Source organism: Pecten maximus, chromosome 12 (genome assembly GCF_902652985.1).
Source record: "Pecten maximus chromosome 12, xPecMax1.1, whole genome shotgun sequence".
In the NCBI taxonomy this organism is placed as follows: Eukaryota; Metazoa; Mollusca; class Bivalvia; order Pectinida; family Pectinidae; genus Pecten; species Pecten maximus.
The window spans coordinates 29,556,407-29,628,495 of NC_047026.1; the positions used below are offsets into that span (position 1 = coordinate 29,556,407).

The 72,089-nt window shown below is 36.7% G+C and overlaps 1 protein-coding gene across 1 annotated transcript; it reads left to right on the forward strand.

The window, feature by feature from the left end:
- Window positions 1–10,465: 10,465 nt before the first annotated feature.
- LOC117339314 lies at window positions 10,466–49,296 on the forward strand. The gene is made up of 5 exons (XM_033900841.1): window positions 10,466–11,401; window positions 28,739–28,799; window positions 38,303–38,480; window positions 40,686–40,792; window positions 46,186–49,296. Exons 1-5 carry the CDS (start codon window positions 11,364–11,366, stop codon window positions 46,588–46,590), a joined length of 789 nt encoding a protein of 262 aa, XP_033756732.1. The 5' UTR covers window positions 10,466–11,363; the 3' UTR covers window positions 46,591–49,296.
- Window positions 49,297–72,089: the final 22,793 nt, after the last annotated feature.

Genomic DNA, 72,089 nt, shown 5'->3' on the forward strand with positions numbered 1-72,089 from the left:
CCTCGTCACCAAGGAAGGATTGTGTAACCACGTCACTGAAGGATGGTGTAATTTCGTCACCGAAGGATCGTGTAACCTCGTCACCGAAGGATGGTGTAATCTCGTCACCGATGGATTGTGTAACCTCGTCACCGAAGGATGGTGTAACCTCGTCACTGAAGGATGGTGTAACCTCGTCACCGATTGATTGTGTAACCTCGTCACCGATGGATTGTGTAACCTCGTCACGAAGAAAGGTTGGTGTAACCTCGTCACCAAGGAAGGATGGTGTAACCTCGTCACCAAAGGATGATGTAACCTCGTCACCGAAGGATGGTGTAACCTCCTCACCAAAGGATAATGTAACCTCGTCACCGAAGGATTGTGTAACCTCGTCACCAAAGGATAATGTAACCTCGTCACAAAGGAAGGATGGTGTAACCTCGTCACCAAGGAAGAATGGTGTAACCTCGTCACCGGAGGATTGTGTGACCTCGTCACCGATGGATTGTGTAACCTCGTCACCAAGAAAGGATTGTGTAACCTCGTCACCAAGAAAGCATGGTGTAACCTCGTCAACAAAGGATTGTGTAGCCTCGTCAACAAAGGATGGTGTAACCTCGTCACCAAAGGATGGTGTAACCTCGTCACCAAGGAAGGATGGTGTAACCTCGTCACCAAGGAAGGATGGTGTAACCGCGTCACCAAGGAAGGATGGTGTAACCTCGTCACCAGGGAAGGGTGGTGTAACCTCGTCACCAAGGAAGGATGGTGTAACCTCGTCACCAAAGGATTGTGTAACCTCGTCAACAAAGGATGGTGTAACCTCGTCACCAAAGGATGGTGTAACCTCGTCACCAAGGAAGGATGGTGTAACCTCGTCACCAAGGAAGGATGGTGTAACCTCGTCACCAAGGAAGGATGGTGTAACCTCGTCACCAAGGAAGGATGGTGTAACCTCGTCACCAAGGAAGGATGTTGTAACCTCGTCACCAAGGAAGGATGGTGTAACCTCGTCACCAAGGAAGGATGTTGTAACTTCGTCACCAAAGGATGGTGTAACATCGTCACCAAAGGATGATGTAACCTCGTCACCAAGGAAGGATGGTGTAACCTCGTCACCAAGGAAGGATGTTGTAACCTCGTCACCAAAGGATGGTGTAACCTCGTCACCAAAGGATGGTGTAACCTCGTCACCAAGGAAGGATAGTGTAACCTCGTCACCAAGGAAGGGTGTTGTAACCTCGTCACCAAGGAAGGATGGTGTAACCTCGTCACCAAGGAAGGATATTGTAACCTCGTCACCAAAGGATGGTGTAACATCGTCACCAAAGGATGATGTAACCTCGTCACCCAGAAAGGATGGTGTAACCTCGTCACCAAGGAAGGATTATGTAACCTCGTCAACAAAGGGTTGTGTAACCTCGTCACCAAGGAAGGATTGTGTAACCTCGTCACCGAAGGATGGTGTAACCTCGTCACCGATGGATTATGTAACCTCGTCACCAAAGGATGATGTAACCTCGTCACCAAGGAAGGATTGTGTAACCACGTCACTGAAGGATGGTGTAATTTCGTCACCGAAGGATCGTGTAACCTCGTCACCGAAGGATGGTGTAATCTCGTCTCCGATGGATTGTGTAACCTCGTCACCGAAGGATTGTGTAACCTCGTCACCGATGAAGGATGGTGTAACCTCGTCACCGATGGATTGTGTAACCTCGTCACCGATGGATTGTGTAACCTCGTCACGAAGGAAGGTTGGTGTAACCTCGTCACCAAGGAAGGATGGTGTAACCTCGTCACCAAAGGATGATGTAACCTCGTCACCGAAGGATGGTGTAACCTCCTCACCAAAGGATAATGTAACCTCGTCACCGAAGGATTGTGTAACCTCGTCACCAAAGGATAATGTAACCTCGTCACAAAGGAAGGATGGTGTAACCTCGTCACCAAGGAAGAATGGTGTAACCTCGTCACCGGAGGATTGTGTGACCTCGTCACCGATGGATTGTGTAACCTCGTCACCAAGAAAGGATGGTGTAACCTCGTCACCAAGGAAGGGTGGTGTAACCTCGTCACCGAAGGATTGTGTAACCTCGTCACCGATGGATTGTGTAACCTCGCCACCAAGAAAGGATGGTGTAACCTCGTCACCAAAGGATGGTGTAACCTCGTCACCGAAGGATTGTGTAACCTCGTCACCGAAGGATGGTGTAACCTCGTCACCAAAGGATGGTGTAACCTCGTCACCAAAGGATGGTGTAACCTCGTCACCAAAGGATGGTGTAACCTCGTAACCGAAGGATTGTGTAACCTCGTCACCGAAGGATTGTGTAACCTCGTCACCATGGAAGGATGGTGTAACCTCGTCACCGAAGGATGGTGCTTGTCGTTTGTTTGTTTGCTGGGTTTGTCGCCCTGTAAAAAGTCAGGGTCATTTTGAGGCGTGATATCCTTGTAGTAGTTGGTGACTGCCTCACTGCCTCACTGAACAACATACTGAACAACATACGGGAGGCCAATCGCATTTAATCTAGGGGAATTAGCGTGAAGTGACATGCCCAAGGACACAACCATGACGGCACAGACCGGCCCGTTTCTCAGCTTCCCGCGAATCACAAACCGTAGAACCACGCACATTGGTACTTTACCTTAGATTAAGCAGCCGACGCTCTAACCGACTGAGCTACAAGGCTCCCTCATTAGCAAAGTATGAGATAACTTTTCACCAAAGTATGAGATAACTTTTCACCAAAGTATGATGTAACTTTTCCACCAAAGTAAGATTTAACTTATTCACCAAAGTATGATGTAACTTCTTCACCAAAGTATGATGTAACTTCTTCACCAAAGTATGCAGAATCTCGGTAAACGTTCTGACCTGTATTAACTTGAATTACCTTTTACTGCCAATTAAATCTTCATGCAAATGAACTGGGTCGGTTACCTCACTGACTTGCTCCTTAATAGATTTCAAAGTCACAATAAATATCACAGCAAAAGCTGCTTATTCAATCATGCAAACCTTTCCCACAAGATGTGCCTGGCGGTAATCTTTGTTAATTTAAATCGCAATGGCCTTGACAGCAAAATCTGCAAAATTAAATTTCCATTTGATATAATCAAACTAGAATGATTGAAATTGTTGTAAAATTGTTGTTACAGTTTTGTTATTTTACCCTTATTGCCCTTGTCTGCAGTCTTATAATCTGCCAATATGATCAATTCGTGTATTCGTACAACAGAAGAGTTGTATGTAAATTAAAACACAAAGAAGATCGGGTACCAGACCAGATCTTGTGTAAACACTATTACCGTGGAACTGATACAATTGAATTCGATACGGTTAGAGAGATGTGACCGAAAGATGACTTCGATAAGAGGATCCGAAACGTCAATATCGTCAATATCTGATATATCCTAATTAACGGATAGCCAGCCGAATCTATCGATGACAGACAGAACCCGCAGGGCAAAATGTCATGTGAAATGACCCAGGAATACAGCGTACTCTTATCGTTGGTCAGTTACATATCTACGGTCCTGTCTGATGGGTGTCGTTTACAATTCGGACATACGTTGATTGTTAATATAATCGCTACGAATAATAACGAAGATTAGCGGAATTATCCGGAAATGCCCGAAGGCAATTATTTTAGTCGAGAGATTAGTATTTCATTGTGTTGTAATATGAACAGGTGGGTATCGGTATATATATATATGTATATTATAGGTAGTGTGTCTGTTTGATATAGGAATGTGTCATTGTATACAAACTGTATGTAATGTCTCAAAACATTTTAAAAAGCTTCAGGTTCAAGGCTAGACTGGCCCCCTGTCTCTTGAATATTAAAATTATAACTAAAATTGAGCTTTATGATTTTGATCCCTAGGATATGTCTGATTCTAGATTCAAACTAGGGGCAGATACTCTGGTATTAAAATTTAGCTTGGCAATTCTTAAAAAAAAACCAACTTAGGGTCTGGTGGCCAGTCTAGTTCAAGGCTAAAATAACAAAATATTCTGCAAGCCTTGGTTTGTATTAATAAAGGGTACCATATTATGTATACTGTATAGTATATAATCATGGCACGCTAAAGCACTTTGATATCGATCAATTAAATGGCCCTTCGATTAACATACGTACAATGATGTTATATATTGGATATATTGAGACTGATGATCTGTGATTAAAATAACCAATAATTATTAATTAAAGTAATTAACATTTCAAAATATATTCTGTATCTTTGACATCAACAGTTACACTAACCATAAGTTGTTTCATTCTGTTGAAAAGTAAGTTTCCTCTCATGAACACCTGTTTAGGAAAGTTTTGTGTGTCGAGTGGGTTTTCCGAGTCGGTCTGCCTCCTCTTGGCCGTTCTTTATGACGTCTATATTTTATTGGACGTCTATAGACTTATCATCGATAAGAGAAAACCTATACATTATATATACACACACAAGTATAGAGTATAGGCTTCCTACACGCTCCAGTGCTGAACCATGCGGTCTGGTCAACTGATAAAGATGCCGAAACAAAAAGATTTAACAAAATGCGTTTAAACAACCGGTAGAAATATCGCCCGACTAAGGCGTGGTTCTGACATAGGGACCCATCAGGTTGAGGAAAGGGCGAGGCAAACGGCCACGTGCTTATCAGTAGCCCGACCCACGGGATACTTAGTAATGCATATGAAGTGTTTGTTAAAAAGTGGGTTGCTGAAAGCGTGTGTTTGTTGGATACAGATATACGACATCGGTGATACAATAAGGCTAATTGGGTTGAATTTGTGTGGAATACTAAACAATAAGTCGAAGTTCTATTAATATTGGAGTGGACTTCCGAATATTTGAGAAGGAAATTATTAGGACACTATAAGATTTGGATAGAGTGAAAAGGTGTTGCGGGGCAGTGGAAACAGGGGAGATGGATTATGGACGAGTGGAGGTGGATTAAGAAAGAGTGGATGTAGATTTAGAAATAGGTACTTGGCAGGACATTGCGTGGCTATTTTTGTAATAAATTGGGACGCACTTGACAGGATATTTCGTCCCATTTTGTTACAACAACTATTTTTGTAAAAAATTCGGACGTCCTTCACACGATCTTGCATGATAATTTGTTACAAACATACACGTACATGTAGTTGTAATAATTGACACTTTGTAACTAATTGACAAGCAATACCCTGTCAATGTAACACATTGACAAGCAATATCCTGTCAATGTAACAAATTGACAAGCAATATCCTGTCAATGTAACAAATTGACAAGCAATATCCTGTCAAGTTAGTCCCAATGTGTTACAACAATAATTGTAACAATTAGTAGTATCAAATTGGCACGACGTAGCCGCCATACCATGCATTACGCCTCCATTTCTCTGACACATCTCTTATCGTCAACGTTACTAGCATTGGAAAGTAATTTTTATTCTTCGAAAGATAAATGTAAGAAGTAAGTGTCTCATGGACAGGGATATAGTATTTGACGGTATTTAAGGCTGCGACCAGAAACGGTACGTGTAAGAGCACGATGAAGGGGGATAAGCTCGGTGGGAATTGGAAGAAGCTGGGGGTAAAAAAAGATGATTGGTCGACAGACATGCAATAAAGACAGACTATCCGTTGACCTGTAAACAGCGTAACTGGTGGATGACACTTCGAGTTGGTCTGCAGTGGCGGACGAATAACCGCTCAATCTGTATTAACGTGTTACCTCGCTATTCTTCTACTAAGGCCTGTAAGACTTGAACCAACAGCTGTAAACAGAATGGGATTATGTGTTTCTATACATGTCACCAAACACATTAATATCATACTCCAAGTTGTACATTAGAAAAACTATCTTATTTATGAAATGCCAAAAAATGACATCATTTATTGATAAAAGTATCCATTAATTTGAAATGAATTAAAATGTGCTAAAGAAATCAAATGCCAAACGGTATTTTGTTTGTTTGACTTTTCTAGGGCACGACGTAGGCCTTAAATCGTATCGGGACTAAATTTCCAGGTAAAGCATGCCAATACACAACAGATATATACATGCACAATGCTGCAAAGTATCACAGCTCTAAATGAAAACCTCCAATCTGTCCGACTTATCGCTGTTTGAGTATCGAATGGGAATATTTTTAAAGCACAACGCACACTATATATTTCTATTTATTTACCTGTTTTTTGTTTTGTTTTTGTTGTTGTTGTTTTTAATATGAAACGTGTATATCATAATTTGATACGAGCCTACTTTTCCCAAAAAGACCCCTACACTGAATGTCAACCTCACTGACCAGCTCGTCAGGCTTCAAACGTTGTTTAACAGTTCAATGAAAAGAAATTGCATACCGTATCGTGTTTAAATCAATGGTTTATGATATAGTGTTACACGTTATTTGTGCGTATTGATTGACACCAGTAGGTCTTACAGAAAACAAAAAACCCATTGCTTTGTAGGTAGGACTAACGAATTGTTTCTGCTTCGTAGGTAGAATAACAAATTGTTTCTGCTGTCTTATTGTATAATTCGTAAGAGGCGACTTAATTCAAAATGTTATCAAATGTTTCTTACATACATTCTTAATACCTTTGTGATTTCTAATGTCTCCCTTTACACTACTTCACTTTCCGCATTTGGTTTAAGGGTTCATCACTCTAATAAGGCGTTCCTAGTGATGACGACAATACAGTCCTGCATTGGTGGTGACGATACAGTCGTCCATTGGTGGTGACGATACAGTCGTCCATTGGTGGTGACGATACAGTCGTCCATTGGTGGTGACGATACAGTCGTCCATTGGTGGTGACGATACAGTCGTCCATTGGTGATCACGATACAGTCGTCCATTGGTGGTGACGATACAGTCGTCCATTGGTGGTCACGATACAGTCGTCCATTGGTGGTGACGAAACAGTCGTCCATTGGTGGTGACGATACCGTCGTCCATTGGTGATCACGATACAGTCGTCCATTGGTGGTGACGATACAGTCGTCCATTGGTGATCACGATACAGTCGTCCATTGGTGGTGACGATACAGTCGTCCATTGGTGGTGACGATACAGTCGTCCATTGGTGGTCACGATACAGTCGTCCATTGGTGATCACGATACAGTCGTCGATACAGTCGTCCATTGGTTATGGTGATTCATTCGTCCATTGGTGGTGACGATACAGTCGTCCATTGGTGGTGACGATACAGTCGTCCATTGGTGGTCACGATACAGTCGTCCATTGGTTATGACGATACAGTCGTCCATTGGTGGTGACGATGCAGTCGCCCATTGGTGGTCACGATACAGTCGTCCATTGGTGGTCACGATACAGTCGTCCATTGGTGATCACGATACAGTCGTCCATTGGTGGTGACGATACAGTCGTCCATTGGTGGTGACGATACAGTCGTCCATTGGTGGTGACGATACAGTCGTCCATTGGTGGTGACGATACAGTCGTCCATTGGTGGTCACGATACAGTCGTCCATTGGTGGTGACGATACAGTCGTCCATTGGTGGTGACGATACAGTCGTCCATTGGTTATGACGATACAGTCGTCCATTGGTGGTGACGATGCAGTCGCCCATTGGTGGTCACGATACAGTCGTCCATTGGTGGTCACGATACAGTCGTCCATTGGTGGCCACGATACAGTCGTCCATTGGTGGTGACGATACAGTCGTCCATTGGTGGTGACGATACAGGCGATACAGTCGTCCATTGGTGGTGACGATACAGTCGTCCATTGGTGGTGACGATACAGTCGTCCATTGGTGGTCACGATACAGTCGTCCATTGGTTATGACGATACAGTCGTCCATTGGTGGTGACGATGCAGTCGCCCATTGGTGGTCACGATACAGTCGTCCATTGGTTATGACGATACAGTCGTCCATTGGTGGTGACGATGCAGTCGTCCATTGGTTATGGTGATTCATTCGTCCATTGGTGGTGACGATGCAGTCGCCCATTGGTGGTCACGATACAGTCGTCCATTGGTGGTCACGATACAGTCGTCCATTGGTGGTCACGATATAGTCGTCCATTGGTTATGGTGATTCATTCGTCCATTGGTGGTGACGATTCATTCGTCCATTGGTTGTCACGATACAGTCGTCCGTTGGTTGTCACGATACAGTCGTCCGTTGGTTGTCACGATACAGTCGCCCATTGGTGGTGATGATGCCATCGTAAGTGTACATTGGTGGTGACGATCCAATCGTCCATTGGTGGTGATGATCCAATCGTCCATTGGTGGCGATGTCATAGAGCCATGATTGTTTACGTTAGTTACAAGTAGTTCCGGTGAGTGAATATATTCATGCGCGGCATGAATTGATGTCACGTTTTGGGTGTCAGTTATGCTCACATAGACTGCAAATCTTTTCTCTTAGTTTATATCGTGGCTTTGCCAACAAAATGTAAATATATAATTTTCAATAGCACATCTTCCCTAGTTACGTCTAATAAAAGATAATTGGCTGCCTGTGTATACTAATATAGGCTCTACAATCAGTCGACAATCAAACACAATATCACCACAATAATGACCTTTCAACGATATCTGATTATAACGATGACTGGTATTTTAAAATTAATTGCATATATCTTCTTCATGACAAGTTTTTAGTTCTAGTTTTCCAGTTGACGTTTGAAATCATGTGCTGAAGGTATTCTCGTTTAAGACGAAGATAATTATGAAATCAAAGTTCGAAAGTTTGTGTGCGAGTGTGTGTTTTTGATTGAATTAGAACTTAAACCTAAAAAGATTTAACGAGATATGTTTAGGGGTCAGTGGGTTTTTTCCCTTCTTTACTCTCCAGACTTTGATATGGCCCGTTTTGTTCTTGAAAATCTATGTGACCAGGTTTCCATGAGTGTTCGTCCACTTTGAGGTGTGGGAATCTAGAATACGTACCAATCCCAACCTACAGTCGGGTTACGAGTACATCCTAAATATAGCAATCTCTGTTAAAGTATATCTGATACAGGATATATCTCTGGGATTAACTTAGTAGCATGGATAACATAAATCTTCCATTCTCTCATAATCTATTCTATTTTCGCCTCACTCCTCCGTAAAAGGATGATACCAGACAGCTTCCTTAAAAGGTTTGTTTACGAGTCAAAATATATCCACACTCTTATATATACAAAACAAACAAATAATATGGTAATATAAGGTATAAATGATGATTAAGAACCAGCGCCAACCATCCTTTGGTATTATGTTTTCTTAGCGGATGGATATCCATGTCCACCTACGCACTCCTACATTGGACAATCCTGCGCGAATCTTGAGATGTTACTTATCCGATGTAAGGGGAATAAGTCCGTCAGTCGAACCGATATGCTATGTGTCTCGGTGTCATTGATTTTTTCCTTGCGCTAGCTCCATTCATACTGCCGAGTACCATAGCGTATCGTGTGTAGTAACTACGGAGGTAGTGACGAGGATAACGCACTTGATATATTCATAAATATAAATTGCATATGTATATTTAAATACAAACGTACATTTTTAACATTTCGCATAATTTACATTTTAAAGTATTTGGAATATATAAATTTTTAGGATATAAATTACGTCAGGTATTTTACAGGTAAATGTCATTTAAATCAACTGGAAATGTAGTTTGTAATATATATATAGTTTGTAATGTATATATATAGTTTGTAATGTATAGTTTATAATGTATATATAGTTTGTAATGTATAGTTTGTCATATTATATATATAGTTTGTAATGTATATATAGTTTGTAATGTAAGTATATTGTGCATATTACATTCTATGTTGGGATGTATTTCTGTTATATACGTTTATCGCCAATAACGCTAATCGTGTGCTCACACTATTTTTTAATCGGGATCAATATTGTAGGTCCCAAATTGTGACATTTTGATCCCCCCGTCTCCCATGTCACTCCACAAGTCGCCCTGCCTTCTCCAATCCTTTGAAGTGCCCGAGTGTGCCTATTCTGTCAGGTAACCGTGCCCCGACTCTTCACCGCCATATGGCATTTCACTGCCTCGCTTTTACATTTTATAATCAGCTTTTATTGACTTTTTACAAACTTTATGCGACACAGAGTTTTTGAACGCTGATTAATATCGTTTATTAATGTTTATACTTGGCCCTTTACCTGTGTAAATCAATAGAAAACTCGGTCCCGTCCCTGGGATGTCTTCCTCTATCGCTAGTATTTAACCCTCTTCTTAATCGTGAAAGGGGTTTCTAGACGAACTTAAAGTCCTGATAGGTTTACGAACGAGTGTTCAGTATACCTTGTAAGTCCACTTCGTGTCCCCAGGTGAGAGAACCTTTAAAGGGGCTTGTCTGTCTCCCTTCACTGACCCCTGTCTGTGTATTCATGTGCCTATTGTTTTCTATCAGCCAATCACAGGGCTGGTCACACTCGGCGTTCGGTCGCTGTCATAATGTGTATTTTGGCTAGTGAGTGTGTGTGTATAGCTATATAGCTATCAGTTGAAAACATGCCCGTCGAACCGGAGGACGGTATAATAGCAAGGCCCGTGTTTTAATCGTACAGGTGTGTGTTTTTTTCACGGAAGTACCGTAGTGATACCAGTTTCCTATTTTTTTGGAATAATATCATACATTTCAAACCACGTACACTAAACACGGATGGAATAAGAAGCCGTTTTAATACAGCGGTTTTCAACGAAAAAAAGTTTGGAATGTTTTCGAATGATGAAAAATCAACTACCACAGTACGATATGCATAGTAAGCATGTCAAGTCTCTCACGTGGTCTGTGTCTTTGCACCTGTCGAGAGGTACTCGATGTGACAGTATACGGATGGTTTGAACCCCGTCACAATTCCGGCAGATATTAGTCAAAACATAGAAGTATTGAAATACAAAATGTTGTACAGTGTCCTGAAGAGAAATAGTACGATATATAGGGATATACACCCGTTGTTATTATGTCCATAATACAATATTTTGGGATGTAGCTGACACGGTGATGATCCTTTAGTCAGAGAACGGAGTGTTAAACCGTCAAGTGGATTTAAAGCCGGGAATCGATCTTAGTACGTAACGCATCTATATATAAATTTTGATTCTAATCCCGGTTTTTATTTAAAATTGATGCCTCCATTTACCGGGTGTGTGTTCGTGGGGAGTAGTGATGTTGTGGGCGCTGTAAGTGAATACGTGTTCCATACCTAGAGGAAGTATATCCTTTAATAACCTAGGATTTCCTTGGTCTGGATTTATATTTTTTTCCCAATATTTTACCCAATAAATTGGGGATCTCATGATAGCCCGAACGCCAGACCTCCGACGGCCAGATGAAACGCTAGTGTATCTAACATGGCCACTAGCAAGAGGACTCGGAAACTTAGCCCATTATGAGGAGAAGATTCTCGCCCATTAAACTTATATGCAGGTAAGGCACCATTACAGGAAACCATTGTTTTCCTGTTATTTGATCTGTATGTTTTTATGCATTGCATTATCCAGGTAGGTGAGATAAGTGTATTCCCGAAGTACCACACTGGAAAGCTATTCGGCGACATGTCCAGCATGGAATTGATAATTTGATACTTTCAATATCAATTAAACATTCTTGCTACAAGATTATTAATTTAATAAGTTTATGCTTCATAAATAATATGCAGTGTTTCTCTGGTTTCTCTGTAGTTGCAAATATAATTGCGTGTATAATTAATAACGAAGCGACGATATTTTACTACGGGATGTCGCCGTAGTCTGGTTTATAGCTGTAAATATGTTTATATATGTATATTTGATATGTGTATTTTACTATAGATAAATTAATGGATGTATAATCTTACAGAGCCCTGTTTTGATGTACTTAGTATATCAGACCGATCTTACACTATACTCTAGTTTATAGGCTCACCACTTGTCCCGGCAAATTTAATTAAGCAATATTATGATGAAATCATTCCTTCGACAAATTACTAATTAGAAGTTGATTAAGATTTAATGTTTTGAAATTAATTCCACGCGTATTACCTTTAAAGTAATACACCATAACTAAAATCTAGTTAAGATTGAACATTCAGATCCAGACACTCAAAACACTACGTCTTTATTTAGTGGGTTTTAAATATATTCACTACACACACTATATATACCGCGCTATAACTCATCCGGATACTTGTGCTCGCTTATCCTGGCATTGTCGTCATAGAAAACTGAAAATGCACCATACCTTGTAAATTTGAAATATGTAGTTAAATTTAGTATTAATGGTTGTACGGATGCAGTATGTAAGCACATGATCCAGCTAACAACGCCGGTCGGGCTTTCTAGGTGTGTGTACTGCTTGACAAACCGACTGTAACTTTATGTGAAACCTTCAGTCATCAAAAAATTTAATCATAAAACACAGATTTATGAATCTTTGAACTTTTTAATAAAAGTTTAATTTCCTTCCGATATCTTCTGACTCGAGTCTGATGTACGTGGATAATGTATAGCCGGTTTGTTGCAATCTTAACAATGATGTATAGTATTCATAAAAAAAACCCCAAACCTTCTCCTTGCTAGGATGTACAGGTAGGCTGTTCTGTATAAGGTATCTCACCCTCACGCTGCAGCAGGCCTTTTACTGCCCTAGTCTAGCTACAGATAGACACACGTGGATTTACAACACAGCGTTGACTTATCTCAAACACTTGTGCACGGTAAACGTTTCTTCAACTAACATTCACCGTACATTGCACGAGTGTCCTGCCCCAGAACTCAAGCACAAGATAGGGCTTTTGAACTCGCTGAAGTCCCCAGGTGTTTTGCCTAATTTCTTTAAATTTAACGTCTACACCCCAAACAAAATTCATCCCAGTACAAGATAAAGTGACATGTGCCATTTAAAAAAGCAAAAGAGATCTGTTTTATACTAGACTTTAGACTGTAATGTGCTAAGATTTATATAGATGTTTATAATCCCGTGTACTTCGATCCTGTTGCGAAATATGGTCATAAATCTTTATATTACTAAATTCGAAATTAAACAAATATTGACACGGATTTCTATTTTTATACCGGGATAGGTAAGAATGGTTAGTTTTATCTTTGTCATTTATTGAAAAAGTACAAACAATATTTTTTGATTAAAAAAACAACAACAACAACAACAACAAAACAAAATGTAGGTGAATGAATTCGCACTCCATCCAATATTTTTTTACAATTTGTGAAAATCTGATAAAACGAGAATATATCTGTATTGTATCACCTCAACACTTACTGTCTGAAAATCGAAATAAACATAATTTGAAATTACATCAACAGCAGGACCAATAAATATGTATAAATTTTGAATGTGGTATGGGGGCGTTTAACGTGTTCGAGCGACTGACAACTGTATACATAGCTCGTGCGTTTATCTAATCTTTCTAACATCGGATCAGACAGATGAACAGCAGCCCTACTAACGGATCAAAGTGTACAGATGCAATGGTATGACTTACACAAACATGTCCTTGGTCTCCTGATTTGCCCCCACCATACCTAGGAGTTAAAAATCTTCGTCACAAAGTAAACAATATGTTTATATATATTGCTATCAACCCCCTGCTTCTGTAACCCGGAAGATAACCCTGTCAAAATTAAAAATATATACATTCATGTTATCTTATATACAGGTAATACATAAGAAAATGCCTGGAAAACAGCATGGGACTACAAGGATGTTTATCAACCGCTATAAATACCAATTAGTTGACCTTCTTTAATGTTACTAGGTAGTGGTATTGTATAATCCATACCAACAATTCGAAATCAAATACGTGACGTATAGTGATGCGTGTCCCTCATATACAGGGGTATCTACAATGGTTCTCACACCCGTGTATTGACGTAATACCTGCTTTTCAAACCTATGTCCAAAAATAGAATGTAATTCTATAGGAATACACCCCTTGATGCTGTTATATATGTATACATATATATTGCTATCTACATACCATCGTTATGTAAGGCTAATGTTGACTGGTGCAAGTGTCGAATTCAATATATATCATAACCTCACCCAGTTTAAGCACCGAAACAGGTGACGGCTTTCAACCGATCATATCAATTTTATATTTACTATGACAACTTTACTACATATCAATGTTTAAATACACATAACGTCCATGAAATGTGCGAGTTTTAAATTCTGCTTCCCACGTATCTTTATAATGCAGACAGAAGTAGACAGATTTATTATAAAGCCCGTGCGGGGTCGATATGTTCTGATAATTATATATCGGTATGTAATGAATCGACATCAAACGTGGAGAGCCAGGTAGAAACATTCTACAAGAGTGCAGTTCCTAGTAACGGTATTTTACACATGTGTAGTTCCAGTTAACGGTATTTTACACATGTGTAGTTCCAGTTAACGGTATTTTACACATGTGTAGTTCCAGTTAACGGTATTTTACACGTGTGTAGTTCCGGTTAACGGTATTTTACACGTGTGTAGTTCCGGTTAACGGTATTTTACACGTGTGTAGTTCCGGTTAACGGTATTTTACACGTGTATAGTTCCAGTTAACGATATTTTACACGTGTAGTTCCAGTTAACGATATTTTACACGTGTTTAGTTCCAGTTAACGGTATTTTACACGTGTGTAGTTCCAGTTAACGGTATTTTACACGTGTTAAATGTCAGTTTACAGACGTATTTTATACGTGTGTTGTACCAGTTTCAAATAGTGTCTTACACGTGCAATACTGGTTAGATTACTCAACTTTGTATTAAAATATTGTGCACGTGTGTAGCATCCACAACACAATATACACGAGTCGACCATGTGTCATGTTATTTTTAAGACACTAATCAGTCCCTCTATGTCGTAGTAATGTTTACACGTGTGTAGTACCTGCTACATATGTACGAGTCGATCAGTCCCTATATGTCGTAGTAATGTTTACACGTGTGTAGTACCTGTTACATATGTACGAGTCGATCCGTCCCTATATGTCATAGTAATGTTCACACGTGTGTAGTACCTGCTACATATGTACGAGTCGATCAGTCCCTATATGTCGTAGTAATGTTTACACGTGTGTAGTACCTGTTACATATGTACGAGTCGACCAGTCCCTATATGTCGTAGTAATGTTTACACGTGTGTAGTACAGATAACACACCTACACGTCCTCATGTCTAGGTCTATGTTTGCCTTGCTGTGACCTTGCAGTAATTTATACCCATTAAGTCTCCTCCATTCTCCCTAACACGGATTGCATAAGTGTGTATACCCGTCAAGGCGAAGGCACACCTCAGTATCATCCTTTAACAGATCCCATTCCCAGTATTTAACCTTGACTTTGGCATGTCTTGTAAGGTTGCCACATTTAAACTGAGAATATTTATTTAATTTATCTGTTATTTGACAGTTCTGCAAGTGTTAAAAACATGTTTACGTTCTTACGACATCTTTTAAGGTCAGTGAAAAACCTCTAAGGGTCCCATAAGAGAAGATGAGGTTTTCTAAGTGGTATCTTAGAGATGTAATTTCCTATAGTTGGGAACTTGATTGCTGGCATTGGTATATACATGTATTTAATACGTTATTCAGGTGTTTGATAGCCGCGATATTGACTGTATCTTCGATTGATAATGAGACGAAATCTATAATGCACGGATATTTCTCGGAGATTTACTTGTTGATGGTAGACACAAGGATAGACGTGAATTTACTCTATCAATGAGAGTGGTCGGACGCGCCAAAGCTGTGCTCTGTTTACCAAATACATGCATACAAATGGCGACTGTCGTTTCATTTTTCATTTTATTTTAATTTTCAATTGCAAATCATTGGAGCTTAAAACTAGCTGGTAAACCTCTATTCATATAAGATATATAGTGCAGTTTAAATACAGACACGACTTAGAGCGAACAGTACAATAAGTCACCAAACATTCCAGTGGATTGTTGATGTTTTCCGGCAAACTCTTGCTAAAATAGTCACATAGATATCCATATCTTTAGTTGTATCTTGAAATGTCAACTGAAATGCCTGGTTTTCTCGTTCTGGCTAAACCTACATTGTACATGTATCGTACCGGTATATTGGATTGCCGTTCCTGTGCAAAAAGCGGAATAATTTAAATACTTCAGTTCCGATTATTTCTTTTCATCGACATATTTTTTGTTTAATGAGTCCAGTACGTTTTGTATGCGGTGGGTCAGTCCGTGTGTGTTATTCGTTTGAAAAGGTGTTTTTTGAGTCGTATGACACCTGGAATTAACACAGGTGATTTGGGGTGTCTAACAAAGCTTGATTAAAGGTGTGCGAGGTCCATGCTTGATTTTTATTTTGGCTAAACCTATCTGTCAGTCAAAACCTAAACTAGTATTACTTTGTATTGGTCGTGGTGGTTCTAACTATACCGCTTGTCTTATCGTGATAGCCGTGCTTTTCTTACACATTGGATTCATACCTGTAGATAGTACTTGAGAAGTCTAGCGGTGGAGTATGTTTGTGGCTCACCTGTTTAAAGGGCTCCCCATGCCATTCTAGACTTCAACATAGGAGATTTTGTGTTAACTCCCCACTGTTGCTGTATAAAAAACACAGAAAGCTGTAGATGGTGTTCACGATAATAATTGTCCGATTATGTCCGCCTCTACCTTGACTGACCAAGGCGGTAAAGGGCCTCGGTGGCTCTATTCACTAATTTAGGTAGAATATAAGAACATCTACCATAGAAATATAGCATTGTATCTTGTAAAACCTGCCCCAGGGGAACTATTCTTTACGTACACATGTTCTACTTAAGATACATTTCCTGATAATGCCTGACATTCTCTGCATTTGTACCGGTGTGTCGTTAGGATGTCTCAGCAGTGCATTCACAAAGACGTCTCCACACAGGTGTTAAGTAAAGGGAACCGGGTAGTATTAGTAAGGTGTAAACACTAACGACCCCTCGTCACTGTGCTAACAACTCAGGTGTAAAAAATCTCAGATGATGACCGCTATGTCTATAGTCAACATTGCTTCCGTCTTCTGTTGTCCGTTGCATAACCAGGGTGACACTATCATTCTATAGACATGGGTCTAAACACCTAATCTGCCCCCGTAATCACTTGACTAATTGACCTCTCGCCTCTGTAATGGACTAGCTCCAAGGCATTCCACAAAGCGGTCATCTGTCAGCCTGGACATTAGTCTGGCGTAGGGGACGTTTGTTTCATGACACTACGTAACACGACAAGACCCATGATTTTATCATTATGGTTATTAGTTCCACATACTTTGCTATACATTCACATCCTTCGCTGGGAAAATGGTGTAGAAATCAGGTTGTTAAATCAGTCACATAATAACTTGATCACCATCGAGACAACGTTATCCCCGTGCTCGATATAAAATTAAATAAATTAAAATCATGATAATTTTGGCTTAATGAAATACTGTTTAGACTGCTTATAGATTACAGCTGGCCGCAAGTCAATGGTACTTAAATATAGTTCCTTAAACCTAAGCTCAACACTCAATGTTGAAACAACCCCATATACATGTACCCAATCCGTCACCAATGCATAGCCAGTTCATCGTCAATACCTATACCCACCATCACCGATTCAAGCGACAGACCTTGGTATACACCCCAACCAAATACAATTCTTCCCGATGGCTTAATGCAAAGTCATTATGCTGTTAACGTATAGTTTCCTTTTTGTATCGACCTTTTAATAACACCCTACCATTCCATGTCTTAATACAAATAAAACTTTCCTTTTCGTATCAAAAGATTTCCTCAAGATCAAGGTTAATTCACCTTTTCTACGAGGAAAAGGCGATAAGATAAAATTACGAATTCAGTTAAAAAAGATGTTTGTCTTTAAACATATTATGTCATTTGTTATACTTATGATTTAAGAAACTAAGAACACTCCATTTACAATTCCTTGGGAACTAGATGGACAATACAATTGGCAAATTGAATCCAATATCGAAAGGACCATTCTGATCACTATGTACGACTCAAATATCTGTTTGACAGGAGGTATGCCTATGTCTGAGAATAGACCATCTATATTTTGAAAGGACAAGTAGGGGTATGTGTACTTTGATGGCTCTCTAGATGTCGTGTCTATTGACGCGAATGGTAAAGTGGGACACCATATTGGAAGTACGTTGGGTAAACTACCTGATGTGGGTGCACTGCTGTGATGCTTACTAACTGGTTAGATGGGATGTTTATATCATTATATATTTCTGTCAGAGGGTGTGCAACTCATTATAATGATGCTTAAAAACGAAAATCTAGCTTTTGAAAAAAATCATTTAAGATATTGAAAAAAATGAAAGGTTTGATTCAAATAAAAAATCATGACACATTATAGGGAGATATACATATGATTTATTAAATATCCAAAATCCGACAAAGATATGTCCTAACACCTCCATGGCGAAGATGTCTTTGTCATGTAAAATAGCTTGGGTCTGCAATTCATCTGGACTTGTGGTCCAATGCCTAGTTAACAATGCTATCGTATTTTGGTCATACCATTGTTGATATAATAAACGATACAACAACACGAATGCAAATTACGATCAACATTATCATTACATGGGGAACACGATGCTATAACTAATAAACTATAGCTATTAAGAAACACTGTTCTTTTTCATTTAGATTTAACTGACTTAATATTTATAAAGCTGACAGTGGTATTAACTAGCTAGATTTGTATAAGGCTACGATGTGAAGCTAAAGGATAAAAACCATATCACAGAACGAAAGCCAGATAAAATTTGCTACTCTGCCCCAATAAGGTATGGCGATGCAGAACAATGAATCACCATGAGGCTAGAGACTGCCATCCTTCCCGTGTCCTATCCCCGGTCGGCTCTCGAGCTTTACACTGACAGAGGTATGTTACATAATGTCCATAAAATTAACGGAATTCTATAGTACATCTATATAGACAGGAAGTACGCTTCGCTTGTACGGGACCGGTTCTCATGGACGAATATCATCAAATTCTTATATATGCGACGTCGCTACCTATATTTTCATAAGCTTATCCCTCTACGTAGTGACGTAATCGATTGTCGACTACCTGCTATAGCGTACTTTTATTGAAAATCCAACTAGATAAAGTGTCTAAAAATGACAAATAATAATGCAGCCAGGACCGAAAAACGACGCATTCGAAGCATTTAACTTGTAATGGGCGGCGATGTGAAAAATGAATGTGTGAATTTTATTGAATTACGTTTTGTAGTATCTCCTTATACTAGTCCATTTATGATTTAGCCAGCTACCTGTATGTGCTTTAACACCGTCGGTAGAATTAATGGTATTGTCGGATGATATATAAAGACGTTACAGAACTTGGTATCTCCCTTGGCCAACATACCCCTTGCATTAGAATATTCACATGCCAAAGACGGATTTTGGTGTGAGAGGCTAGTTAATGCCCCTATACACGACGGAAATAACTTGCTAACACGTGCCGTTTCAGTACGTGGGACTTGGAAAGGCACATGTCTGGGTCCCCCCGGTACATTTCGTGCTCGTTGTGACCACGTGTGGGGACAGGGTTCGAGTCGGGATTAATACAAGATACGGGTATCATGACAAAGAACGCTTCTTTTGTGTAATATATCTAAGCTAGGTGATCGCGATTCGATCGTTGACGTTCCGTAATGCTAGAAGTGTCCTGTCCCGTTAGTTTGTGTGGCACTTCAAGCTTGTTTGCATACCATTTCGTACCTGTGGCTTGGGAGTCGTGGCCCAGTCAAGGACACGCAGACTTATAGACTATAGGGACCACAGCGGGGATGGCATCAGAGTACCCGTCTCTTAATCCGCAAGAATGTCCGTCTTGATATATCCTTCTCGAACAACCTTGAACCTTCAGATACATGTAGAACCACAAAACCAATGCTATTCGCTGTACGAGTACGCGACTTTTAACAGTATTAAATAAAATGTTATCGTCCTAGAAGAATATTGACCCTGGTATCTGTTTACGATAAAATGCAATATCAATGCTACTTGCGGGTAGCTTCACCTGTATATTATCTAAGATGATTACTCTCATGCTTTAGCTGTGTGTACCTGAGAAACCTTGAACCGTTTCTTACAGCTAGGGCAAGTAACGGAAGAGTTTGTCCACTTCTACATTAACACTTTCTTATTGTCATGCCACAGTTGTATGTATTACACACGATACACGTCATCTTCTACGGGGTTTCCATATTGTGTCGGTGGTGTTATCACTTACAAATTGCTGTGCTTTCTTTGTTGGATCCTAAACTATGCACCCGATGGCATCATGGCAGTTGTGACATGCAGGCCTAATTTTGAAGTATTTGTCACACTTTCGGGAGCTAAATTACAGTAACGAGTCCTAGAGAGGGTGAAACATGATATTTTGTTATCTTTTTATCAAATATATGTAGTGTATGCATACAAATATCATGACACTTTAATGCCAGGTAAATACAGATAAAAATGACAGGTGTCTTCATTATTCCAACAAGTACTCGTGTTTTGTTTTGGGTTGCCTTCAAGAGAGCTGTTTGGTCAAGAGCTATATCGATATTCTCATGAACATGTCTTTGTCGGCACAGCTGACAGAACTAATTTGTTACATTGTAATGATTGTTGATATAAGCATGTTTTGAAAGACTGTGTGGAATGTGATGGGTGTCACATGTATGTATTAAGTGTAATTCCGGATTAATTTAGAGACATAGTAATGGTATGTAGGGCGGCAGGAATGCAGATATCAATGCACAGTTACGCTCACTTCTGTCTCACGCCGTTGCACGCCTTTTGTAATGTTTGTAGATCTTGGTATCAAATACCAATAGGACATTCCTGTATCGTTTGTAGTGCCGCTATGGGTATGTCTGCTCGGAACAGGTCACATTGATACACACTGATTAGACGGTCACCCAAGTCCTGTCAAAACAGACACTTCTTAAAAAACATCGATTTCTTCATAGATGATGAAATCTTGCGAAAAAACATAACTTTCGAAACGCAATTCCATATACCATATTTCATACATAAGTCATAGGTTACAACATGAGCATGTTACAAGCAATTTTGTTTATGTGATTGTAATTTATATTAGTATAAATGCATGTCCATTCATCTGTCTTTTGGCCACTCTACCTCTTTGTGATTGTATTTCCTATATTGCCCCATATGGGCCGGAATTCGTTAATGAAGAATTGTATTGTATTGTATTGTATTGTATTGTATACCTTGTATGGAAAATGTCCTGATTATTTTGAAGTGGCAAGGACGTATCAATAATATTAAAGTGTAATGAAATGGGCATGGCTTATTGTAAGCGCAAAAATGTGTATGCTTGATATTTTCTAAGAAATGTATGCAGAGCAGATTCGACCTCTTACAATTCTTTCATCCCGTCTAAAAGTGAGATTCGCAATTATAAATAAGGCCTCTGATTACCAAGTGAAAATGACGACAGTTACACGGTGACGAAAACCTGAGGCGTCACCAAAATAAAACGATTATGTGACCCGCCTGAATGTTCTTATTGCATGTCCTTATTCTTCCGTTTCCTAGACCATATGCCATACTTCAGTAAGATACAGAAGAGGAGCACTCAGGCGTGGCAATCAAGAGTCTTATAGATAATGAAGATAACGTCAAGTCAAATATATCATTTTAAAGGCAAGAATGGCGTCACAATATTGTAAATGGGTAGTATGACGATAATGACGTCATAAACAACGAATCAAGTATGACGTCACAACAAACGTGCATAGCTATCCAAAAGGATACCATAAAATGTTCAGGGAAAACGAAATATTATTTAATCTTAAAACATGCAGCTAGATACTTAATTTATTTTAAAGTCACGTTTTTGATAACTAATAAAGCAATTATGATTTTAATGACAATCGTAATATGTCGGTCATATCAGATTTAAAACTAATTTAGCAGCAATTATATCTACATGAATTGTGTATAAATGTTTTGTCGCCCTGTGTAACATTTCGCTGAATTTATTTTCATTGTATTATGTAAATATTCTGTTGATTAGCAGTTCCTGCCTGTTATACGTAAGGTGTTGCGCTGACCGTGGAATTAAGATTAATCGTGTCGCGTTGCCATGGTGAGATTAATTACCACATAAAGTACATTGATATCTTACCATGTGTTCTAGGGATAACAAGCACTCGTCTCGGTATCGGGCCTCTTCTACCTGTTATCATAATAAAAATTCACTGCTGTTGAATGTTAGTCTCATGGAAATAGAACATGTCCTACGCCATATAAGGTTTCACCATACCTTGACTTCGTGTTACATACATGTATATCTATGTTTACGTGTGCAAAAATCTAACTGAGCCGTGAAGATTTGAAATATGTCATGGCAACCACGACCATTATTGTGCCAAGTTGTCAACAGTATAAGTTAGATAATACGGTACCCTGTACTTTTAACTATAGTAACATCCAGAGGTGAAGGCTTAATTATGGTTGATATTCATTCGTTCTCATAGTGTGTGGCCGTGATTTAATGACTCTGTAACAATATCGTCAGTATCAAACGCGTAAAAAACGAAAACATAAACACAGAAAAAATGCAGCCCATGTCACTGTATGTGAGAGCTATCTAGCCGCCGGGAGACAGAAACACAGTTTTTTTTGGGAGAAGCTGGTTTCTCGGTGTTTGGTGTCCAGTGTTCTTTACACTCCATATTTTATGGGTAGAAATTCTTCACCTCTCGTTATATTCGTCTGCTACCCGATATGTATTGTGTGATTTGTTAATTACACCTGTCGGAGTACATTTGTATGAAGATACACCTGGACAATACCCGAGCATAAGTGCGCATGGACACACCATGAAGATAATCGGCGATACATGCTCCAGATTGGACTTGTTCCACGTTTCCATCCGCTTGTCGATAACAAACCCGCCCTTGTCATTCTACCATTGATAAAAAACTGTCGGAATTGGACACTTCCCTTTCCTCCGAATAATACCTTGTCATTGTTGATGTTTGTAACCCTGTCAAATGAGTGACAAATTTGTTTTTGAAAACGACTTAAAACCAACAGACAATTAACTGTTTGTATCGTGTTATGGATGTTAGACGGACACAAGAAAACCCACCTAACTCAACCTGTGGGAAAATTGAATTTAAATGCTCGTCATGCATTTCTATCGAACTATTTTAATGGTTATAAACGAGTCAATGGGTTTTCTAGATGTAATATTATCCTGTTCAATGGTAAATGGGGGAATGCATGCCTACGCGTATAGATACCACGATCAATTATAATATCATAATTTTGAAGGTAAGAGGAAATATGCCAGATTGTTTATTAGATACTCTTTATTAGCTTTTTTTAGTTTTATTGATTTTGCATAACCTATCTTGTCGAAATGTATTCTTAATATAAGTTTTATAGACCACCTATTATATATTTCCTCACTTGGTATTGCAATTATGTTATGTGTCTGCTAATCCGTCTTTGTGCCTTAACAATAACATCCCTCACGATTGTGACATTACTTCACTCACATATCGGTTCACATTGAGCCCCACGACTAGTTCTAGATTAAGAAACAATTTACGACATACTTAGCATATATTTGTATCATTATAATTGCTATCATTTTCTTAACCTGTTATCGTTGTTCCAGTTCTTTCCTCATAATGTCTCCTAATGTGCATAGATTTTTCAAGTATTTATATAGCAAGATATAGTACACCCTAATCTAGATATCTTTTCTCTCTGACGGGGCAAAATACTTCCCAAACCCTTGAATTACTCTGGCTTAAATGGTCTTACTTCAACGGGTTTCAATTAAATGATTCTCTCAGTTGTTTGATGGTGCGACAAATGTTTAGGACGAGCAGGTTATAACAAATGAAAGGCACGAAATGGTTATCAGTAATACCTCTACACTATCCAAGCATATCGACAAATATTGTCAACTCACGCTTCATGTTGTCTAGAACTGCTCGCCTGGGTTTACAAGGCGAATGTTTTATATTTATCAGAAACCTTGCTTAAGATCATTCTTTATGTTAATAATAAGTTTTGTTTTGAAGTTTTTGTGAACTGCCTTCTAATTCAACTCTTTCTATATACGAAAATTGTATTCATCTAAAATTAATTGATTTTGTTTTCATGTCTTTTGTGAATGCTGTCTGTCCTATAACAACAAGAGAGAAATATTTTAATGTTTTCCTTTCAAAGTTACCTTTCTTTTTGTGATTTTTCGTGATTTGTAGTAATAAAATGACTCGGTACAAAGAGAATCCTATCGGAAATGAACTTAACACCGATTTCAATTTTGACATATTACCCAATATTTTTAAATATCATAATAAGGTAATTTATTGGACTGTTGTTGACCCAAGGCCCTGTGTATCCCCCGATGAGAGTATGTCCCCGTCAGTATTCACGTGTTGACTAGATCTGTGTTCCCCTACTGTTGTAAAGACGTGGGGGACCTAACCAGAGACTCCAAGGTTTGTAAACCCAAAGCTGTTTACAAACAACAGATAATTCATTTTTACGGAGCGACCCTGTACAGATTCAACACATAAAGAAAACGAAATAAGTTTCCTGTTGATCATTATTTGTATATCATATTTTGTTATAGGAGATGATTAAATTTGTGTGTAATTGTTGAAATTCTATTAATGTAAATTCCCCTACCCAGGAGAACCATGCTCATTCTTTTGACTTTATTACATGTACCCGATTATCAAGTTCAAAAGTATCTATTTTTTTTCATTTTTCGTTGATGACCTGCTACTGCCCTGGCGTGAACACAGATACTATATGATGTGTAGAAAGCGTGCATAGCACCTGTTTCCGCCTTGTCTTTTTGTACGATGTTCGATAGCTTTACCTCATCAATGATTGAATCTGTGTTTTTGTACGATATTCGACGATTTAACCTCATCAATGATTGGATTTGTCTTTCTCTACGTTTTACTTAAAGAAAACAACAAAAAGTTTTATTGATAAAGATAAATCGTTCACATTTACTGTTCGTGTAAACTATGCCATATAATACTACACATTCGTCCATATTACTTCGCCTGTATAACTAGTAAAAGGCATGCCTTACTATGCCTCCGTACTATGGTTTTATAATGCTATTTTCTATATATATATATTAGTTTAGCTATTCAAGTGTTCCACTTTCTGCCTTTTTGTATGCGATTTGGATTTAATTTATCCATAAAAGTTAAGCATGGTTAACATAATAGTATTATATTGTAGTACTAATGCACTTTTCAATGTTTAGATTAGTACTTTTTATGAGTGGAATGACATGACACACGTGTTTCAGGGGTCTCTACCTGACACGCGGAACCAGCAGATGTAACCTTTGAAGTACATTGTGTAATTTTGCTGTCTTATAAATGCCAGGTTAAATGTAGGCGTTATGTGTTAAATAATTTGTTTCTTGCTCTTAACCCGATCTTAAAAGCCCGTCCCAGACGGTTTATTCTGACATATTAATTCCTCTTTATGTTGTTGATGCGAGCAAAAAAGACACTAAAGAGATACAATTCAGAATATTTCCACGTCTGTATTGAGGTAAAAGTAGATATGAGTGTCCTGGACGTCGGACTCGGGTAACGGGGTACTTGATTCTGGGTGGCGGCGTGAATTGCTAGTTATTTTCTATAGTTAAAGATAATTACCTCTACATAGAGGGCCACTAGTGTTGCGTGATACAAGCACATGTTATTATCCAATCTCAAAATTTGTTTAATGCCGTTACACTCTACCAAGGTAGACAAGATCAAACGATATCTCCTTGACCTCGGAGAACTTGTTCTTTCGACCTCTGAACCTGCTCTAGTATAAGGTCAACTAATCACTTTCACATTCTTACGTCAGGTAACAGGTCACGCCTCTGTGGTCAGAACGAGGCATACAGGTGCAGCATCGTGCATATACGTAATCAGTTACTCGGTGGCGTATGCCAGCAGAGCCGCTTTGATCAGTCGCCGTGCAATGTATCTCCAGACCGAGGCTAAACGTTAATTTATTACTCTAACTAAGCAGAAGAATCATGGGTAAACAATAAATTGTATTTGTAAGAGTTACATTTTAAACTGAAATTCCACATCAGGCATATATGGGATTCCTCGCTGTATTTGATGTAAATGTCCTTTGATGCAGATTTTTAATGACGCCATTGAATATATCAGGTGTAGACCGTTTATACGTTACCGTGACCCATATATGTTCTCCATATTTGGAGAAAATTATTACCAAAATTACAGGTAAACGTGATTGTTTCAAGCTTAAATTAAATAGCAAGATACTGCTCATTAAAATAGGGATGTCAACATTCAAACATGTACAACGCAATTTCCTTATTGTTCGACATGGCATAATCCGGGTAAACGTCATAGCCTTGGATATAATAATATGGTTTGTCGTCACTTCGATAGAATAAAATCGTTAACATTGCTGTAAGCTTTCTAGTTCATGTGAGAGGCAAAGTGTTTCAAAACGAATCAGGGGTAGAACAAGCCAATATCCTTCACTTGAACCCAGGGCCTTTTATCGAAATAAATACGATTTTTAAGCTAATGATAATGCTTGTGTATACATATAATAACACGAAGTAATATTGATCTTGTAGACTGAATTCAGTGGAGATGTTATCACAGATTCCTGATTTCTTTGTGAGGATTAACATGTGTTTATATTAGACCTTATAACAAACATATAAGTCCCCACACCACCTGTGTGTGTGCACCATATCAGATCGTGTAAAGAGAGCATTCCAAACATATTTACAACAATTTCTAACTTTTAAATCAATCGGCCTGAAAGCGTTTAATTCAAATACCCAAGTGAAATGGGCTATATACTCACATTTGCGATTCATCAAAAGGCTGATTCTTTTGTATACTACCAAAGCGAGTAAATTGTTTCTCGGTGAATATAACTTATTTGTGGAAAGAAAACATCACCATCTAATAAATAACATGCAATTGTAGTCGTTTTCACATTACACAAGCACTTTACGAGACAGCACATAGGTTTAAGATAAGCCCAGTTTATTGGATAATAGTACGATTATTTCACATACATGTTATGCCAATACCATGTTACATACCACCTGTGTTAAAGATGCAGATGTTTAACACATAAACAAACATAGATCTATATTTCATAGTAGGAAACAACATTCTCTTGAAGGCAGTACTCTTCAGACGGATACAGACGTCTTTTTAATCATCACCACATTGGCTGATTAAAAAACTTAGTCTGGTAGGATAGGAACGGGACAGAAATGAACACATCTAATCAGAGAAATCCTGTTTAGTAGCTCAATAAATATCAAATGCATCGTTATAAACATTTATAACATACAGCTCTATGAAGCGATACCAGAATACAAGACATACAATTTGTACATATATGTAGAGATATATTAATCAAAGTACAGCAGGATACCGGAACCATAAGTCCAAACACCTGCATGCTAAATCATCGTCTTTTGTGTAGAGTAATTGAAGAATAACAAATTCAATTATGATGTTATTTTATCTACATCGATGACAAGCTTGTCAGAAATATAAAAATATCGTGAAATGTCGAGCCTTGGTACATACAACGTGTGTTGGAGGTCCAGATATACGCCCAGGAAAGTATTATACTTTTGTACAAGCAGATTAAGAAATATTTCACATAAATGGTTATTTCAGTCCATGGCCTTGGAGAGTCAAAGATGATAGTGTCTTCATGGGCTTTTAGTTACATTGTTACCAGCGGTTGTTTTCCTTTCTGTAGATGGTGTGTAGTTATCCTAGGTAATAAGGCTCTAATCTGTCCACACAGAACACCTGCGAGCTTCCGAGTGTCTGGTCAGACAACGTGGCCTAACGCATATCTATCCCTTCTGTTTTGTTGTCGGTATAAAACAGGTAATATGTTAAGGATGGAATCATGAGATAGCTAAATGCGACAAAACCATATCTGTTGAAGCTTATGGCTTCTATAGGACCAACGCAGTAGGTTTATGACCAGGATTCATACCATTTTAACAGCTTTAAGACGGAAGCTATTTGTCGTAAATGTTTCTGACAAATACATGTGATATGTCTGACACCTCCATTCAAAACAATTTAACTCCAAATTGAGAAAAGAGCACGATCTAGCGCAATGTACTCTGCGGTCAAAATGTACCCCTTTGTTCTGCTGTTTCGTCCGTTACTAATGAATTATGTCTTCATCTGTTTCATCAATTCTAAATTACTGGACAAACATCCATTGACAGCTAAACTACATTATTGGTGCAGAGACGGTAATTTTATAAAAGGGACGGTTGTCACTGCAGAAGATGTATGAAACGGGCATTGATATTTTCGAGCGATATATACCACCTACTTGTGCTGGTGATATATGGCACCTCTTCCGTTACATGTTTCCATCCCTGATTTTAATTTCATAGTTCTCATCTCAAATTCGAATATCAATAAAATGTTTATTGAACTACTTTAAAACATTCATTGACGAATGAAACTACACAGTATATATTCAAATTCAAATGTCAGAAGTATTTTGATAGCCATACCTATACAATCATACATTACTTAGTACAAACCCACACCTCTCAGCTCTAATCGCTGTTTTATGAATAGGCATGTTCTTCGTATAATCTCAGAGTTATTCGCTGACGGAATGGTTATAATATTTTCATCTGACATTTCATTAAAGAGGTAAGATGTTACTGATATTTTTTTCCCTTTTTTGTAGGTTGTTGACGCTGCTGCTCATTTTACATTGGTGTGCTGTGAACGCTTCAGGAAACCCTGAGGTAGGTTTAAAATGATGACGAAATACACATAGGTCCTGACGTCAAATAGTATTCATATAATGCAGTGAAAAGTAATTAGTGTTCAAGAAAGATATTTGTGTCATTTGACGGTTGTGTAATTTGAATTGTAGTGTCGAGCGTGGTGTAAGCTATAGATACATATTCACTGAAATAGAATAGGGTTGTGTTGGGTTTCTGATGAAACAGATGTTCTTTCCACAGGCGGTATTGTTGAAGGAAAATAAATATTCTGATATGTAATTCCGGCATAGTGGGGTTAATATAGGTAATATGTAGATTGATGCAGTGTATACAGTAACATAGGTACAAATTACCGAGAGTTTAGCCTTCAATTAGAACTCTAATCGTATGTATGCCTCACCTGAAACTTTCCACAATGGTACCCGTCAGCGAACAGCCCGGGTCGGGGGGCATTCTGCCACGAGGGGAGGTAAAATGCATGGTATTGTTGCTCAAGTCGTAAAACCGAGATGTTTATTTCGATTCAAGGTTGTAAATTGACATTGAAAGGAATTACCTTCGCTATCTGGTAATTTAAGAATGTGTTCAAAACGTGTCGAAGAGAAAAACCACCATCTAGTGCCTTGTCGAGTCTTTCAGATGGGATCCATTTACACGGGGTATTTTTCTATCATATCAGTGAAGATGAATTTTCGTTAACGCGATAAGGAATGGATCTATTTCTCTTCATACCGGAATGCTTGATATTTCATAATATAATTCAGAATTTCACATTTGTTACCACGATGAAGTATTTAGCTAGTATGTGTGAGGATTATTATTACAAAGTGTATTTTAATCGGTTCATATTCATTCAAAGGGCGAGTGTATTGTGAAGAATGACAGAGCGTTTTCATATTCATTGTAAATGTACTTGTTTGCCATTTATTCAGGCGAACATCTAGATTCCATATTAAGTTGCCATACGCGTCATACTGGGAGCGTTGAATCGTGTTCGCTGAGGATACTATGTCACTCAAAGATGGAGTGATATGTTAACAGAAGAGACATCAATTCAAAAGTTATTTTAAACGAGGAAAATGATAAATTCCGCTAATATTTTCAATTTCTCATATTATTAGGTAGGTATGTGTTGTTCTTAATTTTGATATTAAGTTATGTTAGCCATACAAAAGATATTCCAAAGAAAGATTAACAGAAAATCGAGAACAACCTTGGTTTTATTTTAATGTATACTACACGGCCTTACAGAGAGCTGTTTATCCTATATTGTAAGGACTATGTAATAATATGCTAACGTAAGCTTCATCACACTACAGGGATACAGATTTCTAACATTACTGTTTTGCTATCAGGGGGACAAATATGCAGTAAACATGTTTTGCCTGTCATTGTATAAATAAATTGATGCGCGAGCTTATGTACAGGTAAATATAGTATTATATAACAAACTGTTAGGCGTTATGTCTGTCGTGGCGGATTTCACATGTTAGAGTTTAGCGTAGAAGGGAAAATCAAAATGATGAATCAGTATTGCGTGCTATAAACATCTAATCTGAATTAAAGAAATAAACTACATTTTATTAAATAGAAAGATATATATTTTTTGCAAGGAGCCATTTACAATGGTTTAAATAACAATGCCAGTGTCAACATTTCTGAGATAACTTTAGTATTAATATAAATCTGGTGTTACTAAGACCGGATCCCTTTCCACATGCCTGAATTACAGGTAAGCGTCTGGGAACTTATTTCCTCGTAACATGCCGATTTAAAATAGCGTCATATGTAATGAATTAAACTTATCAATCTTTTTTGAAACAGTTCAGTTAGTTTGCATTTCTTTTTTGAATATTTTCTTTTATCACTATGTGTAGTGCAGAGATAGTTTATGTTTCAAGTCTTGGTCCGGTCTGATATGATAACAACAAGTCTTTATTCCTCCCAGCTCAGTACTGTAATAACCAATTAGGTAAATGATGAATAAGTAATGTAATCCTACTTTGATGAACTGAGACTACGAATCCATCTTCAGTAAACTACATACTCAACGGAATAAAACCTCTGACGCCATGAACGACCATTGGAGCTAAGAAGGTGACGGCAACTGATTAACACGTGATCAATCATAAGGAAAGGATAAACGTCTATAATGATCATTGAACAATTAATTTGTTTTTATTAGCATACCGCTAGTGGATAAAAAAAACTACACTATTTGAATATGACATATTAAGTGACGGTCTGTCATTGACATATTGATTAATTCATAGTCGATGGCGAATTATAATTTCTCCAAAGTATAATTATCAATAGACGATAATTAATTAAGGAATGTAAATACTTGTCATTTTAAATATCAGGTTAAAAAAAGAAAATCGCCCGTGAACAATTAAATCAATACATTCATGCGGAATGTATTATATGTTGAAATAAATATATATATAAATCATGTCCTCAGTAGAGTTCATATATACATAAATCAATACTAATCAGGTTCTTATGTCAGTAAATATATACGACTGGTTTAAAGCTAATGTAATTTATTATCAATCAGCTGGAGCATAAATCTATGATTGGAGATATGACACATTACTATTTGAATTGCGGTTTGTCTTTATTCCCGGAGAGCTAAGAAATTCTCCTATTGAAAATCAGTTATAAAACACATTCACATATATATACAAATTTGGGCGCTAAAATTACAACGTCAGTAAAATATAGTCCATCAACATTCTCTGCTTGTTGTTGAATATAGAATTGAGTTTTCATTTCACACGTGTATATAATAATATATTTATACAAACAAAGTGTAATCCCGAGTCTTTGATTTTGCTCATAACAGGTAAACTCGAACCGCGTGGTACGGAAACCAATGTCAATATATTCGAGCTTGAGAAAAGCTCAGCGAAAATGGTAACAGTCGGTATGACTCTTTATTGAAACCATGATCACACAGAGCTGCAAAAACAACGGCCTTCTCAACATTGATAGTGTAACGCAATTGATACATATTGAATGAAACGTTATAAATCACGATATTTTTAATGTTTTGCATTTCGTCGGTATAAAAGATAATTGCTATATTTGCCAGTTGTCTGATTTAAATAGGGATTTGTTTGGATATGCTATTAATGTTAACACGCGTCTAAGCTGTATATGCTTTGACTGACCATCCAGCGGTCAGCTCGGTCCCCTCCGTGTTTTATTTGGCCTAAGTAAACTCGCGGTGTTTAGTGTGTATAGACTAACGATTACAACTGAATTGTATTGTAAATATTATATTAAAATGTTTGCATCAATGTATATGATATCAAGAGAACTGACCACATTTTGACCGGAACTGACCCATACATAGAATGGTACATCTGACGCTGACCTTGACCGATGACCTTCAACACCTTACATAATTAAACTTACAGCATGATATATCACGATGATATAAGTACTAAATGGCAAGAAGCTTAATATGACAGAAAATGTTTATTTTTTTTATATTCCTGCAAACACTACACCGAATGCCGACATGATAACGAAACCATAATTCTACCTCAAAATCGATCAAAAGATGGCAAAATACGGACAAAAAATATGGGTTCACATTTCGTAAGCACATAATGTTTTCTAGTATCGTACAACCGACTTGTTTTTTCACGTCGTTATCATAGTTACAGGTTCAAAGTAGTCCTCCATAATTTTTCTCCTGTTATTACGTGTAGACGTTAGTGTCCAGAGGATAAACATTTGTTTTAGTGTAATATATACATGGCTTACAAGGAATCCCTAACGCTTCGTGTATCAAATCGACCACAATTATGTGAGTTATTAGCCAAGCAAACACTTTGGCTTTTTACCGTACCTCAATTTAATTATGTGTTAATTTTTTGTGAAGGATATGTGTACATATAATATGTGTGTTATGATACAGTCAGACACACGTTTTATCGTAGCGATATTCATACTTTCTTTACGGAGTAGCCATGCAGAACGATGTGGCTAGTATCCGAACAGTAGCATACACGGGGCGTTATGGTTTCTGACGAAAACATGCTCTGCATTTTAATAAGGCGAATTGCATTTTTAAACCGTTTGACCTCTTAAAATTCATTGACGACATGAACAGGTTCATAAACACGTTTTATACTTTGCAAGATGCATTTTTCAACCGTAATGGCAGTTGAATAAACATAGAATATTTTCAAAAAGCTGTTTATGTGAATCAGTTAACATATTGAACGCAATATTTGAACATCACTCACCAAAACTGATGAGGTCCAGGTAGGCGGCGGCACTTAGCAACAAGTAGAAAACGAGGAGAATCTTTTATGAACTGCCCCGAAATATCTTAAATATACGGGAAAAGAAAATAACTGCAAAAAACTAAAACAAAAACAAAAAAACAAAAAAACCCCCAAAAAACTGCTATTTTGTTGCAAACTTACACGGTTTAGTTATAACAGTTAACTGTTTTAGACTCTTATTACAGTCGTGACACAATAGATTCCATCTACAATGTTACGACCAATCTCTGAATGACAATTAACTATCAAAGCCAGCACCTTGCGACGTAAGACAATTTAATAAGTCGCTGTTCTCTGCCAATTAAAGTAAATATTTAATTCAGCTAATGACGTTTTCCTTTATTTAAATCTTAAATTAAATTCAAAACTCGAAAAAGACCCTAAAGTTAAATCATTTAAGCGATTCAGATACCAGAATTAACATCAATGGTATTTGTGAATAATGTGTTTATACTGTATAATGTGTTTGACTAATATTATTCGTACATGTAGGGATTTTACTTTTTAAAACTCCAATAAATTAGTCAGCCATTTCAGTTCGTAGAGCCACCAAGCGGTTTGTTTGTCAACGGTAATAAATTTCAATGCAAATATTGTGTTAGGACAAGTCACATGTGACCTCCGTGAACTGGAGTGTCAGAACATGGTATATATTATTCAAATTCGGAACATAAGACGGATCTACAGAAATGATTTACTTGTCTATAGAGTACTAATCAATCCTATGTTACTTCCATCATATCATTTGCATCTTTTTAAAGACTTCCTGAGATGCTGAAAATCCGACTTCGTGAAAGTGGAGTTTTCTGCATTATCCAAATTGCAAAAAAAAACAACAACCGTTTTCACTGTAACGATCTAAAGCATGACCATTCTTATAAAACATACAGAAACATCATAGTAATACTTGTTTTTAATTAAGATTCGAATGTGGTAATAACTCACCTTGCAGCGTACGGAACTTAATCGCATTGTAATGAATGAACAGTTCATCTGAATTTCAATTCTTTTCTTGACATGAGTATTAAAACAAAATTCCTTTTTTAACCATTTTAAACTGAATTCGAAATGAAATTGGATTAAAATATGATTTATCGGGGATGTCCTATTTCGTATAGATTTATAATTACCTTTTTATTTACGACCTCTTTAAACTTTTTGAATTGTGGGATATATATATTGATGCATGAGCAAGCTAGGACATACTGGAGCCGGTGACGTGGCTGTTTACTTCTCAGTCAAGTGATAATATCTCCTTCAAAGCAGTTATGTAGCATCCTGTGAATCTTCAGCCTGCTGTTTTGAATGAAATTATGTACGAATGTCATAATGACCGATTAAGAACCGGGGTGGAATTCATTACATTTTTTATAGGTTTCCTCCGGAGAAAATTATATTCAAGCAGCGTATTTTAAACGATGTCTATAATAAAACCATACTTTGAAAGGAAAGTATTTCATCGGGTATTTATAGTAAACTGAATTTACACTATTTTAAAGTCACACATTTTACACATGATCTTGATATTTTTTTGCTCGGTAAATAGTACAGTGATTCGTAGTACATTGAGTCGTAGTAAGAACAGTGAGTCGTAGTTAGTACAGTGAGTGGTAGTAAGAACAGCGAGTCGTAATAAGAACAGTGAGTCGTAGATAGTACAGTGAGTCGTATTAAGTACAGTGAGTCGTAGTAGGTACAATGAGTCGTAGTAGGTACAGTGAGTCGTAATAAGAACAGTGAGTCGTAATAAGAACAGTGAGTCGTAGATAGTACAGTGAGTCGTATTAAGTACAGTGAGTCGTAGTAGGTGCAATGAGTCGTAGAAAGGCATGCCATACATAGAGGATATTGAATGGTTTCCCGTTTAATATAACATATATTTCACGAGTATGACAGGATATCGATATTTTCACGAGTGCGAAGCACGAGTGAAAAATATCGAAATATTCTGTCATACGAGCATTTTCTGCTGTTATAGGAGAATCGGTGCATGACTAGCTAACGTCAAGTGAGTATTTTGTCAAAAAACTAGTCTGAAAACTTCAGAAATACAGCAAAATAACCAATTTATCTATCTGCGGTTCGATTGGAAAAACCGGCAAGTTTCAACAAGGTGAATACAAAGGTATGCTTTCATTGGTCAAAAACGGAAAACTTATATTTTCACTGCAAAACTTATATTTTCACTGCAAAATCTTTTATTTTCACTGCAAAGTTTTATTAGGTCGATAAATTTCTATATTTCACTGGCAAAAATGCAATAAATTGTTTTCTGACCTTTCGCAAGAGAAAATTACATAAAAGGTAAAAATAATGAAAAAACGTCTATGGGAACAAACAGGCAAAAAAAAGGACAACAACGCATTTGTGGTGTTCTGTATGCTCCGATAGAATGACTAGCTTCAGTCAAGACCGTATTTGTTGTTACACAGAGCAAGTAGGATGGGTAGGAGGGGCAGTGTGGTGTATCTATAATCTAACGCTATGCTAGGTGTGCTAGCTATGTCCATTGAGTCTGAAAGTACAGCACATGTCAAACGTATTTGTTATGAAAAAAACAACACCTCCCAAAACCTCTTACAATGCATGGTTTCCACGTGATGAAAGTCTCGCCCCTTACCACCTGTGGACAAGATATTCATCAAAGCATTCTCGTTGAAAATGAAAGTAACAACAAACTAAGATGAAAAGCCGAAAGTAGTGACGTTTAATGCCGACTTAATCTAAGATAATTCGAATGTACACAACTGACGTAGTAAGGGTCATGAATTTGGGCAAATGTCGTTGTTCGGCCGGTGCTGGGTCAGTGGAGGAAGACCTGTGGTTATAACTGTCACTCCGTCGGTTAGAGGGCTGACTTTTGGTAGCAACTGTGTTTAAATAAGTACGATCCTGAAATGACAGGTCTGTTGTTACCTGCCGGTGATGGTCGCCGGAAAAACAAATACCACATCAAGACAAAGGGACCTATTGTTGTGTGATTTACCTGTGAAGTTTAATCTTAAGTACAGGTAATTAATGTTTTTAAATAGAAAAGTACAAGTTGGAAACTATTCATTACGCGGAAATTACGCGTCCATTCCATTGTCAGGTTTATTACCTGTACAATGACGTTGATGCTGTCAAAATTCTTTTGAACTTAACATCTGCAAATATTTCGCTTTACTACACCATCACCTACATATAATGGATAACGTTATTGCTATCTACAGTTTGTTGTACGTATATTCGTGTTTATAATTCTAAGAAACAATTACCTGATGATGTAGCCTCGTGAATTCAATAATCACGGAATAGCTTGCCTCGTCTCAATTACCCAAGACAAAATAAAAGAAACATCGGTATTGGACAGTTTGGTACTGTCTTACTAGTCTGTACTAGGACATTCGACACCGTTATCGACAAACTTTACGAGATAAAAGCTTGGAATGTAACCATTTTAATCTGAGATTCACGAGCTTCTCAATGTTTAAGATTACTTATATGTAAAGACAGGAAATTGATTAAATTACTCATTAAATTAAATGTTTCACTCTGTAACTATTAAAAATGTATTTAGGTTATTTGACAAAGGGTTGGTATGACAATCCTGCGACTTCGTATATTGAAAAAATAAGCAAAAACAAATACTGCATAGCAAATGCAGAGAACAATTTCTTTGTCTGACAAACCGACAGTTATTGATATGAAAAACCGGCACTTATTTAAGAATTCTGAATTTCTTCATTTGAAAATATCAGCAATGTTGGCGGTTGTTCTATGTATCGTCAAGTATTCGGCGTTAATGATAAAGTAGGGCGGTCAACAAGTGCACCTGTCAGTGTGTTCCCGCGTTTTGTGTGGAAGCCAGCAACATACATGTAATGGTTTACCTCGATAGTTTTTATTTGTCTACAATAATTCTCCATCACCCTCTTCATCGTCTTCTAAGGAGCGCTTCACATACGTCAGTAAGAATATATTATTATAACTGAGGATTTTCTCACAAAACACTCTTCATGCGTCCATAACATACTAACACAACATTATGTGTCATTTTTCATGCTACATTCTTGCATATTTTAAATGTAGCAGCATGCATGTAAATTTCCTTTTATCGGTACACGCTGGTCACAGGGGGATATGAAGCACCATATTGTTACCGACAATCTTAATGATGGAAAAGTTGGAATTTTGCATATTATATAAGCACGTTTACCTGGCTGGGATTTGTCATTTATATTTTGCATAATGTACGAAGCTATAATTCAATGTTGTCTTGTGTTTTTACATGTTCTGTGTATGTACGAATACTTGCTTTATCGTCATGTAGATTCGCATAGGTATTTCATAATTGCATTTCATACAAAAATGTATAAAATTGGTATTGTAAAGAGCTATAAAGTGAAAACGTTTCATGTCACTTAATATAACCCATGAGGCATAGCACCTATAAACCTATCTGATAAATTACTTTAAATTTACCAGGATAACCATTTAATCAGCAATCTGTCCATCAGGATTTTGTTTATCACGTTTACTCTGAATTATTTCATTTAGATGTATTTAAACAAAATCCCCGTAGGACCACTATGACACTCATTTGAACTTTACAAGATTTACTTTTGAATTAAATGTTAGCATTTTTCTAGTTTCATCGAGAAGTCAATTCTCCACAAAGGGTCATTCTAGCCCATTTAGTGGTAAAAAAGTGTGTGATCGCGTCGATAGTAGCATTCCTTGTGCCCATTTGCCGCTACGAGTATTCTACCCAGGCTAGTACCCGTACCAGTTCATTGACTTTCCTTTACTCGCGTTTTTATCGCGGTTCGAAATAACCAGATGACCCGAGCAGGTTAAGAGTTGAAGTCCGATCCGTGTCCAAATCCCATCCATCATTTCTAATCATCGGACGTCAGTCATTCCACCTCAATGAGCACATTCTCCCGGACATGCAACGCTTCTTATGTTGATAGTAATATCTCAAAATTATGTTGAATAATCATGAAGAGAGAACCAAGCCTGATCAGTGTGTATTGCAAATATTAAATAATGCATTTATAACACTGTTACATCCTTTTATAGATAAGTCTGAAGGTGTATGGGTTTGATGTCATTACGCTCTCCCTTGCTATACCTATTAATGATATCATGCTGAATATGCGGTATTGTAATGTTAGTTTTAATATTATATTTTACAGTAAGGCTATTTTAAATATATTTCCTTGGATTATTTCACAGGTTTTCCAAATTAAGGATTTTGAAGTGATAGATACCGACGAAACAAATCCTGGTGACGTGATTACCTCCCTTTCGTACCGCTACAGTATTTGGAACCGGTGTACGCGACGCTATCTCCGGATACGAAAGCCGGGCAGGAACGGAGTCGACGCAAAAGGAGATAAATTCGCCAACTACAGTAAGAATTTCATCTCATTTTTTTTTTAAATATAACTTATTAAAAACTTTAAAGTTCAACTGTATGTAGCTTCATGATAAATTAATGAATTCAAACAAAGCATTTAGCTTGAACACTTTTCGCCCTGAAAACATTGCATTCGATTACGACAACGCTAATTTCAGATCTGATTTAAAAAATTCTAGATTACAATTTTATCCAATTTTGAAATGATAATGAAAATATCATTATTTTGCCGAAAGGTATGGTTAGTTCATTTAGGCTGGATGATGATGGCCAATAGAAACTAATCATCATGTCGTCTGGATGGTAATACATAATTATGTCAAATGTCTGTCAGTAATGCGGAGATGCTGCAATATTACACTGCGTGTATATTTCGTTTCAATTGCAGATGTGAGAATTTAAAATATTGGAATAGAAATCCCCGTAATATTATTATTTAACTGAAGAGATGAAAGTAATCCTTCCCAATAGTCTTTCCCTAAACCATACCAGAAGTAATTATAAACATGCATATCTTGCTCCGCCTCGTCCTAGAACAAAAATGTTTTGCCATATTGGGTGACATTAATTATTCTGATTGGTAGAAAGGTTTTTGTCTGAGTTATTGTGCCAGCATATGTTTGGTAAGGTAAAGACTATTAAGCCTACCTAATCACCAAATTCTAGGCTACAGTTTCTGTGGTGGAAGGTGCTTCAACAATACAATGCTCTCATTCCCAACGAAACGCTCAATCACAATGATGGTAGGTTACTACAACCTAAATGTTCAGCTTATTTCACGCTATTGTCAATTAAATTTGATTTTGAACTAAATAGAATTTTATTTCATCAGGGGATATACAGTCTGTGTAATCAAAGCTGGATTAAATAAGATCTCCCAAAGAATTTCTGCTTTTATAACAGACAACAGGGGATGTGTTTAAACCTTAATAGGGAGATAAGTGATATAACGCTATCTCTGCACTGCTGATGCTTAGAAGGAGATTAAATATTACATACATTTTTTAACTTCTGACCCAATATTTACATTACCCCTTCCAACGAAATAAACGCGTACGATTGCTATAATAGATAGAACATGTTGAGATACCGATTGTTTGTCAAATTTATTTTGATGGAGAAAACACATTGAATGATATTATCCCTGTACTGTATATTATGTAATGTATTCAGACCATATTAACATTTTAGATATAATCATCCTCTTTTGAATATGTTTGGTATGTCTATATCGGCAGGATTAACAGTCCCTATGACAAGAGAACCACTATTCGTATCCGTTTAAACAAGTATGATATTAAATACATATGAAACCTGTAGTTGTACATGAACTGATTCACACATGTAACGCTGTCGCTGGGCTGGCGTTCCTCTCGTATTTCCCTTTCATTGTTACACGTGAGGGGACTACGTAAAATGTCATAATATTATATTAGGGAAAGGTTGGATATGTCCACGTGAGAAAGACACAAACCCCCTGCACTGTTTTGATATTAGACTTTAAATTAAACACAGAGCGACTGTATGATAGGTCAAAAATTCAGTATTTGATACGTACATGGCTGGCAAGCATAGCAGGGATTCCAGAAGTGATAATATTCGTTAAGAAATATCACGCGATACCACCAGTCGATACATCTACCTGTCTCTAAATTGGCAAAGCGAGTGAATCTCGTAAAACGTATTATTTACATAGTTCTGGTATCATTTCTCCTTTTGTTATTATCACTGTATAGTTTAGATTTAATATCATAGATGTCTATTATAGGTGTCTTATAACTCCTCCTTATGTGCTCTGTGGTATTAGGATAGAAGGTAGGTAGAACGAAGAGCGTATATCTTAGACATGAACACATGGGCCGTCGATAACAGCGATGTTAACTCATCCAAAAACCATCTCATCATCATGTTTCAATAAATATACACTCACTATTCATAATATCGACTGTGTTTGTGATGTGGTTGTCTGGAGTAGTCCTATCCCTGTGTAACATGACTAGAATCACATTCCGAACGCACACGAAAATAAAGAATCCATGTTGCTCTTCTTGTTATTTCTATGTCTCTTCCTCTATATTATGATTTTAGTTTTCACTTTCATATTGACGTTTTATATAAATATTCAACACTCGTTTTTCCAACACACATAAGATTGGACAAGAAAAGTTAACCTATATGCTCTTTTTTCTTTATTTTCAGCCTCAATCATCATTGAATCGATAGGACAGAAAGGCCTTGTGAGGATAAAGGGAGAGAAAAGTGGACTGTACTTGTGTTATTCTAGGCGGGGAAGGCTCCGCGCTAAAGTAAGTACTTACAACTTAATGTGTTACAGATACTCGTCAGTTGAAATGTATAAACAGATACAACGACGATAGATACAATAATAATAAATACTTAGTAGATTGTTACAATATAATACTAAATACTTAGTATATTGTTACAATATAATACTAAATACTTAGTAAATTGTTACAATATAATACTAAATACTTAGTAAATTGTTACAATATAATACTAGATACTTAGTAAATTGTTACAATATATTACTAGATACTCATTAGATAATTACATTGTAAAACTAGATAAACAGGTTCTTATAAGGTAGTAACAATATGATACTAAAACTTAGTAGATAAAGCATGAGACTCTTAAAGATAGTTACAATGTTATACTATATACTCAGTAAATATTTACATGCCTTTTCCTTAAACAAATTCTTTCGAAATTAAAAAAAAAAGTTTTATCCAGACGTCAAACGAAATACTACATATAGTTAAATATTTCGTAAGAACTAATTACTATTTTAAACTTATCCCTACTAAAAATGGAAATTAACATTCGGTTACCTATAATCCTGAAACAATTTTTTTAATACACCTATTGTCTTAAAATGATTTTAGTAACATGCTATATTATAATTGTGTTAATAGTCGTGGCAGTAGGTGTTTGACGGGTCTAGGGATAATTTATGTGTATATTTACCGGGATACATATTAAACATTGACTGTTTATTTCCTTAAAACAAATGACGACTAAGGTGTGTGACCCGTTCTGACCGTTACTACCACACATTCTCCCCATTTATTTGTTGATATATTTATGTTCCATCTATCACATTTATGATATTTTAATAGGTAGATATAATTAATGAAGTACATTGAATTTAAAATCATGAAAAGAACATCATAATATTTGAATAATTGTGAATTTTATTTCATGCCTGTCGCGTTTGTGCTACTATCTAGTTTAATTAAATATTTGATGGTTACTATGCGGAGGTCACTTAAAACATGCCTACTCATATACTGATATACAAATACCTGTACATGATTAAATTCTAATTTTATTCAAAATGCATAATCAGAACACATACCTGGAACATTAACATTTTGAATTTTTTGAATGAATGAGCCCACGAGCTCTATTTGTTACATGGGATGAAAACCCCAGGTATATTTATAAAGGCAGCGCGTAAGTCATTCCAGGGCCTGGTCCTTATTTCAACGGACAGTTATGATCAAAAATGTAATAAAAATCACCAGCGTGACAGCTTGCTTTGATATGTCCTAAAGAATTTCAGAAACATGAAGGCTGACCGGCCTCCATAATAAATCTCTATTGCCCCTGCCACAGGATTCCTCAACGGGCGCTGTTGTCGTCACAGCAGTGAGAGAGTATCTAGCAGTTTTGTCTTATTTAGGATTCATGTATTTGTTTCCTTTTGGAGGCATTCCTTACACCTGGGCTAGTATATGTTAGCTGGGAACACCTGTGTTTCTGACTGATGACAGACAAAAAAGGTGAAAATGTATCTACAAAAATTATATATGTTTAATTGTAGACCTGATTTATAGGTTTTAAAACGTACATGCACATTTTTTGCTTATATCATCCTAACTTGGCAAAACTATCCAACACTGATCATTTACTATGTAACACCTCAGGCAATTAAAACGGCATACACATCTCAATGTCTTCTCGCAAATACCAGGAACATTCGGAACACACATTAAACGTATATAAATAGTAAAGCACCAAGTCGTTAGAAACTATAACACCGTCAAAACAACACGAAACACAGCATGCTAAAACATATAATGTTGAACAAAATAGAAACGGCTACAACATTTAAAACCACAATTATGAGATTCGTCAGTTATTCTAAAATTAATATACAAATTGATTATGGGATGGTAAACGTAAACACGTACCGCGTTGAAAAATGTGTCCGAAGTTATAATTATTTTCGTAAAAGCATTGGTGTAAATAATTAAGTAAACTATTAGTCAGCCTTGCATGCTGTAGGCCGCCATGTTGGTCTAGGTAGAGTTGATGAGGACCACACCGCCCCCCACGCGACCTGCCAGCATTCTCAGGGTGCCGACAGCACGCGCTTTCGGTTATCTTAAGAGTGCAATCCTGATGTCACTGAGGTCAAATATGAAACAAAAACGTGCATCATTGATGTGCCAACTACCAATTATAAGCGCTCGTTCTGACATGTCTTTGCCAACTTTACTGTACCGACAATTTGAGATAAAGAGTAATTAAAGGATTTTTTGTGGTCTGCACCCATGTCGACTCCACTTCAACAAATGACAGAGGTGTAATGAATATATATGTGCCTTTTTAATCTTTTTATTGAAGACATGCACATATACACTAGCATGTAGAGACACATATAAAATAACACAGACGTGAGAAAAAGTGAGAGAGAGAGAGAGAGAGAGGGGGGGGGGGAGAAATTGTATCCTTGTGACAAATACATTGCTATCCACGCGATGTGAAATAACATTGATAGCTACATATACGGCATTTGAATGGTGGACATTGTTTAAATTAACTTTCAGACCGTTTCAAATACTTATTGATATTTTTGGTAAGTATTTTCTGTCGTGTGATTTAAAATCTTACATGCACAGCGATAGGAATGTCCGTCTTGGGGGACATTGGAGTGTTCGACTAGAAGTGTGTCAAAACATTGCGGGCGATATCCTGATATGGGTGACACTGTCGACAATGACTGTGATGATACCATAGAACGGAGATTGATCGAGCCTTTTTTACACAGTGTCGATCAGTTCAGACCAATAGCCATTCAAAGTCACTCATAAGATAGGGTGTTTTGTCCAAGATTTCGAGGTATACATAAATGTGATAAACAGACATCGCCTGTCAAACCCAATTTTGGCATGGAATGGTATGCGTGAATTGTACAACTGCTCGACGAAGCAAGAAAATGTGTCACTTGATTCGTATAGAATAAGGAGTCAAGCAAAAGAATAATCACCCATATACACCTCTTACTCCGTCAGTTTTTGTTCTCGTCTGAAAAGTCATCTAGTTACCAAGCTGTCATAACTTAAGTAAAGAAACGACAAAAAAATCAGAAATAAGAAATGCCATCGCAAATTGCATCAACAAGTGAGTTGAAGCATACAGGGATACAAACCCTACTGGATGTGTATACAACGGAACGATGATGTCGACCTAAACAGCCATCACAATACACAATTGACAACTTAACATATACTTAAGGAAACGAAGGATATTCCGACAAGGATTTCCAACTTCTACACGCCAAAGGGGAGTACCCCATGTAGCGGTCTAACATACGCCAATAAATTGTAATCATGACGTTGCTAAAAAGATAAATAAGCATAGGTAATTCCTATTACTTTTATTGTTTAAGATATAATGTAATTTAACGTTTTGATAACTTTTTAAACTAAACTTAAGGTCATAATAAAACAAAACAAAAATATCAATAGGAATTCGTTTAAATAAACTTCTGTGCCACTTTATCTTAGTTTTCCCACGCAAGTATCCAGGTTAAATGTTACGAATCCCCTGGATATATCTCAACTACTTAATTAAAATAAATAATTTGTTGTCGTCCTGCAAGCTATCGTAGCATACAATAAATTGTCGTTTTAAAACTTCTTACGTATATAAAAAAAAAAAAACATTTCCATAAAGTCTACCCCTATACAATGTCATGTGACCAATGATTCATCTGTCATTCATTGACACTTCGTCACTTCCGGAATTCACTTCCGTAACAGTCCACGATAACCTCGACCTCAATCTAATCAACGTATTGTTGGGGTTCTAAATATTTAGATATTTCTGGTTGTTCATATCCTTACATTCATGTCAATTGGTTTAGTAAAATCCAATCACGTCTTCAGTTTTCATTTTGCTAAAAAAATTCAGTTAAGCTTTGATTTGACTGCAAACAACAAATCTTTTAGTTCCTCGTACGCCACCATTGCTGACGTTGTTCGATTGATATCACATTTCGTTTTGTTTTCTTTTTTTCACGAGGCGGCGTAATGAGTACTCTACCTGTTCAGTATTAAACTTACATATAGGTTGACGTTCTTAAAATCTTAAGTTTTCATAAAAAGTGATAACATACCACAACTCTACCAAATACAAGTTTAGAGAAGCACCAACATATTTAGTAAATCCATATCATATCAGGTACATACAATGATAAAATAAAACTCTGCTGTCCTTGCTTTTACCTTTTAAAATAATATTCAATAATGTCAGTTGATGTTGCATTAAGAAGTGAAGGGTTAGTCGCCATTTTTGTAACGAGCCATTTGTGTTATGTAATGGCTGGTAGGCATGGGAAACCTTTATTTCCTCGACATTGCCGCATGTTTTGTGGTTTTTGAGTACTAAATTAAGTCTGTACGCCTGTGTCGCCCGGGCTAATTACAGTGTTGTGTACATGCTATAATGACAGGCTGGTCTCAAATATGCCTGCCTCTAAAGTGATCTCGACCCACTTGTCTCAATCGAGTAGCCGAGTCAGTAGACCATGCTCTTAGGATGGAATATACAATAACCCCTCCTATACAGTGAGGGCCCTTAGATATTGCACTAAATCCCCTATCATCCTATTCTTTGGAGCTGTTCCGGATAAGCAGTCGTTTCATGACCAATCGCTGATTTTTATGTTTTTATCGCCTGGAGGTATTAAGCGGTAAACCAAGGAATACTCGCTTGTTGGGCATTTTAAAAGCGCATGAATAGATCTAATACCTTTTTGTTAGCAGTCTCGTATATTTTAGGATCATATTTGAAGTAATAAATCATGATAAATCAAGGATATTTTAAGCACTATTCAATATGTCCTTGTCAATTACCGATTTATGGAACGTTGGACAGCTATCAATGCATTCCGAGTAGCAATGTGTGGAATCGTGGTCGAACCCGAAACGCGATAAGCGTATAGGTCACTCTGACTACAATAGGTGCAAACGTTTCATTGAACATGCTCATATGCAGGTGTGACTTAGTCATGTAACTGTGTATAAGTACTATTTTTATCTCTAGTTTGATCAGTAACGCAGTAGAATTGACCTGAACGGACATGACACATTCTTAAAAATGTTGTCTTTACATACCCGATAAATATCTAGAGAGAAAATGGAACTAGAAAAAAGTAGTTTCGACTAGTTTTCATAACAAAATTGTAAACTGACGTCAGTCCATTAGTATTTCAGAAGTTATGGAGGTATATTTTGAAATCATATCATAATAAGAATATATATTTATAATGATGTGATATGTTAAAGTTTATGAAGATTAGATACGATGTATGATACGTATTACAATGGCGAAATCGGCGTTCACATTTTCCAAATCGTACCTATATAACGTTTCTTTCTTTCTTTTCTAGGTAAGGCATTCGGAGTACTGTACCTTCAACTGGGTCGTTAATGATGACACTAGACATGACGAATTCAGGCTGAATGTGAACAGTAATTGGTACATCGGTTTTAAGAAAAGGAGAAAGAAATCACGAAAAGGTTTTGGCAAACCTCTACTTGGATATTTCTACCAAAACGTCAAAATGAGGAAGTGCTATCAATTCCTAGTAACGCCTTTAGACGCGCGGCCACAACAACCTAAGCCACCGATCAACTGGGACGATGACGATTTAATTAATTACGATCCAGAGGGACAGTTCATAAGGTGGACAAGAAAACACAGATCTAGACTTCGAAAACAAAATAAGCATCGCTTCGGTCGTGGTATGAAAAAGAATGGACGACGAAAACATCGAAATAAAGTGAATAGATGAAATTTATTTATTTATCCTTAGGATTTAACCAATTACCAGTAATTCACTGCGGGCTAGACCAAAGCTGAAAACATTCCGCATGCGCATGCGCTGTTTTTGTACGCTTTGTTCCTTGCAACCCGAAGCCCAAGCGGCATGGCCAGTACAGAAAAAGGAACCTTTCGGCAATATCGCATAACATTTTATCGTTTCGTTGCGATAATACGCAAACAGAATGCAGAATTTTGCATCGTTTGGACTCCTGTGTCTGGTCACGTGATCCCATTGTGTGGAGAAATGTGTTCCAAACCATGACGTCAGGTTATGTTATTGATCATGTGATCGGAAAAATCTCAACAAAAATGGTCCGAAAGAGGTCCGTAAAATGAGCAGTTCAGTGCGACAAAAGTATTGTCTTTCGAATAACAGACGTATTGGGGTGGATAAACACCCATGTGATATGATGTGACTGTATCGGTCACACACCAGACAGGACTGACATCTACATTGTATATTGTGAATGGCAATTCGTATTGGATATTTTATACCATTTTCATTCATGCCAGTAAACCATATTCATCTCCCATTCACATTAAATGCTGTATATGTATCTATATATATATATATATATCGTCCGGTTATTGTCAGTACTGGATTGGCCCATGTATCGGTGACAATGGGAAACTTCATCTTGAATGCAAATCCTTGAGACGCTCAAGTCAATGCTACCTCGGGTGCCGGTGATGATGACGTCATTGAGAAAAAAACATGAATAACGTGGATTAGAGTTTGGCTAAACGTCTAGATGACATTTGAACTTTTGATCCTATTTTAGGCTATCGGCATGTACCAGATGACATGCATCTCTAGCACATCTGAGGGTGATTAGGCGTCACAGTGTCGACTGCCCGAGGTTCGAGTGACCATCGACGGCGGAACACTGGCTTTTTTAGTTATCTTCAATATGAATAAAAAGTCGGTAACACGGGTATTTAAATGCATTTCCATATGCAATCGTACATCTATTTCATTTCTCTGGGTTTCTACTCTCCCCATCCTCGTATAACAATGTCAGTAAACATGGTTAATGTTTTTACACAGTAAACTTCAAATGCCAGTACAAATTTTACCCTTAACTATTTAATGATTTCAAATCGGTCAGTAACTCGTAAATCAGCTAATTGAATGAATTTGTTTTGGTGATCCTGTTCACAAATTGTTTTTGGAACAAATCAACGCTTCGCTGTACGTTTGTCTTTCAATTCCGACATTTTAACGTCTAACTACTGTAGGTTTCTTTTATACCTATTGAGCTTTTTCCTTTATTGACTAAACGTAAACAGCATTGTTATCGATGCATATACCAAGGTTTTTTTTTCACATCTGAAGTATTTGGCTATGCATAATATTTCCCGACGATTTTGCGATAAATTTTCTGTTCTGTTAATGGGATCATATAAAATCTAAGTAAATAAACCTTAATTAAAAACTGTAAATGATCTACACATAATAGGTAGTTATACATCAATCATTTTGCATGGACATGAACGGCAATGAATTGACAAAGGAAGATGTATGCATGTGTGTATAAATGATCATCTCACTGAAATATATATCGTCTAGTCTATATTTAGGCTTAAATGAATGTAGCCGTAATATCAATAATCCTCATAAGCATTAGAACATGTGTGTATGTAATATGTCGATTGTTCAGGGAACGCCCATGCAACCCTTGTCATGTACTTACCTGGTGTACCGCTACCAAATGGCCGCTTCACTGCCACAAGGAGTGAAGTCGGAACACATCTATGTAGTTAAAACACATAAAAAGTTCAATCTTAATTGTTAATTGTTTCCTAGTTAATACAATGCATTGTTTGAGTTGTAAAATACTTTAAAATGTACTTATTTATTGTATTATGTAATTTAAATTATACATAATCAAACCAATCTTAGAATTATCGATCAATGTAATTTTGATTTGGAATTAAATGTTAATTACATTGGATCAAATGAGGAATAATCTCTTTCTTCTTCCTTTTTTAGTTATTTTCATCAGTTATTTTTATCAGTTACCTATGTCTGAGCGCGAGAACCACACTCCGGCCAGTATCTATATTTAACATTGTAATAGTGGTAGTTACGTGATGAATGACGTCATCAAAAACGATAATTTGACACATGCAATTGAAATCTGTTTTTGCCGTAATAATATATTAAACAGGGGGTCTTTGTTGGAATTATTCAAAATATTTAATGCATTTCAAAGAAATATTAATGAATTACAAATGTTTCCCTTCAAATTAAAATCAGACATCCCAGTCAAATTGTAAACATTGATGTTATTGTTACATGAAGAATGAGTGTTGTACGTTATTACATTTTACACTGAGTGTATAGTAAATATCTGTTGGTCCTTTAATGAGTCGCCGAGGTGAAATCGATGCCTATAGTTATCTATATATGCTTTTCGTTGTAAGGGATTACCCTATTAAAAGGTAATCCTACTGTAAGGGTCGTCCCAGGCCCAACAAACCTTGTTTAATGTAAATATCAGTTGTATTGTAATTGTTACATACGCCAAAGACATATTTATTAAAGAAATCGTGTACAAATGAAAAACCTGTTGATGTACATAATGTTACTCTGTCCCGTCAAATATTGTGTATTGACAACAACTGTTTGGTACACATGAGGAACGCATTAAAACCAACAGAAACAATGTAATTTACATTTGTCTGTTTTTATTTCTCATGCAATCTAATATGCCGTGAATGATGTGAAATATATACCTGAATGATGTTCTATGCCGTGAATGTGATGTAACTGGATGTAAATACGAAGATTTACGAAACTATACGGTTAAATGAAGTCGGAAATAGGTGTGGAAAAATCAAAGATTACCGACATTAAACCAAATCTTAATTTTAATTCAAAATCAACAAAACGAACAAAAAATAAGAAAATCGGATAGAGATAATTGAAATGTACAAGAAAAGAACCATGTGATCCTGAGGGTAAGCGTCTTCTTGTCCATCGACGACAATATCGCCAATCACCACTCACGTCTGTCCTCATATCACACAGATAATACAATGTTATCATGACATCATGATGTCTACCATAAACTTTCAATGATCATCATCCTACATTCTCGTAACCTCGTGTTATTTTATAGTTTGTTTTTCTACTGTCAAAATTATCGTGATTAGGGGAACATAAAGATTTACAAATTTTACTTTGTGATGAAATTGGATGTGAACAGTTAGATGATTTCCGAAATGATACTGTAGGGTTAAGCTGGGTGTGTGTTGTAAGGTAAATTTCGTAACTATAATTATGATGGACGCTGCTTTACGAATGTTATGACGCACATGGTGTAGTTAACTAACAATTTAACAATTATGTCATTTCTATGACTCTATATTCAACACATACAGAATGTATTTACATTGGAGTAGTGGCATTTGGTTTAAACGAAATCATTTTTTTAAGCTCCGATTGCTATATATCACTCAATGTTTGCACTTATGCCATTGGTACTTGATATGCGCGTCGTGTATGCAGCATTAGAGATCATGCAGCGACAAATATAGACATCTTCAGATTCATTTGCATATATGATTGCAATAAATAGGAAATTAATTATTCACCAGGTCAGCCCCGTAAGAATTTATTTAAAACCTGTTGCTAAATAATGTTAGATACAATTCCATAAACATTCAAAGACAAGACAATAACTCAACGTCAACAAGGAGAAGAGATGAAGACCGCCATGACTCTCCTTCCAACGCCAGTCAATAATGAGTCCGTACCTCGCATCTTTATGAATCTTCTCGTGATGACCTCGTGTGACCTCTTCACAATATCCAAGATGAATCTAGATACTCAGGACTGGTAAGGATTTCCTACCAGATATAGCTTATAGTGTGTATAAAATAATTAGGGCAAAAATTGACGTCACATTATAAATCATTTGAATATTATTATTATTATTATTATTATATGGAAACGGCTCTGTGAAGAAATGAATTAAAATAAATATGTTTACTGTCATAATCGGAACTATGGAGATACTGAAGATTGCTTGTCGGCAACTCATTTACATGTATATCATGCAGATGATGATTAAAAAACAAACAAAAACGATTCATATGACGGACAAAAAATATTCAGAATTATTTAATAAATCATGTTACATTAAAGAACATCCAGCTATCTAGATGGTCATATAAAGACGGATGTCAAGGGGACACCAACAGACAGGGTCATATGAGGAAGGTGTCGAAGGAACACCAACAGACAGGGTCATATAAAGACGGATGTCAAGGGGACACCAACAGTCAGGGTCATATGAGGAAGGGTGTCGAGGGGACACCAACAGACAGGGTCATATGAGGAAGGTGTCAAAGGAACACCAACAGACAGGGTCGTATAAAGACGGATGTCAAGGGGACACCAACAGTCAGGGTCATATGAGGAAGGGTGTCGAGGGGACACCAACAGACAGGGTCATATGAGGAAGGGTGTCGAGGACACACCAACAGTCAGGATCATATAAAGACGGGTGTCAAGGGGACACCAACAGACAGGGTCATATGAGGAAGGGTGTCGAAGGGACACCAACAGTCAGGGTCATATGAGGAAGGGTGTCAAGAGGACACCAACAGTCAAGGTCATATGAGAAAGGGTGTCGAGGGGACACCATCAGTCAGGGTCATATGAGGAAGGGTGTCGAGGGGACACCAACGGTCAGGGTCATATGAGGAAGTGTGTCAAGAGGACACCATCAGTCAGGGTCATATGAGGAAGTGTGTCAAGAGGACACCATCAGTCAGGGTCATATGAGGAAGGGTGTCGAGGGGACACCATCAGTCAGGGTCATATGAGGAAGGGTGTCGAGGGGACACCGACAGTCAGGGTCATATGAGGAAGTGTGTCAATAGGACACCATCAGTCAGGGTCATATGAGGACGGGTGTCGAAGGGACATCAACAGTCAGGGTCATATGAGGAAGTGTGTCGAAGGGACATCAACAGTCAGGGTCATATGAGGATGGGTGTGATGAAGTCACTCACAGCCAAGGTCATATGGGGATGGGTGTGAGGTAGTCACTCACAGCCAAGTCATAGAGGGCGAGTGTGATGAAGTCACTCACAGACAAGGTCATAGAGTACGGGTGTGAGGAAGTCACTCACAACCAAGGTCATATTAGGACGTTTGTCAAGGGGACACTAACAGACAGGGTCATATGAGGAAGGTGTCGAAGGAACACCAACAGACAGGGTCATATAAAGACGGATGTCAAGGGGACACCAACAGTCAGGGTCATATGAGGAAGGGTGTCGAGGGGACACCAACAGACAGGGTCATATGAGGAAGGTGTCAAAGGAACACCAACAGACAGGGTCATATAAAGACGGATGTCAAGGGGACACCAACAGTCAGGGTCATATGAGGAAGGGTTTCGAGGGGACACCAACAGACAGGGTCATATGAGGAAGGGTGTCGAGGACACACCAACAGTCAGGATCATATAAAGACGGGTGTCAAGGGGACACCAACAGACAGGGTCATATGAGGAAGGGTGTCAAGAGGACACCAACAGTCAAGGTCATATGAGAAAGGGTGTCGAGGGGACACCATCAGTCAGGGTCATATGAGGAAGGGTGTCAAGAGGACACCAACAGTCAAGGTCATATGAGAAAGGGTGTCGAGGGGACACCATCAGTCAGGGTCATATGAGGAAGGGTGTCGAGGGGACACCAACAGTCAGGATCATGTGAGGGAGGGTGTCGAGGGGACACCAACAGTCAAGGTCATATGAGAAAGGGTGTCGAGGGGACACCATCAGTCAGGGTCATATGAGGAAGGGTGTCGAGGGGACACCAACGGTCAGGGTCATATGAGGAAGTGTGTCAAGAGGACACCATCAGTCAGGGTCATATGAGGAAGTGTGTCAAGAGGACACCATCAGTCAGGGTCATATGAGGAAGGGTGTCGAGGGGACACCATCAGTCAGGGTCATATGAGGAAGGGTGTCGAGGGGACACCGACAGTCAGGGTCATATGAGGAAGTGTGTCAAGAGGACACCATCAGTCAGGGTCATATGAGGACGGGTGTCGAAGGGACATCAACAGTCAGGGTCATATGAGGAAGTGTGTCGAAGGGACATCAACAGTCAGGGTCTATGAGGATGGGTGTGATGAAGTCACTCACAGCCAAGGTCATATGGGGATGGGTGTGAGGTAGTCACTCACAGCCAAGTCATAGAGGACGAGTGTGATGAAGTCACTCACAACCAAGGTCATATTAGGACGTTTGTCAAGGGGACACTAACAGACAGTGTCATATTAGGACGGTTGTCAAGGGGACACTAACAGACAGGGTCATATGAGGACGGTTGTCAAGGGGGCACTAACATACAGTGTCATATGAGGACGGTTGTCAAGGGGACACTAACAGACAGGGTCATATTAGGACGGTTGTCAAGGGGACACTAACAGACAGGGTCATATAAGGACGGGTGTTACATATGTAAGAAGTCACTCACAACCAAGGTCATATCAGGACGGGTGTTACATATGTAAGAAGTCACTCAAAACCAAGGTCATATTAGGACAGTTACCAAAGGGACACTAACAGACAAGGTCATATTAGGACGGTTGTCAAGGGGACACTAACAGACAGGGTCATATGAGGACGGGTGTTAAGAAGTCACTCACAACCAAGGTCATATTAGGACAGTTGCCAAAGGGACACTAACAGACAGGGTCATATTAGGACGGTTGTCAAGGGGACACTAACAGACAGGGTCATATTAGGACGGTTGTCAAGGGGACACTAACAGACAGGGTCATATTAGGACGGTTGTCAAGGGGACACTAACAGACAGGGTCAAATTAGGACGGTTGTCAAGGGGACACTAACAGACAGGGATCATATGAGACGTAATGCCGTCAATACAGACATCGGGGGATACCAAGAAAACAATCGAGTAATATTGAACACCAATTTCATAATTAGTCTAATTAGGTGGTCATAATCCTTGTTTCCATAATATTTCCAGACATATAGAATATTTATTGTCGCCTTAAACTATTTAATAACATGTGATACGAGTAACCATATTTTTAGCATAACTGATTTCTTCTGTTTTATGCCCGTATCACAAATATCGCACGGCGCATTCAAAACAACGGTATTGTGACGTCATAGATGAAATACGTCACACAATCCTCCCAGCAGTAAAACAACAAAAAACATTAATTACATCCCTATAGTAAAATGGAAAAAGAATTATCATTGATCCATTTTCTCACAAAGTTGATATTGATTTGATAACAGAATATTATGGTCATAAACATGCAGAACACATTGAATAGAATACATTGAAATGCCACTCACCAAAATGTCCGTAGTGGTTTTTGATACATTGATCAGATAAGTATCCTAAAAAGATTTAATTCAACTAATATAACAACATGATTTATATCATTAATTTGCATCCGCTCAATGTATATCTACTTGCCAGTTTAGCAAACTGACAAGATGACACAATTGGTAAGAAAACATTCAGTATTGAATCACTAGTCAAGACATTTACATATTTGTATGTGACTCGGATAGAATTGTTCTTACATGTTATACTCATAGCGATACAAATTTTCGAGAAGTGTGTCCTATTTTTCTAATATTTGGATAAAGAATCGTAAAAAAGACACACAAGATATGTTTTATGGTAAATTGATACATGGACTCGATAAACTGCAATTACATATGAATATTACTACTTGGAAATAATGAAATGCTTTACATCTATAATACAATCCCTTAGTTTAGGCAGGATTTAATCAAATGATATAACGCTTTTAGTTTAAAATATTCAGCATAAAGTTCAAGTACATAACGTTAGGTTGCTTCAGAACAAAACCTGCGTACATGCTGTCATAAAGATAAAGTTTGTATAATGTAAATAAGAGCATAAAACTGTAGACTAATGTCGTAATTTTGAAGAGGGGGTCAGTTAATCACCTTAAGATGTACCGCATGTATATTTTAGACCCGACATTTATCATAATAACACGCGGTGGAAACTATGTCATTTTCACAGTCTATAGACTACAGCCGCCAGGATACACAACAGGCATTCGCGGATAGGTAAATACTCACATGTCCTAATTCAGCCTGGCTATGATAGCAGTGTAAATATTTTATTACGATTTGAAATGACAAAGTTGCTCTACAACAAGTGCACGCTAGATAAATATGTCTTTACCCATACTTAGGTATCGCTTAATCACGTGAGGGTCACATAATGTACATAATTAGGCACGTTTACTAACAAATAAATACAAACACAACATTACGATTATATATAACTTATCATTTTCCTAACAGTAACATAACCAATTCATCTACATACAAAGCAATTCTGAAACCTATTTTTTTTTTTTTTTTTTTTTTCGGATCGCCATGTTAGAGCGCTAAATCGTCCCTTTCATAGTACACCTGGCTAACATAATATACTGATGATCGATATCAATTTTCCTTAATGCGCCGCTTTACAGATGGGCATGTTGTAATGTTATGTAGGTATATCTACCGTCTATATGCGATATCAATCATGTATCCATCAATATTAATATCAAATATATTTTACAACGATTGCGAAACAAATTGTTTAAGTACTTCTAACGTTGTTCTAGCATATTTTTATTCTGGCATAGGTTTTGAACAGTTACAGATATCTAGAAAAATCTTGCAACATATATGCCACACCAAAACCACGTCACTGCGACCTTCATTTGAAGTCAAATGTCAATCCGTCGCGAAATTTCATAAATAGAGAAGGTAAGACGGTTCACAAAGAACAATTTCTAGTTTCAGCTTCAATTATCACTCTTGTTTGGGCAGATGGAAGCGTGCAAGGAGTTTTAAGAGGGAATAAAACGGGGATACATGTGTCCAGAGAAAACCCACGTGGTCGGCAAATGCCTCGAATACCTTTTCACGTCCGGCCGGGAAATCGAACCCGGGTCGCCTAATGATAGATGAGGGACTACCACATGTATGACTTAAACTTTAGTTACATTAATAAAACCGTTAAAGATCGCGTGATAACAAGTATATATAATATTTGTATTTAGGATAAATACTGTTAAATGAAATGTAGCAAGGAATGATATTCGTTTTTATTTAGGATGATTACTGTTAAATGAAATGTAGCAAGGAATGATATTCGTTTTATGTATATTTCTTTTTGTGATCAACGTTAAATAGCATCACTGTCGTTGACGTTTTCACAAATAAGAGAAATTGAAATTTTAGTAAGATATTAATTCACCACAAAGTTAATATCTAGATTGTAGTTGTTTTCGTGGGGTGATTGAAATCAATTATATCGACGGAATGTCTGGCTGTTTCTAAATATTCCAACTATTAAACAGGAAATTACTCTAAAACCATTTTGTACCTTAATGTGCCTATCGAAGGTTTTACAGGGATGAATGCTTACATATTTATATCCATGGTAAACATGCTTGACATATTTTGAGTGAAAGTATTTTTCTTGAATCAGATCGAGCTAATTAACTTTAAGATATCTTAAGCAAACATAACAATATCCATACAAACATGTCCTGTTGAACATAACTCTCAGATAAAACTATCAGTGGTTAACAAGTTTATCTAACTTATTCAAACACTTTACGATATTTTAATGTCCATGGGATCTGTAGCTAGTCATATGCTCCATTACGTATAAGATACATGTATCATAAGCCTTTGATTATGTAGTTACCCTTTGAGAGTTAACCGATTAATTATAAACTTGGCATGTTCTTGATTGATAACTTACATGAATGAACATATAGACAAATACAGACCATGGATACTAGGCGCTCCCCTTAAAACATATATGCATTCGTTTTGTTTTCAGGTTCGTTAACGGTATACTCTATTTGAAGTTTTAGGGGTATATATGACATGTAAAAGTATGATTTTCGTTGTTATCCTCTTTGACTACAGCTTTCCGTGTATTTACAGACCTAAACATCGCGCCAGCATGTCAGTGTAAAACACAAACGTGCTCTAATGGAAACGCTAACGTGTTACGATAAATGAATGGTATCTAAGATCTCCGTATGCCCATTTGAGCTGCCATCACTGGTATTTCCGTAGTAACGGGCGTTTTGGCATCACCTGCGGTTGGAATATTGGAAGTTTCCATTCAAATATCTTTCATTAAAGAACAGCGTGCTCTATTTAGTTATCAGTCAGTCATTAAACATATTCATCGTTTGTCTGTGAAAAGCAGTAAATACACTATATTTAACTCAAAATGTCCCTACCGTGTCTTTGTCGACCTCATGCCTCATAGCAAACCATTTCTTTCAGCTCCTTCCATTACAACAACATTAATTATACTACGTTGTTATGCTGAAGGTTTTTTTTATAATAAGCTTTCTTGTTTTGGAACACAGCCCTTCACAATAGAAAATAGAAAAATATCTGCCAAAATCTCCGAGAATAACTCGTTTTGAACCGAGGCAGAATGAGACAAATTTGTTGATGGACCTACGTTGAGTTCTTTTCATTTGCAGTGGCAACATGGTATGTCTGTTACGTTTGCTGGACTCATTAGTATATTGTAAAGCACCATGAGCTAATGAGCGTGCAGCTTTTTAAAGAGTCTATTTCAGATGTATTGAGAGTTAGCCTATATCACCGACACCGGGCCAACACATATTAAACCTAATGTACAGAAATTCAGTAAATATTCCCGTTTTGTAACAAAGTCGTTTTAAAATACAAATGAAACAACTATCGTCCGCGCAATGAAGTACAGGGAAATGTTAATTTGGAATTTATTAATTTATATAACGACTGTCTATATCATGTGAAGATCCAGTTAAACAGATAGGTAAAACGTCGTCGGACTATTACAGATCAGACACGACTACATGTTTACTGGTTCTGGCTCCTTAAATGGTCGCGTCTCAAGCATTGCAATGACTCGTAGGAAAATGACATTTGCTGTGCAACTAGCAGGGGACGCAGCCATCAGGAAGTTTATCCAGTTACGATAGTGTGTCGCGTATGGGGAGAAGATAATTACTGTACACACCCTGTAGCCATTGCGATTGATAGTGATCACCGTAGTATATGGATTAGTATTGTGGTATCTCAAGATAATTTTCAACAAATTAAGGATGTTAATGTCAAACATTTACTGCACTGAAAAACAGAGAAAATTATTGAGTGTATACAGATGTAACTAAAAATAGATTTAGTACTGTCACCATCTCTCCGTGTACTAAGTGTCCAGTGTTAACTGGCGATGCCCTTCTTTCGCATTTTAGTCACATGAGATGACCTTTACCTACATCTGATGACCTTCACCTATATCTGATGATTTTAGCCACCTCAGATGACAATCAGTTCCGAAACAAAATTGTATCACCACAACACCAAAGCATGTTCAGTACTTGCTTGCATACGTCCTGAAATGTGGTGTCATATCATGTGATAGATGATAATTAAATTGTATTTAATGGTTCGTTGGGATATGATGTATTACTTTGATAAAGCCAGCAACTTACATAGCCTAAAGCTAATGCACAATTGTGTGGAGTATACATCAATTCTATTTATAACATCGTTTGACACTATAAATGTTATATTTTTGATGGGTTGTTGATTTTTCACTCACAAGATACATTCAGTCTTACATTCGCAAAAAAAAAAAAAAAAAATATCCCTGATTCCACATATTTAACATTTTCATGACTTTTGCAGTCTATACATAGCTTCACGTAATAGTTCTATCAAAGTGCCCCCGTGTATTGATAAAGGATTCTCTGTGTCTGGCCGATACTTGGACTAACATTGCTTTAGCAAAAAATAACACAAAATATACACAAAACCGTAATTATAAATAACTCAAAATGGATTAAATGAGGTCAACAGATTGACAACTTAAAGATATTCATAGATACCAATGGAAACGTCAAGGATACGCAAAGTAATACTTGTTCCATACCGACATATGGTCTCTGCTTATCCACGACATTTGTCATTTAAATCCAGTAGTATCATGCGTTTATAAAATTGATAGCCAGACTAGTGGTCCCAAAATCGCCAGGCAAATGACCTAATAAACATGTCGAATTAATTTATCCTCCAAGAAATTGTATAAAAAATCATTATTGCATTTTTTTTTCGGCGGGTTTGAATCTAATGCAGATTCGGTATCTATGATAAGTTTTGTACAGAGGTAAGTAAAACGGAATGTGCAAAGAAGATATACAAAGGGGAAATTTATATGACGAATGTGGTTCGAGCTCCGAATTAGCACTGGGTATCAATATCGTGAAACAAGTCCCCATTTAGAAGCACTACTACACAAACTCTATGCGTGAGGCTTATTAGTTTCCTCTCGCAATTGCAATAATGATATATTTCGTCATCGAAAATATGTGTAGATTGATTACACAAATTGTACTGATATTGGTTTGACCTTCGACCTAAATTGACACGACACAATTGAACAATTACTGTTTCAAATCTATATTTCCTTTTGCGGTAGATGTTAATTACATGTTTATGAATACATCAAATTTAATTCAGCGTTTTATGAACGTAAATGGTGTCACCTGATTTAGTTATGTCACAATTCTCAAAGAAAAATGATCAAAGTGACGCTAGACTTTCTGATCCTAACAAGGATTTAAAATAGCTTGAAATCAATAGCTTATTCGACTATGATTGTTATCGTTCTGTTCCGCCAATCCTCGTTTAAATGACAATAAACGCTGATTGAAAACAGAAATCATCATAAAATAAATACACAAATTGGAAAGCATTTTCATAAAAATCACACCTACGCAAATAACTTACATACTTACCATGATTCTGTATATATGAGGTACATGTAAGTTCCTAATGAGCCACGCGAAACGTGACGGGATCGCAGGCGGTGTGATAACAAGGCAGAAATGAGACTTATGTGAATAAATGAATGAAAATAAAAAGGATGTGCCTTATTTGTGACTCATTGAAATAGACAATGATTCCAACGTTGTGTTCTCGCGTCACATAGACTTCCCAAGTGGTAACTACTCTGTTAAGTAACTCAAGGACCAAGACACGGCCGACAAAAAGACGAACCAGTAATTCAAACTCAAAATCGAGAAAATGACCATAGAATATGAAAAAAAACAGATAGACATGGAAACCATTACCAGAGTACAGGGAAAGCAAGACCAAGAGTTTGGGGGAAGAGAGCGTCCTCTGTTTATAGCGAAGAAACCTCCATTGAAGAATAATCGTATATCTACATGAACATCTCAAATACTAATCCTGAAGGAAATGATTATCATTTTACTGTGTGTCAGTCTGACCCAGAACCTGCAGCTTGTTTGCTGCTTTCGTAAGATATATATAATTGCAACAAAAACAGCAGGGCAGGGAGCGGTGGTTAAATGTTCATTAATTAATGACCCGAGAATTCAGTCAGAAACACATTAGCTTGTGTCGGCATACTATTTATCAATGACTTATATCGTATCCATCTTTGATACTGCAAAGTAGCAACGATAGGGTATTATTATTGGCACTGATGGCAAGAGTCCTATTGAACTCGTGTCATCCCCCATGGCCAAGCATCCAAATGATATTTGATTGATTGACCCATTATCTGTATATATAGTAAAACTTCTTCATATCTTTTTTTATATATATATCAAAACATTGAAAACCTTCACACCATCAAACCAGGATGACAAAAACGCTAGTTACAAGGAAAGAGAGATGTTCGTAGGCAGGAATGTAATTAGTGGTAAGACTGGCCTAAATACATAATACCACAAAATGGTCATTCTGTCTAAATTATGACAACATACCAGCCTAACTAGAATTAGCTCGCTAATACAATTATATACAAACAAGATGATAATCTTTCCGTTGTGATCTACCGTATGGCTCGGTCTATAGTAATTTATGACATCAAAGTAAAAGTTACGTAAATCAGTATACGACAGGATCTTATAATCAAACACATTTCAAAAGTGTGACGTATATGTGCATAACTTGAAGCAAACAAACAAACTTACATGGGTAGCAAAGACATATGAATGTATGGAATGAGTTAAGTAGCTATATAATTTGAAAGATCCGTATCCTAACCACAACCAGCAATTAGAAATGGTTTCTGCAAACTATTCGAAAAAGTCTGCTTGTACATGTCAAACGAACAGACGTGTTCGACAGCTCGCAAAACAGCTTCCAATTGTTGTATGTGTTAAGGTTAGATATCTCTTTCGCAATAACACATATGTAGCTAACAAAAAAGGTAAAGCACAGTGTCGTTTATTCTTTATACTTAAAATAACAATTATCCGGTCATGGTACATTTTATACCTGTCTATTCATACATAAATCTTACAGTCATGCACTTGACATATCTGAGGTTATACTAGCAATATATAACTCTAACATTGATACACCAGACATAATGTACGGGCTATATTCTTTATACATCAATCTAACAATGATACACCAGACATAATGTACGGGATATATTCTATACACCAATCTAACAATGATACCACAGACATAATGTACGGGCTATATTCTTTATACATCAATCTAACAATGATACCACAGACATAATGTACGGGATACATTCTTTATACATCAATCTAACATTGATACCACAGACATAATGTACGGGATATATTCTTTATACATCAATCTAACAATGATACACCAGACATAATGTACGGGATATATTCTTTATACATCAATCTAACATTGATACACCAGACATAATGTACGGGATATATTCTTTATACATCAATCTAACATTGATACACCAGACATAATGTACGGGATATATTCTTTATACATCAATCTAACAATGATACCACAGACATAATGTACGGGATATATTCTTTATACATCAATCTAACAATGATACCAGACATAATGTACGGGATATATTCTTTATACATCAATCTAACAATGATACCACAGACATAATGTACGGGATATATTCTTTATACATCAATCTAACAATGATACACCAGACATAATGTACGGGATATATTCTTTATACATCAATCTAGCAATGATACACCAGACATAATGTACGGGATATATTCTTTATACATCAATCGAACAATGATACACCAGACATAATGTACGGGATATATTCTTTATACATCAATCTAGCAATGATACCACAGACATAATGTACGGGATATATTCTTTATACATCAATCTAACAATGATACACCAGACATAATGTACGGGATATATTCTTTATACATCAATCTAACAATGATACCACAGACATAATGTACGGGATATATTCTTTATACATCAATCTAACAATGATATACCAGACATAATGTACGGGATATATTCTTTATACATCAATCTAACAATGATACCACAGACATAATGTACGGGATATATTCTTTATACATCAATCTAACAATGATACACCAGACATAATGTACGGGATATATTCTTTATACATCAATCTAACAATATTACCACAGACATAATGTACGGGAAATATTCTTTATACATCAACCTAACAATGATATACCAGACATAATGTACGGGATATATTCTTTATACATCAATCTAACAATGATACCACAGACATAATGTTCGGGATACATTCTTTATACATCAATCTAACAATGATACACCAGACATAATGTACGGGATATATTCTTTATACATCAATCCAACAATGATATACCAGACATAATGTACGGGATATATTCTTTATCCATCAATCTAACAATGATACCACAGACATAATGTACTGGATATATTCTTTATACATCAATCCAACAATGATATACCAGACATAATGTACGGGATATATTCTTTATACATCAATCTAACAATGATACCACAGACATAATGTTCGGGATATATTCTTTATACATCAATCTAACAATGATACACCAGACATAATGTACGGGATATATTCTTTATACATCAATCTAACAATGATACACCAGACATAATGTACGGGATATATTCTTTATACATCAATCTAACAATGTTACACCAGACATAATGTACGGGATACATTCTTTATACATCAATCTGACATTGATACCACAGACATAATGTACGGGATATATTCTTTATACATCAATCCAACAATGATATACCAGACATAATGTACGGGATATATTCTTTATACATCAATCTAACAATGTTACACCAGACATAATGTACGGGATACATTCTTTATACATCAATCTGACATTGATACCACAGACATAATGTACGGGATATATTCTTTATACATCAATCTAACATTGATACCACAGACAAAATGTACGGGATATATTCTTTATACATCAATCTAACAATGATACACCAGACATAATGTACGGGATATATTCTTTATACATCAATCTAACAATGTTACACCAGACATAATGTACAGGATACATTCTTTATACATCAATCTAACAATGATACCACAGACATAATGTACGGGATATATTCTTTATACATCAATCTAACAATGATACACCAGACATAATGTACGGGATATATTCTTTATACATCAATCTAACAATATTACCACAGACATAATGTACGGGATATATTCTTTATACATCAACCTAACAATGATATACCAGACATAATGTACGGGATATATTCTTTATACATCAATCTAACAATGATACCACAGACATAATGTTCGGGATACATTCTTTATACATCAATCTAACAATGATACACCAGACATAATGTACGGGATATATTCTTTATACATCAATCCAACAATGATATACCAGACATAATGTACGGGATATATTCTTTATCCATCAATCTAACAATGATACCACAGACATAATGTACTGGATATATTCTTTATACATCAATCCAACAATGATATACCAGACATAATGTACGGGATATATTCTTTATACATCAATCTAACAATGATACCACAGACATAATGTTCGGGATATATTCTTTATACATCAACCTAACAATGATACACCAGACATAATGTACGGGATATATTCTTTATACATCAATCTAACAATGATACACCAGACATAATGTATGGGATATATTCTTTATCCATCAATCTAACAATGATACCACAGACATAATGTACTGGATATATTCTTTATACATCAATCCAACAATGATATATCAGACATAATGTACGGGATATATTCTTTATACATCAATCTAACAATGATACCACAGACATAATGTTCGGGATATATTCTTTATACATCAACCTAACAATGATACACCAGACATAATGTACGGGATATATTCTTTATACATCAATCTAACAATGATACCACAGACATAATGTAAAGGATATATTCTTTATACATCAACCTAACAATGATACACCAGACATAATGTACGGGATATATTCTTTATACATCAATCTAACAATGATACCACAGACATAATGTACGGGATATATTCTTTATCCATCAATCTAACAATGATACCACAGACATAATGTACTGGATATATTCTTTATACATCAATCCAACAATGATATACCAGACATAATGTACGGGATATATTCTTTATACATCAATCTAACAATGATACCACAGACATAATGTTCGGGATATATTCTTTATACATCAACCTAACAATGATACACCAGACATAATGTACGGGATATATTCTTTATACATCAATCTAACAATGATACACCAGACATAATGTATGGGATATATTCTTTATCCATCAATCTAACAATGATACCACAGACATAATGTACTGGATATATTCTTTATACATCAATCCAACAATGATATATCAGACATAATGTACGGGATATATTCTTTATACATCAATCTAACAATGATACCACAGACATAATGTTCGGGATATATTCTTTATACATCAACCTAACAATGATACACCAGACATAATGTACGGGATATATTCTTTATACATCAATCTAACAATGATACCACAGACATAATGTAAAGGATATATTCTTTATACATCAACCTAACAATGATACACCAGACATAATGTACGGGATATATTCTTTATACATCAATCTAACAATGATACCACAGACATAATGTACGGGATATATTCTTTATACATCAATCTAACATTGATACACCAGACACAATGTACGGGATATATTCTTTATACATCAATCTAACAATGATACACCAGACACAATGTACGGGATATATTCTTTATACATCAATATAACAATGATACACCAGACATAATGTACGGGATATATTCTTTATACATCAATATAACAATGATACACCAGACATAATGTACGGGATATATTCTTTATATATCAATCTAACAATGATACACCAGACATAATGTACGGGATATATTCTTTATACATCAATCTACCAATGATACACCAGATATAATGTACGGGATATATTCTTTATACATCAATCTAACAATGATACACCAGACATAATGTACGGGATATATTCTTTATACATCAATCTAACAAGGATACCACAGACATAATGTACGGGATATATTCTTTATACATCAACCTAACAATGATACACCAGACATAATGTACGGGATATATTCTTTATACATTAATCTAACAATGGTACCACAGACATAATGTACGGAATATATTCTTTATACATCAACCTAACAATGATACACCAGACATAATGTACGGGATATATTCTTTATACATTAATCTAACAATGATACACCAGACATACATTGTAATGTACGGGATATATTCTTTATACATCAATCTAACAATGATACACCAGACATAATGTACGGGATATATTCTTTATACATCAATCCAACAAAGATACACTCATGACTACCATTTTCCTGTACGTGTTATGGCATAATACTCCTCGAAATACTGCTATAATCAGACGCAATCTATGATATTGTCCAGCAACAAAGGATCTTAATCCTAGTACAGAACTAGTCGTCTGAGGGCTATAATTAAACATCTAATGCGAAATGCTGTACCAATTATATGTGAGACCTCTTTGATAGGCCGAGGTAAAATATTTAGAGCAAATTTACTTTTCAAAGGGTTTTGTAATCGGGACGTTTCTTATACTACATTTAATCTAAATATCATTGAAATCTTTAATTTGATCAAATTCCTTTCATCATGGGTTGCTCAATTTGTTTGTTTTAATTTATGATTTTAATCATAGGTTAGAAACGTTCTGATTTAGATGTAGTACATGTCTGGGTCCTTTGAACTGCGAGTAAATTGTCATAGTTTCAATGACCCTATCAATACATTTCAAAGGTGGTCCACCCTCAATAGGCAGACGACAATGGGCCTACGTTAGCAGGTGGAGTAACGGGCAGGCTAATGGTAGGCCTACCAAATGTTTCCATCGATAAGGATAGATGATTAAATACCATACAATTAGGATATGTTTGTCTGACCTTGGATGAAATATGCTTATTGGGAAAGATTACCCGATTATACTGTTGATGAATTGACCTCGGTAGGAAAGCGTGGACTGTTGTGAAGGAGGAGATATACTTCAGGTAGAATTTGTGATTTATGGGGAAATTCAGGACAAAACACACACCATGACAGTTAAAGTATTCAGCTTGCAGAAGTGACCACCGGGCTACATAAATCTAAATATCTAAGTCTTTTGTTGTATTTATATATATGTGTATTGACTGTCTCGTGTTGTATATGGATAAAAATAGGGAACTGGACTCTAGGTACCGAATATACATGGTCATAAGTGCGCCGTGTGTGTCTGGACGGTGGGTGTCCCGTGTACGAAACTACACTCAATTTGACTGACGTGTTAAACCAACATAAATATAACACTTGTGACAAGTTGGTTAAAAACGTGAAGAGGTTCAACTCACAAGATTTTGCATACCTACATAACAGGAATTTCCTGGCCAGTCATCCGTCAAAATGTTTAGGTTCTATAATATAAAGTTAGAAATATACATCTTAACAACACATCTATATAGGTGACAAACACGTCATACAATGTACTTTTGTTAGGGGTTTAATTCAGTGGAAGCTGTGCAGCGTCTCCGATAGGTGGTATTGTGTAGCCAACTAACAGGTTAATTGAAGTGCAAAATGATTAATATGCTCTCGGCTGCCCTATGTATGGTAGGTCTCTATACAGTCTAATGTCTAAATATACCCAAGATAGTTCCATAGTGTGTCTATCGAGGGGTGATGACCAATGGGTGTACAGTTGTGGCACAATGACATGCCAGCAATACCTGATTATATTCTCACACCATCTACTGTGAACTGGATGTTAATTTTTTCATTCAATTAAGTATTCAGTCCCCTTTAAAAAAAAAACAACAGCACACGTTTGAGATATTGTAATCTGACTGATAAGTTAAATGTCATTACTCCAGAATTACATGCATATATATGTACAGTATAATAAAAATAGAATTTTCACATACCTGGTTTGAAATATTGGTAATAGTACAACAAACGACACAGTCTTCGTTTAACGTAAGCGATTTCAGTTCAAATACAAACTTTACAGTATCATATTGTAACAAAAATACTACACTATCTTATAGTAACAAAATATCTCACTCTCATATAGTAACAAAAATATTACACTATCATATAGTAACAAACATACGACACTATCATATAGTAACAAAATACTGCATTTTATATAGTAACAAAAATACTACACTTTCATATAGTAACAAAATACTGCACTTTTATATCGTAACAAAAATACTACACTTTTATATAGTAACAAAATACTGCACTATCATATAGTAACAAAAATACTACACTTTCATATCGTAACAAAAATACCACACTTTCATATAGCAACAAAATACTGCACTTTTATATAGTAACAAAATACTGCACTTTTATATAGTAACACATTTATTACACATTCATAAAGTAACAAAAATACTACACTTTTATATAATAACAAAATACTGCACTTTTGACCGGGTGGGGTGTGCTGCTGGATGTCTTCGGCAGTATGCTTCAGTGAGGTAGCACTATAAATCGGCAAAAGTTCCGGCCTATCACAAGGAGACTTAACACGAACATACCGCAGCCTCCCCAAACACACATACGCACTCACCACAAACATGCATATCGCACGCACGGGAGGCCGTCCTTAAATGACCTTAGCTGTTAATAGGACGTTAAACAAAATAAACCAAACCAAACCAAACTGCACTTTTATATAGTAACAAAATACTGCACTTTTATATAGTAACAAAAATACTACACTATCATATCGTAACAAAATAATAAACTTTCATATAGCAACACAATACTACACTATTTTATTGTGTTTTGTTACTTATTATCATATCTTATCTTCGAAAATTAATGAGTCCATTGCAATGATGAAAATAAGTTCCAAAGAAGTGGTGCAACATATGCACGTTATGAATGAAACCAAGTTACTACATAGATATTTTAGTTTCTCAATTAAACGATATTTAATCGCAATTAACCGATGAATACATCAATGGTTAAATGGTAACAATAAAGTGTACAGTGTGAGGGGAGATGTATCGGGTAATGAGGTGGGGGACCCACATGTAACGTTACATAATCACTCCGTCTTGTTTGTTGGTGCCGGCGCGTGCCCTTTCATTAACTACACATACAAAGTATATTGTCTGTCTATTATACAAAAGTATCCTTTACATTTCTCCTCAGTAATGGGTTCATTACGCTTGTTGTCTGTGGCAGTGATAGTAAACTAACTGGAATGTTGTAGATATATCTCTGTTCATTAAAAGGGTGTGTCCAGCGGAACACATAAATATGACAGGCGAAAGCTTCTTCTCCTCAAAGGGATGTATCACCTTTCGACTATCATTGGAGGTCCTTATACTCCCCAGGGAATTAGCACATCTAACCTATTCGGCGATATCCTTGTTTTGTACAATGTTGTAATTAGAAAGATCAGTTAAGGAATGTTTTAATTAAGAAGGATCCAAAATTGTTTGTTTAGTCCGACAAGAGAGCAATAATACATTGTGACAGAGATAATATAATTATACACGAATCATAAGCTCGGGCATTACCGGCTCTCATTCCTCCTGTGCATTTCCAAGGCTTTCATTTAAAAAATGATCCTGATTTCATTTACATGTTGTTAGTACCTGATGTCTGATTGGGAAAATCAGCAAACTGTTCGGCAAACCTAATACATATGAGTTCTGGCAATTTAGATTAAACGCAATTAATTACGATTTAAATAAGATTACCGCTAACAGGTGTTCAGGTATAGTTAGTATATATCAATGTTATTATAAATGAACACATAGAGATTAATTTCAGCAGAAACTTATGACTAAATTTACTGACCCCTGAATTATAATGTTACTACATATAAGTACAGTTTGGTGTTATCATAGATACAATATAACTAAACATATATCAAAGTATCATAGTTTTTGTACATCATAACTTGTGAACCGCTTTGAGACGACAATGTTGCTTTGATATAGCAGTATATAAAACTCCAAATAATTAATTATTATTATTACTATCAAATCAGACAGTACTAGAACGCTACCTCTATATCAGTCGATGCGGGCGAGTTTATAAAGCTACAACATGGGATGTCTTACCAGCGATTTCAGCAACCATGCTTCCTTAAACAAAACACGTAAATGGCATAGTTAAATCGACGTTCAAAAATCTGTTCGGGATAGCACGATATCCGTGATAGATTTCAACTGCTGATGAACTTGAAATGACCACGTCACTTATCGTCAACCGTCTTTATGGACAGCGGTCATCGAAAAGTCTCGCTAAGACAGAAATAATTTGTAAGTAAAAGGTAAATTCTATTAAGAGACCAGTACAGGTCGCACTGTTATGAGCTCAGTGAAAAAAGTTATACATGTATTTCCTTCTGCGACAAAGAACACTAACGTTTATGGTTTCAAATTAGTTGTTTCTACCCTTCATATATTGGAATAATTGGCATTATATTTTTCGTTAGATATCCCTGGTGACTGTTACATATCTATTCTGTTGTTCATATAGTTCTTTAATTTCATACATTTTTAATTAGCGCCATCTTAATTCAGTTATTTGTTTTCTGTAGCATGGACAGATATTATTCTCCTTAATCATCATCACTGTTGGATAAAATACATAAAAGAAGTGAAAAATATCATATTGTCAATAGATTGTTAGAATTACAAAGTCAAAGCCGACACAATAAGGATAACAGAAGTGGGAATACATGGGCATCAGAAGCAATACTACCGTATAAAACGGTGTGTAAAGATAACATAGCCCCTCTAGTGTGACACCAGATCTAGTGTTGTGTTATTGGAGTAAGGCCGTGGTATTGTTATTTACATCCCAGTTTTTATCAACAGATCTATGAATGTACTAAGTACATTATACCTACAGAAGATACCATTAGTGATAAAACAATTCTAAGTAAAACATAATTTATTAAACAAGATAGGCTCTATCATCGAAACCATGCTACGCAGATAAGAAATTTCGCAGCACATTTAGAAATCGGTCTCGTTCCTACTGTTTTGAAAACATGTTATTTGAGCATACAGTATGATTGTGTCATATGATCTTTGATGGGACAAACAGCGTATACCCACTAAAATGGAAATTCAAACGAATCTCATGGAGTGCTGACTACCTATTTATATATCACTATCGCCAGTGAATACCACATTTAACCTAAAATATCCACTAGTCATCTGTAGGCCTGGATACAAACAGGTTTCGTTTTACCTATATATATTACCATGTTGACTGTAGGAGCCGACTTAATGTCAATCCCCTGCAGTTTGGTTTGTTTTCGTTTAACGTCCTATTAACAGTCAGGGTCATTTAAGGACGTGCCAGGTTTTGGCGGTGGAGGAAAGCCGGAGTACCCGGAGAAAAACCACCTGCCTACGGTCAGTACCTGGCAACTGTCCCACGTAGGTTTCGAACTCGCAACCCAGAGGTGGAGGGCTAGTGTTAAAGTGTCGGGACACCTTAACCACTCGGCCACCGCGGCCCCGAATACCCTGCAGACTCGGCCATACAAATGTATATCCGTTTTATATGGTACCCCCATTTAAACACTTTATAGTTCTTTCTTTTCACTTCCCTTCTGCTCTGTCATTCTATTTTTTGTTTCTTTTCTCTTCTTGCTCCTACACATATATAACCCTAACTGTTGCGAGGGTATTACACCCATCACAAACTAACACAACTGATATACAGTAGGGGTGTGTATTTTCGTGGTTTAACTTGGCATCACTTGGTGGTACTAAGCAGTTGTTGAATCATCATGTATATTAGAACCAAATACTGATGATAAGATACACCGCCAGTGACACTCAAACAGTTCATCCTAAGTATCATATATCGCCAATGACGTAATCTTTGGAAATTATGTTTTATAGACGTAATATGTTTATACCAGTGACAAACTGGTGTCTTTATCGCATAAATCTATCTCGCAGGCCTATAACAATCACAGGGTAATTAAATTGCACGTGATCATATCAAATTTATTTAACGATGATAAATGATACACTCTCTTTAGATGATTAGTTTACATTGTATGTAAAACTAAAAGTTGAATTATCTGTAATCTAACCGATCGTGGTTCTATGTTACCGCTGTGGTATACAGTCTTTAAAATGGTAAGTCCAATTTCTATATATCTAGTTTGCATGTTAACAGATATTCAATCTTCTTTATCAATCTATCAGAATTTATTGATACGACGTTTCTCATCCTGTAGACAAATATCTTTCGCAAGTATCCTTATAAAAATGTATTGAAGTGAAATAGTACTTTGATGGAATTTAATGTCAGTAGAAAAATTTATACCAATTCCAAATTTCTCAATTGAATGCAATCATATCTATAACTACGGTAACTGCCATTGCTGTGACGTGTGACTGACAAAACACTTACTCGTAGAGAGATCCCCGCGGAGATTTTATAACTTATTTAAACCACGTAGTCCCAGGAAGCCGAGAGGTATTTTATCAGGTATAACAACTCCATACAATCGATCATGCCGCATAGTCTATACACATATCAGTCATCCGGCAAATATATTTTAAGAATTTAAACTTTTCTTTAAAGGGTCATGTCACTTATACGATGGTAAAATTCAAAAAGATGAATATCACGAAATGATATTTGAATTTGATTTTTTGAATGTGACGAGCAGTATTGAATAGACATTAATAAGTATGAGTATAGGGTGTAGTGCACGGTCTGTCTACCAAATGCACTTTCGGCTACACCTGCCGATTATAGAAAAGAAAAATATACACAAGGGGGAAGGGGTACACAACTCTATAAAACATCACATAGCGGACTAGGACCATCAATGACGATCTAGTTCCCTGGGTACATCTCAACAGATTTCACATGCGATGCAGGCACTAGTTACTCTTATAATACGATTGATGTAAGATGTAAGATGTAAGATGCCGTCCCAATTCTTTTGGCGTATTTTCGAATAAC

Bases quoted from the DNA above. Each gene is read 5' to 3' on its own strand.
- LOC117339314 (XM_033900841.1), top strand. From the start codon at position 11,364: ATGAGGAGAAGATTCTCGCCCATTAAACTTATATGCAG. The intron at 28,800-38,302 runs GTAGGTTTAAAA...ATTATTTCACAG, and splicing joins ACGCTTCAGGAAACCCTGAG to GTTTTCCAAATTAAGGATTT. The intron at 38,481-40,685 runs GTAAGAATTTCA...CTTTATTTTCAG, and splicing joins AGATAAATTCGCCAACTACA to CCTCAATCATCATTGAATCG.